The sequence below is a fragment of the Ursus arctos genome, unplaced genomic scaffold (genome assembly GCF_023065955.2).
Source record: "Ursus arctos isolate Adak ecotype North America unplaced genomic scaffold, UrsArc2.0 scaffold_8, whole genome shotgun sequence".
Taxonomy (NCBI): domain Eukaryota; kingdom Metazoa; phylum Chordata; class Mammalia; order Carnivora; family Ursidae; genus Ursus; species Ursus arctos.
In genome coordinates this window covers 2,996,252-3,068,340 of record NW_026623100.1, presented here as the reverse complement: position 1 = coordinate 3,068,340, position 72,089 = coordinate 2,996,252, and the positions used below count along the sequence as shown (strand labels likewise).

The following is a 72,089-nucleotide window of genomic DNA, read 5'->3' as shown; positions in this document are numbered from 1 at the left end:
AGCTTAATTCCCTTCATGTTACATCTGCTTCTGCCCATTCCTTGTTTAGAAGAAATATTAAAAAAACAAAACAAAGCAAAAAAACAAAACCCTTGTTTATTCTTTCTAAGATGCTATAATTTGCTTTTTATAGAAAAAATAATTCTTTTATTTTATAAAATTCCATTGGTTTATGTATTATCTAGTGGAATTACATTCAAATAGTAACATGTATTATAGATGCAACATTTAGAGACAAATATAACCAATTCTGTGTGTGTGTGTGTGTGAATAAAGAACGATCTCCCTATATATACCATGGGATACTTAATACTCAACAATAAAAAGGAATAAACTTTTGATACATGGGATGACATGGATGATTCTTAAACTAATTATACTGAGTGAAAGAACTCAGACATGAAAGTGCACATATCGTATGGTTCTATTTATATAAAACTGTGCAAGATACAAACTACAGTCACAGAAAGCAGAGAGTCGTTATCAAGCAGCCTGGAAGACATGTGTAGGTAGGATTACAATCAGGAAAGAGGATACTTTTGAGTGTGATAGATATGTTCACAATCTTGACTGTGGCGATATCTTCTCAGGTTTATATGTGTGTCAAAACTTACTACATTGTCCTCTTTAAAAATATGCAGTTTTTAAAATGTCAATTATGTCTCAGTAAAACTTTTAAAAATGTTTGGCCTGCTTGCCAAAGGAGGAGAGGAATTATACGCCAAAGACAGACACTGAAGTCCTTGGGTAGCACGTTCCATAAAGAACCATGAGACAGTGCCTGGGTATACATGCTGTTTCAGGGGAGGCTGAGTTTGAATCTAGGTGACAAATGTGTTGATATGGGGGCACTCTACTCTGACATCGGGTTTAACACCCTGGCAAGTTCACCAGGTAAAGGATTTCACACACCACTGGGATGGCACTTAGAAGCTTGGAAGAAGGAACGTCCCACAGTAAGTAGAGACTGTGGCAGACTGTGGAGGAAGGAATCAGAATACTCCAAGCAGCAGGCATGCTATAATGGATTTATGATATAAGTTCAGAGAACCTACCAGGTGACTTCCTAAATAATTCCCAGAGATACTCTGTTTACCAAGGCAATAAGAAATGTATAGGTAAATGGGTCACCATTATTCATGGGTAGCTCAAAGGCAGTTATTCTCTGTAGGACAGGCATGATGGTAAGAGATACTGTAATAGAACTGGGCTCCTCAGTAACAGTGAATATAATATTTTGATTATTTCACATCCTGTTATTGCTGTAAATGGGAAAATCCAAGAACCATGACTGATAAGGGCATGGATGTCCCAAACTCAGACCTCGGTATAAAAGATAAGGTCATTCCACGAGGCAAGACAACTTGATCAACTAGCCATAGAGAAGGGAAATCTAGGGTGGGTGGCCTCAGGAATGCAGTAATGGTGCTTGTAGTTTGCCCCAGAAAACACTTTTCCTACAAGTTTCCTAGAAATTACAACTAACTGGAATCCCGAAGAAGCAGGGACTGGGTGAAATAATCTCAATCTAAGAAAAAGATGGATTTAAGTCATACAAATTTTGGACTATAACATTTGCTGTGGGTGTTCTGCTCAGATAAGGTATTGAGTGTTGGTTGCCAATAGCTCTGAAGCTCTATTCTCCAGAGAACCATCTCTTGCTGAATAAGAGCCACCTTACCAGCAAGGCCACCCTCCCCTCACTCACCCCTAAAGAAGCCACTTGCCAATGATTGGTTGACTTGGGGAAATAAAGGTTCCTTGACTCAAGATGGGAACAATTTTGTAGTGCCATTGATAGGATGAACTGAGAGCACATTCTCACTCATTTTCTTCCTCCTATCTCGTTTCCCTCATTCTACCTCTCCAAAATTACTTACTCAAGAATCTCTGTCTCAGGCTTTGCTTTTAGGAAATTAGATGTAAGACAATGGGTTTCCACATTTTAGTTGTGTGAGTGTCAGTTCACAATTTCTTTAGAATTGTTTTAGCTCCGTCAGCCAGTCTCCTGGAGGGTTATGTGATCAAATGTGTGGATTAACAAAGGCTGAACCTCAAGCAGACACCAGGGAAGCACTAAACCCAAGTAATAGTTTTAGCTTTTCGTTCATAGAAGCTTCCATGTGATGTTAAACCAGGGGAAAAATAATTTAATTGGAAACTCTGTTTTCATTAGTGACAAAGTAGTTTCATGAAAATTAGGTAGACATAATTTATGAATAAAAATCCTTTTATACAGAAAATGCTTTTTGTAAATGCTAAGTACACAAAATACTAAAATAATAGCTATAAACTTTTCATTTGTGAGTATCAGCTCCTCCCAAGGGAGCACCAAGACTATTGCCTGATACTGTGAAGTGCTCTCCTGTTGTCCCTGCATGGGTCAACTATGCATAATCTGGTGTGTTTCAAGGGAGCCAGATCTCACGGGGCCTGCCATTTACATGTTATTCAAAATAATTATTCGTTGTTCAAATAATCAGTTAAAAAATTATTAAGGGATGTGAAAGGTACTCCATTATAATCCATTTGGGCAATGCAGCTTGAAAATGATACTATATACTATAATAACAGACTTTCTGGATAAATAAAGGTATCTGTAAAGTCTATCAACTTTTACCTTTCTTTAAAAGTAAAAATTAGGTGTAAACCATATATCCAATTAAGGTAGTTTTGTTTAATAAATTATGGAAAATTCAGTCCAATAAAGTATTTCATGGCCATTAAAAATCAAGTTATGGAAAAATACATGATAATATGAGAACTCAGTGTATTGACTGGGGAAATCAGGTTACAGAATAATATGTAAACCTTAACCTTTTTTACATAATAAGGTAAATTATAAGGTATGCACATATGTGAGTGTGTATGTGTTTGTGTATATATAAATATGCACATATACATATATATTCATATATATGTATATATTAAATATATATTTATAAACATATATATATATATATTCAATGGATGTCTACATTTTGAAGAGCCTTTTATTTCTTCCTGCTCCTTTCTTTCTCACCTGCAATTGGTACAACCCTCTTTCTTTAGCACCACCCTGTGCTTAATTAAATCATAAAATATTAGATTAGAAAGATTCCTAGTTATTCACTAGTATAAGTTAATAGTCAAAACCACATATGTGATGTGCATCTATTTGACCTTCATTGACAATTTCAGAAGTAGTGAGTGCAAAATTTTACCTGGTGGCAGATTCTTGTGACTTCTTCCTTGGGTATTTTCTTTCCTCCTAACTGCTCTGATGATGAAGATGATGATGATTTCATATCACATGACTACCTTCAATTAGTCTTCAGATTTTTCACTCAGAAGTACAACAGCCTCCAAAAACATCTGCAGGTAAAAATCCTTCTTTTCTTCAATGTGTCTTAATAATCTTTGTTTTTTCAGCTGCACTAAAAAATCAAGCTGTATTTGAAAACTTGTAGAGACTTTGGACATAAGCTAACTGCCAGGAAGATTGTAAGGAAGTTATTTCATATATGTTTTCTATGATAAAAAGCCTAAACTGGCAGGGAGGCCATAGAAAACAGGTGAGAAAGAGAGAAAAAGAGGCTCTATGAGCCTAAATCTAATTAGTATTTTTAATAATAAAAAACATTATTTATGGGTGCCCTTAATACGTAAAGAAAGTTATATTTAGAGGAAAACTTTCATAACTAGGCTAATAGTACCCTGAAGTTATTTGACAAGTCAGCACTTGGAGACCTGCTCTACTTAGCTTAAGAGGAAAAATCATTGTTCGTGGAGGATCCTTTCTGTGTGGGATAGACTTGATAGCACCAGACAAGGTCCCCTTTGTAACCTTTAGGGAAAAAAACAGATAATTTACAAAAACTAATTTTAAAGGCTCCAGGGTATTAGGGAATCAATGAAAACTGGATGAAATACAATTCCATAGAGAAGAACCCTCCCCAGATAAGCTGTGAGTGAAATGTTGCTACTTCTCTTCTTGTCCAGGTCACTTGTCAGTTATGGCCTCGAGCTGCAGGAATTGGGTTTAGCCTGAAAAAGCCTCAGGGGTTGGGGGAATGGGGGGTGAGGAGAGAGGGGGGTTGGAGGAATGTGGGGGTGGGGAGGGGGGGGAGGAAGCAAACAAACTTTGAACAGTCAAATGGGAATGGAGGGGAAGAAGGGGAAATTTGAGCAACCTGGAATAAGAGTGTCATTTTACTCATGAAATGCTAAGCCTGCTCTGGAGGTGAGAGAGGGAAGGTAGAGGCTCTCATGGTGGGCAGAATTCCAAAGACCTCTGTGGTTCCAACATCCTATCCCTTGGTTATTCAATCAAATCACAATCTGGGTGCTACTGTGAGGTTACTTAGTATATGTAATTAAGGTTATACATAAACTGACCTTAAAAAGGGGAGATTATCTTGGATTATCCAAATGAGCCAAATGCAATCCCTTAAACCCATAATATCAGAAAAGGAAGACAGAAGAGTCTGTTAGAAAAAAATGTGGCAACACAAGGATGCAGAGGATAGGTGAGGCAGAAGGGAGGTAGGAGAGTGTCTAAACATTCAAGGACTTGGCCACCATTGCTCTCTTTAAAGATGAAGGAAGAGAGCCAAAAGCCAAGGAGTGCAGCACCTTCTCTAACTGAGAGCAACCCCTGCCCGACAGCTAGCAAGGAAACAGGAACCTCAGATCTACAGCTCCAAGGGGCTGACTTCTGCCGTCAACTTGAAAGAATTTGAAATTGAATTCTTCCCTAGAGCCTCCAGGAAGGAACAAGGTCGGCAGACAACTTGATTTTGGCCTTCTGAAACCCAAAACAAAGAACTGCTTGAGCCATGCTGGGCCTAGATTTGTAACCTATACAACTGAGAGATAAATGGGTATTATTTTAAGCTGCCAAATTTATGATGGTTCTTTATGAAAGCAATAGGAATCAAATACAAATTTTGGTGCCATGAGTGGGGTGCTACTATAACAAATGTCTAAGACTGTGGAAGTGGATTTGAAATTGGGCACAGGGGAGGCTGGATGAATTCTGAGGATCAGATTAGACAAAGCCTAGACTGCCTTAAATAGAAATATATGTAGAAATATGGACATTAAAGATGCTGCACATTCAGAACTGAACAAGAAGTGAGGCATACGTTATTAGAAACAGGGATCTTTGTTACACACCAGCAGAGAGCTTAGAAGAGTCATGCCTGTAGTTCTAGGGAAAGCAGAATGTGTAAACGATGAAATTGGAGACTTAGCTGAGGAGATTTCCAGCAAAGTGCAGTAGGAGCAGTCTGGTTTCTTCTTGCCACTGACAGTATAATGCAGGAAAAGGAGAATAAAAGGAATAGCCAAAAAAGAAAAAGAAAAAAAGAAAGAAAAGAAAAGAAAAGAAAAGAAAGAAAGAAAGAAGAAAGAAAGAAAGAAAGAAAGAAAGAAAGAAAGAAAGAAAGAAAGAAAGAAAGAAGAAAGAAAACTCATCAGGACTTGATATTTTAGGACATTCTTAGCTTTCTCATTTGACAAAGATGCTAAAATTAAGAGATGCTTTGCCTGGAAAGTGTGCTCTATAGAAAAAGTTGAGTGTGTGACTCTATAATCCTTCCCTGAACACTCAGGAAGCTCAAAATTTAAAGACAAGCAATGGAAGAAGAAGAAAGGCAGATCTGTGAAAGTCAGAGAGATTTGAAGTGTGAGAAAGACTTCAATCACAGTTTCTGGCTTTGAAGATGGAGAAATGGGGCCATAAGCTGAGGCAGACGGGTAGCCTCTGGAAGCTGAGAACAACCCCCAGCAAGAGCCAGCAAGGGGACCTCGGTCCTAAAACCAGAAGGAGCTGAATTCTGCCAATAACTTGAATGAGACTGAAAGTGAATTATCCCCTTGGCTAGGCAATATCTTGATTTTGGTTTTAGGGGATCTAGAGCATAGAAACAAGGCAGGCCTGCCAGATTTCTGAGCTGTAGAACTATAGGATAGTAAATTTCCATTGTTTTTAGCTGCTAAGGCTGTAATTTGTTACCCCAGCATTGGAAAACTAATACAGGCAGAATAAAACCCTCCATGGTCTTGCAAAATTAGGATACAGAAGCCAAACCAGAGGAAGGGCCTCGCTTCAAACATATGGCTCAACTCTCTGAATATATCTTCCAATTTGTAAAGCTGTGCAAACTGGAGACCTAAGAGCTATGCTGAGAGCATCAGGAGTGAAGAGTTCGATCCCCTGCAGCCTTTCAGGGCGTCATAGAGAGAGAAGTGCCAGAGCCTCAGTCAAAAGTCCTTGCAGCAGAGGTAACAGAGGATGACTGAATTTGATTCAAGCTGTAACTCAGCTCCAGCTTATCTCAATTACTGATCAGGTAAACATACTCCCTATGATTACTAAGAAAGGAGAGATCCTCTTTGTTGGAAGACAACATCATCAGGACCGCTCATGCACAATGTCTGGTAGAAAAATGTAAAAATACAATTATAGACGTATAAAACATAACCACAAATCAAGACAAAGAACTAGGTAGTAAAAGCAAATGTACAATTGATCCAGATAATGAAGCAGCATCCAAGGAATTTAAAATAACTTTGATATGTTAAAGAAATGAAGGGGAAAAGCTGGACAAAATAGATGAAAAGAGAAGGAATTTTTACAAGCCATTAGAAAACATAAGAATCCAACAGATATTCTAGACATGAAATATGTAACAACCAAAATTAAGAATCCAGTGGATAGGTTCAACAGCAGATTGAATGCAATAGATTACAGGATCAGTAAACTAAAAGAATCAAGGAGAATATTCAAACTGAAGAAGAGAGAGCAATACTGGAAAAACAGCTGAACGTAACCTAAATCGAAGTGAAATAAACCCCAAAGGTCTAACATACTTGCATGTAGAAATCTCAGGATGAGAGGGGAGTGAAGGCAGAAAAATTATTATTCAAAAGATGATAACTAAGAATTTCAGAAGTTTATGAAAGATGTTGGCCCACAGATTCCTTAAGTTTGGCAAACACCAAGAAACATAAATATTAACACACACACACACACACACACACACACACACACACACAATTAGCACATCTACGTCAAAATGCCAAATACCGAAGTAAGAGCAATCAGATTAAAAGGACACAGTATCGGGGTACCCGGCTGGGTCAGCTGGCTAAGCAGTCAACTCTTGATTTCATTTCAGATCATGATCTCAGGGTCTTGGGATAGAGTCCTGCCTTGGACTCTGTGCTCAGTGGGGAGTCTGCTTGAGGATTCTCTCTTTGTCACTCTGCCCTTCCTTCTGCTCTCTCTCTCTCTCTCTCTCTCGCTCACAAATAAATAAATTAATCTTTAAGAAAAAGTAAAAAGATACAGTATCTTCAATGGAGAAATAAAAAAGTGAATGACTGACGTTTGAGAAGACATGATAGAAGATAGAAGAAGCCAGAAGAAAAGTTATACATTTTTTTAAGAAGTACCCGAGCAGAAAAAAAAGAGCTGCTAACCTAAAGCAAGCTACCTTGAAAAATAACTTGCAAAAATAAAAATTAAATGAAATGTTTCACATAAACATAAATGAAAGCTGAAAGATTTAGAAACCAGGAGACTTGCCCTGCAAGAATATCAAAGGAAATTCTTTAGACTGTAGGAAAATGATACCACCTGAAAGTACAATCCCTCAAGAATAAGGAGTACAATATTGGACCAAAATGTGTGTAAATATAACTGATATTCACTTTTCAAAGTAATAGGTAATTTATGTAACTAAAAAAACATGCATAAACTAAAATCCCTGACAAAAATGATGTGACAACAGTGGGGTAAATGTTAATTAAAGGTTCTGAGGTTCAGAGGTGCTTGGAGCTGTTGGTCAAGCATCCAACTCTCGGTTTGGGCTCAGGCCATGATCTCAGGGTCATGGGATCCAGCCCCTCATCAGGCTCTGTGCTGGGCATGGAGCCTGCTTGAGATTCTCTTTCTCCCTCTCCTTCTGCCCCTCCCTGCCCCTGCTCTCTCTCGAAGTTAGTTAGTTAATTAATTAATTAATTAATTAAGGTTTTGAGCTTCTGGTAATGCAGACATAAAGGTAAAAGCAAAAATTTATATTCTACTGTAAAAAGTCAAGGACATATGTGGCAATATATATGGTAATCATGAAAATAATAGTAAAATAATGGATTTCCAGCAAGTTAATAGAAGAAAATGGAATTATAACAAATATTTGATAATCCTTAAAAAAGGCAAGAACTAAGGATATGAGGAATATAAAAGAGATAGGCCAATTTCAAAAGAAATTGTAAGAATGTGTAAACCTAAATGACGATTCATTGGATCCCTTATTACAGACCTACTCCTCCAGCTCTGTCCAGTTCAGTCACTCTTTTACAGTGGGATTGTCTATGGAAAGAAAAGCCCCAAATGGCCAGAAAGTATTCACAGCTTCCAGAGCAGTGGAACCCTTACCGTGTTCTTTTGTGGGTATGCACACCCCCCAAATCTGCTGCAGGAAGTAAGCTTTTAATGAAGACTAAAGTTTTTTGTTATTTTTTAAATAAACTTTTCATTTTAGAAGCATTTTACAAAATTACAGAAAACTGCAAAAATAGCACTGAGAATCCCCATAGAGTCCACACCCAGTTTCCCTACATCTTGCATGAGTGTGGTATATTTGTTACAACCAGTGAACCAATACTGATGTGCTGTTATTAACTAAACTCATATTTTAGTTTTTACCTAATGTCCATTTTCTGTCTCAGGATTCTATACAGGATACCACATTGCATTTAGTCATCATGTCTCCTTAATCAACTCTTGGGTTTGACAGTTTGACTTTTCTGGTTATTGAAGACCATGACAATTTTGAAGAAGACTGGTCAAGTATTTTATGGAAGGTCTCACAAGTGGGATTTGTTAAGTATTGTTCTCATGATTATATTGGGGTTATAATTTTTTGGGGGGGAAGACCATAGAGTTACATTGCCACTCACATATTGTCATTTTAAATGTACCTCCTATCAACTTAGGACTGTTGAGGTTGACATTAGACACTACTCTAAACTTACTCTCTGTCTACTCCCCCTTTATATACTGTCCTATTTGAAGGAACATGACTGTGTACGGCCCACACTCGAGGGGTGAAGACATATGATCCACCTGTTTGAGGGCAGAGAATCTCCATACGTTATTTGGTATTCTTCTGCATGGAAAATTTATCTTCCCCATTTGCTTTATCTATCTATCTATCTATCTATCATCTATCTATCTATCTATCTATCTATCTATCTAATCTATCATCTATTCAATTATTATGTTCTCATGAACTCATGAATATTTATTTTATACTTTGGACTATAATACATAAGCTTTTATATATTGTGTGCAAAATATTTTCCAGCTTTGACTGCTGGGAGCTCTTTCAGTTGGATCTTGTATCTCTTTGACATACCCCATCACTGTGGGTTTGGGTTTTTATTTAATTATTTAAAATTTTTTTTCAAGGTCTTCCTCAGTTTTTGGTGCTAAAAACCATTCAAAGCTTATTTTGTATGTTTCTTGCCTTTGTGCTAGAATCCTCTATCTCTCCAAGAAGCTCTGCTTTTTTGGTCTTTGTTTCATTTTTATTATAGGATGATATTAAAAACCAAGGTATGAGTGGGAGATGTTCTCATTACTACTTGGATATTGCTGTTTCCAGACCCTCTCAATTGAAAGAGCAAAGAACTCCAGTATACAGAATTATCTATAATTATTCCTGTATGTAACCAAGTGTATCTATTTTAAACTAAACATGAGTTCATACTGATATCTTCAACTCTAATGCATTACCATGTGGATCATTCTGGACTACTCACTTGCTTTTCTGTGATCTGCCACTCCAACAGTGAGAAACTTGGAACCCATCATCTGTCATTTATGTGCTTATTTGCTTGATTCTAGTACACATGCGTAGTGGTATCAGAATCGTTAACCCAAACCCCATGGCAAACAATTCTGTCAAGTAGGGTGCCATGCTATGTCCAGTTTATCTTATTTATGTTTTATAAAGCACACTCTTCTGCAAAGTTTCTTAGGTCAGAAGTGTTTCACCTATCTCCCTGACTGAGGTTAGTTCTTATATTTTTAATACAGCTAGATTGTTTTGTCACATTCTGCATTCACTCCCAAAAGTCCCGAACTCCCTAAATAATTTTTATTTGAATTTATTGAGGTTCATTCACTCTTTGTGCTATAAAGTACTATGGGTTTTGAAAAATGCGTAATCCAACAATTCAGTACCGTACATAATAGTTCCAATGGCAAATAAAATCCCTATGCTTTACCTATTAACTGCCCCTCCTTCTTCCATATCCATGTTAAACTGTGATCTCTATAGTGTTGCCTTTACCAGAATGTCATATAATTGTAATCCTACGTATGTAGTATTTTCAGACAGACTTCTTAATGGTAGCAACATGCACTTAATATCCATCCATGTCCTTTTGTGGCTTGATAGCTAATTTCTTTTAATCATTGTATAATATTCTTTTGGACAGATGTAACATACTTTCTTTATCTATAACCTATTAAAGAGTATCATATTTTTTCAAGTTTGGGAAGATTATGAATAAAGCTGCTAAACAAATTCATGTTTAAGTTTTTATGTGAACATACATTTTAAATAACTTGGGTAAATATTTAGGAGTATGATTGCAGGATAATATGATTAGACTGTATTTAGCTTTGTAAGAATCTGCAAAACTATCTTCCAAAGTGGCTCTACTGTTTTGCATTCGCAACAGGAATGAATAAAAATTACTCCACCAATTGGTATTGTCAATTTTTTAGGTAGTATCTATTTTGATAGTATCTTAATACGTAATATTTTGATAGCTATGGTATCACATTTTTGTTTAAATTTCCAATTGCCTAATGACAAATGATTTTGAACATTCTTTCATACACTTATGTGTCATCAGTATAACTTCTTTGGAGAGGTATCTGTTCAGAGATTTATCTATATTTTTAATCAGGTTGTTTTCTTATTATTGAGTTTTAAGAGGTTTTGGCATATTTTGTATATAAATCTTTTGTCAGATATGTGTTTTCCAAATACTTTATCCCAGTCTATGGCTTACTTTTTCATTTTTTTAAATAACCTTTTTTCACAGAGCAGAAGACTTTAATATTAATAAAGTTTAACATATTAATTTTTTATCAAATTGTTCTTTTTGTGTTGTTCCTAAAATTTGTTAGCAAACCTGAGGCTACCTAGACTTTCCCCTATGCTTTCTTCTAGAAGTTTTATGGTTTTGCATTTCACATTTAGGTCTGTGATTCATTTTGAGTTGACACTTGTGAGAGGTGTAATGTCTGCAAATTGTTTGTTTTTGCATACGGATGTCCAAATTTTCCATAACCATTTGTTGAAAAGACTGCTTTTTTCCCGTTGAATTGTCTTTGCTCATCTGTCAAACAGCAATTAACTGTATTTGCATGGGTCTATTTCTGGACTCTTTATTCTGTTCCAGTGATCTTTGTTTCTATTTCACTCAGTCCATACCGTCTTGCTTAGTATAGTTTCACGGAAGTCTTGAAATTAAGTGGTGTGAATCTTTCAAATATGTTCGTCTTCACTATTGTGCTGGTTAATTTAGGTCTTTGTCTTTCTCTGTGACCTTTAGAATTATTTTTTATTTTCTTGTCTTACTGCACTAGCCAGGACCTATAATAATATGTTGAATATGATCTTTTCCTTGTACCCAATCATAGGGGAAAGTACTCAGTTTGTCACTATTAAGTATAATGTCAATCGTAGGGTTTTTGTTGGTGTTATCAAGTTGAGCAAGTGCCCCTCTATTCCTAGTTTGCAAAGAGGTTTTTTTTGGCATTAATGCATATCGGATTTTGTTGAAACTTTTACTGTACCAATTGATATGGTTATATATTTTTTTTCTTTAGTCTTTTGATGTGGTGGATTACAATGATTGATTTTCAAATGCTAAACCAGATTTGTTTGGAATGAATCCCACGTGGCTGTGGTACATAATTCTTTTTATACATGGTTAGATTAGATTTGGTGATAATTTGTTTAGAAATTGTACATCTATATTATAAGAGATAGTAATCTGTAGTTTTACTTTCTTATTATGTTTCTATCTGGTTTTCATATTAGGGTAATGATAGACTCACAGAATGAGTTAAGAAGAGTTATCTTTGTTTCTATTTTCTGCAAGAGTTTGCAGAGATTTTGTAATGATTTCTTCTTTAAATGTTTGGTAAAATTCAGCCATGAATTCACCTAGGTTTATTTTGGGAAGGTTATTTGTTAGGGATTAAATCTTGAAATGAGATAAAGATTTGTATTAGTTTCCTAGGGCCACTGTAACAAAGTACCACAACAGAGTGGCTTGAACAACAGAAATGTATTCTCTCAGTCATGGAGGCTAAAAGTCTGAAATCAAGACATTGGTGTATCAGTGCTCCGTCTGAAAACTCCAACACACGATTCTTTCCTGCCACTTCCAGATCCTGGTATCCCCAGGTTTTCCTTGACTGTGATAGTGTTAAGTCCGGTCTATTTCCAGCTTCACATGGCCTTCTTCTCTGTCTGTTTTTTCACTTGACTTTCATCTCTCTATGTGTATGGCCAAATTTACCTTTTTATAAGGACACCAGTCCTATTGGACTAGCCCATCCTGAGGACCTCAATTTAACTTAATAACATATGCAAAGATCCTGTTTCCAAAAAAGATCACATTCACAGATACCAGGGTGTGAGACTTCAACCTATCTTTTTGGGAACACAGTTCAGTGCAAATCAAGCCATCTGGATTATCCATTTCTCCTTGTGTAAATGTTGGCACTTTACGTTTTTCAAGGACTTGATCCACTTTCATTTAAGTTATGAAATTTCTGGGGAGCTTATAGTATTCCTTTATTATTCTTTTATTTTTTAATATTTATTTATTTTAGGGAGAGAGAGAGAAAGGGAGAGAGTGAGAAGGGGAGGAGGGACAAAAAAGAGAGAGAGTGAGAGAACCTCAAGAAGACTCTGTGCTGAGATGGAGGGCTCGATCCCACAACCCTGAGATCATGACCTGAGCCCAAACCAAGAGTTGGATGCTCAATCAACTGAGCCATGCAGGTGCCCCTCCTTTATTATTCGTTTAACTATAGGATCATTAGTAATGAAATCTCATTCATTTCTGATAGTCATGATTTGTATCTTTGCCCTTCTTTCTTGATTAGCTTGAGCAGAGGTTTATCCATCTGCTCGATCCCAGAACGCCGGGATCACGCCCTGAGCCAAAGGCAGACACTTAATGACTGAGACACCCAGGTGCCCCTCTACTCCTATTTATTTAATTTCCTAAGGTAGAAGTGAAGAGTTTTGATTCTGGATCTTTCTACTTTTCTAACATATACATTTCATGCTGTAAATTTTTCTCATGTACTGCTTTCCCTGCATTCTACAAATTTTGATAAGTTGCATTTTAATTTTCCTTTAGTTCAATGTATTTAAAATTTTTTCTTGAGACCTCTTTGATCCATGTATTATTTAGCAGGATGATGGTTAGTTTTCACATACTTGGGGAGTTTCTATCTCTTTCTGTTATTGGTTTCTAGCTTATTTTCCCTGTGCCCTGAGAAAATAATTTTTAAGGTTTTATTTTTTAAGCTTGTTAAGGTATTTTTATGGCCCATAATATGGTCTATTTAGTGAATGGTTCATACAAGCTTGAGAAAAATGTTTATTTGACTGTTGCTGGATGGAGTATCTATAAATGTCAAAAAGATTAACAGGGCTGCTCAGGTGAACTTATTTATCTTCTGCCAGCTTGATCTATCAAACTGAATGAGGGGTATAGGAGTCTCTAGCTATAGTAGTGGATTTATCTATTTTTCCCCTTAGTTCTGTCAGTTTTTGTCTCACATATTTTGGTGCTTTGCTGTTAGGTGCATACATGTCAAGATTATCAAATCCTTTTTGAGAATTGACTTCTTTGTCATTATGTCATGCCTTTTTTTGTTATCCCTGTTCATGTGTCTTGCTCTAAAATCTACTTTTTCTGATGCTGATATAGGTTTTTTCAGCTTCCTTCTGATTAGTGTTAGCATAGTATATCTCTCTCTCTTCCTTTACTTTTAATTTATCTTGGTCTTTAAAGTGAGTTTCTTATAGACAACGATAGTTGGCTCTCTTTTTTTAATCCATATGTCAGTTTTGGACTTTCAATTGTTATATTTAGACCACTTCCACTTAAATTGATTATTGATATACTTGGATTATTATGTACCATGTTTGTAACTATTTTTCATTCATTGCCTGTATTCTTTGTTTCTTTCTTCTTTCTGTCTTCTCTGGCTTTATTTGAACATTTTATATTATTCCATTTAATGCCATTTTTCTTTTCCCTGGAGAACGTTTTTTTCTTTTTTTCCCTGAAGAACTTGTTTAAACATTTCTCCCAGGGTAGATCAGCTCTCAATGAATTAACTAAGTTTTTGTCTGAGAAAGTTTTTATTTCTCCTTTTGTTGGATATAGAATTCTAGTTTGGTGTGTGTCGGGGGGGTGGTGTCTTTCTTCCAATAGTTTATTTTCATTCACTTCTTGTTTGATTGGTTTCTGATGAGGTGTCCAAGGTAATGTGCTTTCCCCCCTTCTGCCTTCTTTCAATATTTTCTCTCTGCCTTTGGTTTGAATATTGTATTAGTCGGGGCTCTTCTGAGAAATGGAACCAATAGGATACACTTATACACACATATGTAATATTTTATGTATATACACACATATACAATATATGGAATAAGAAATTGTTTGATGCAATTGTGGAGGCTAGTGAGTCAAAAATCTGCAGAGCCAACATCCTAGTTCGACTTCAAAGGACATCAGGCTGTTGTAGAAAAAGGAAAAGCCAATGTTCCAGTTTAAAATGCTTCAGGAAGAATTCTCTTTTACTCAGAGGAGGGTCTTTTTTTTGTACTATTTAATCCTTCAGTTGATTGGATAAGGCCCACCCACGTCATAGAAGGCAATCTGCTTCACTCAGTCTACCAACCTAGAGGTTAATTTTATCTAAAAAATGTCCTCGTAGAAACATACAAAATAATGGTTGACTAAGTATCTGGGCACCCTGTGATCTATTCAAATTGCCCCATAAAATTAACCATCACAAATCCACCCCTTGACAACTTATCACTAATACGTATCTCCTTAAACAATATTTAATGTCCATTAAAGACAAAAATAAAGTCATAATGCTGCCAACTATGATGCAGCTATCCTGCATGCAATAAAAATTTTATTAACCTCTTCTCCAGAATAGGAGGTAAAATCCTTGAGTGGCATTTACTCTTTTCATTAATACCTCATACCCTAAATACTTTGATGTAAAGTTAACAACACTTAAATACCAGATACAAAGTCAATACATCTTATATTACATGCAAGGGGATAAGAGAGAAAAAAACAAAGGTATTTGTTATATATATGCACATACAAACATTTTCAGAACAAAATAAAGAGCAATATTCATGACTATCTGAGAAAGCCTTTATTTCTCACTTCTGTAGCTGTCATAAGGTCATAGATTGTATTTAGAATTACTTTCTTCCACCACACATTTAGTATTCCCTTTGCCTCCAGCAAGCACCTCAGCAGGTTGTGGTTCTCTACTTGGTGCGGTGACCCAAACTCTCATTCCTGAAGGGTCTGCGACATTAGTAATCCCGCCTGAATTAGGTTGTTGTAGTTTTCCATTGTCATTAATCATAGCATGGTAATACTAAGAGATACCCTAAGGGATTTCCTATATTCCAGACATACTCTTCCTTATCTCCATCGTGGTGTAGTAGTCTAACTTCTCCTCCATAGTCAGGACCATAACTCTGCGTTCCAGTCAGCACCATAACTTCCTTCTTTTTCCACCTCCTTAGAGGCATAAAGAACTCACGCAGGCAAGGGGCCATCCTGCCTTCCAGTTTAATGGAATCTTTATTGCATTTCCTGGTGGAAGCATTTCTCCCTTTGGAGCTAAGACATCTAGGACAACAGAGTATACACTCACAGGGACAGGAAGCAACAATTTTGGTAGTGGGTCACTAGTAGTAATAGTGAGTAATGTCATTCCCATTTTACCCTTAGATTCCTAGACTTGTGAATCCTGGCTATGGAAGAAACAGTATGGTATATTGTATGCTGATTCAGAGAATATACGTTATCCTGGAGAGCTCTGCAAGGTATTGCTACCCTCTGGGTGCTGTAACTGAGTCTTTAAAAGGTCTTTCCAACATTCTATTAAGCAAGGTGCTTCAGGATAGTGAGGAACATGGTAAGTTGAATTAATTATATTATTAGGGGTCCATAGCCACCCTTTATTTCCTATGAAGTGAGTTTATTGAGCAGAAGAAATGCTGTCTGAAATACAAGTGAATAAGGCATCTATAACTTTACAGATAGTACTTTTGGCAGAAGCATTGCATGCAGGGAAGAAAAACTTATATCCAGACTGTGTCTATTTCAGTAGGAACAAAACACTGCCCTTGCCATGATGAAAGTGGTCCAATGTAGTTAACCTATGACCAGGTAGCCATGGATCACCCCAAGGAATGGTGTCATATTGAGGACTCAGTATTGATATCTGTTGCAGGTAAATTGAATACTCATCAGTGGCCTTCGCTGGATAAGTCTTGGTGAATAGAAGTCCATATTGCTGAGACCACAAATAACCACCATCCCTCCACTCATAGCTACTTTATTCACTAGTCCATTGAACAATGCCAGGGGTGATTGGGGAAACAGGTTGACTGGCATCCACAGAAGAGGTTATCCTATTCACTTGATTATTAAAATCCTTTTTGTCTGAGGTCACCCTTTGGTGAGCATTTACACAGAACTTTAGTAGCTTTATGAGTTTTTGTGCCTATTCAGAGAGGTCTATGCACATTCCTCTTCTCCAAATATCTTTGTCACCAATTTTGCAATCCTGTTTCTTCTAAGTCCCTGACCATCAAGTCAAACCATTAGCCACAGCTCATGAATTGGTGTATAATCACATGCCTGGCCACTTCTCATTCCAAGGAAAGTGAGCAACCAGGTATGCTGCCAAAATTTCTACCCATTGGGAAGATTCTCTTCACCACTGTCCTACAGGAATATCCTAGAAGGAGGCTGTAATAATGCAGCCTTTCATTTTGGGTGGTGTTTGCATATCCTGCAGAGCCTTCTGTAAAGCAGGCCCAAGTCTTCTCTTACACTGTCAACTGATCATAGGGAATTCTCTGTGAGGTCATAGGTGTAGGCTGGGAGACAGAGACTGTGTAGCAGGTGTCAGACCATGGATATTTGGATGACTTCCTCATGTAACTCGTGCCTTCAGGACTTGCTGAGGCCTGATCATATATTTACCACTTTCATTTGTGTTGGGATGCATGGCCAACTTTATGGCCTGGTGAGTCAGATAACACCCAGTTCATGATGGGAAATTCAGGTCAGTTGATAGCTTTGGTGACTGGTTGCTAAGCATTCAGTCTCTATTAAGCCCCCATAGCAGGGCAAGAACTGTTTCTCAAAACAAGACTCATCATCCACAATGTCAGAGATTTTCCACAAAATCCTAAAGGCTTGTGCCATACTCTAATCCACCTATGGGGACGTGTCAAAGACAAACAATATTCATATCTGCTGCTGACAGTTTAAGCACCATTGGATCTTCTGGATCATCAGATGGCCCAAGTGGCAGAGCATCTTTCATGGCAGCCTGGACCTATTGCAAAACCTTCTCTTGTTCTGGGTCCCGCTCAAACTAACAAATTTTTAGTTCACTTGATAAATAGGTCCGAGGAATACACCCAAAATCCAAAAAGGGACACTAAGCATTGAGTCTCTTTTTTGGTTGTAAGAGGGGCCAGATACAGCAACTTTCCTTCACCTTAGAAGGAGTACGTTGACTTGCCCACACCACTAAACCCCCAGAAATTTCACTGAAGTAGAAGGACCCTGAGTTTTTGTCATATTTATTTCCCAACTTCTGACATGCAAATGTTTTACCAATAAGTCTAGGAAAGTTGCTCCTTTTTTCTCAATAGTTTGAATCATCAAAATGTCATTAATGTAATGAACAAACATGGTATCTTATGGAAGGAAAAGGTGACCAAGATCCCTAGGAACTAACTTATGACTTAGGACTGCTGAGTTGATGTGCCACTGAGGTAGGACAGTGAGGGTGTGTTGCTGACCTGGCCAGCTAAAATCAAACAGCTTCTGGTTGGTCTTCCTAAAAGATATTGAGGGGAAAAAAGCATTTGACAGATCAATAACTGCACACCAGGTACCAGGGGATGCTTTAATTTGCTCAAGCAATGAAACCACAGCCGGTACAGCAGCTGTAATTGGAGTCACCACCTCATTAAGCTTATGATAATCCACCTTCATTCTCCAAGATCCAACTGTCTTCTGCATAGGCCAAATAGGCGAGTTGAATGGGAATGTGGTGAGAATCACTACTCCTGGATCTTTTAAGTCCCTGTTGGTGGCACTAGTCTCTTCAGTTCCTCCAGGCATGTGGTATTACTTTAGGTTTACTATTTTCCTTGGCAGTTCTAGTGGCTTCCACTTGGCCTTTCCCACCATAAGAGCCCTTACTCCATAGGTCGGGGAACCAATGTGGAGATTCTTCTGGCTGTTGAATGTGTCTATTCCAATTATGCATTCCAGAACTGGGAAAATAACTACAGAATTGTTTCAGGGATCTGCTGGATCCACTGTGAGATGGACTAGAGCTAAAACTCCATTGATAACCTGACCTCCATAAATCCCTACTCTGATGGGGACCACAGTGATGCTTTGGGTCTCCTGGAATTAGTGCCAGTTAAGAGTCAGTGTTCAGTAGTACCCAAAAGTTCTTCTTCCTCTTCCCCAATGCAGTTACCCTGGTAAAAAGCTGTAGGTCCTTTTTAGGAAGGCTGGCTGGGAGAAGGATGAACAGTATACTTGGCAATGTAATAGGGTCCTACCTCAGTAGGACCCAACTTCTTCTTCATTCAAAGGGTCCTGGGTGTGTAAACTGGTTCAAGTGAGGAATTGATTAAGGGTCTGTAACTCTCTGTTTTTATGATTCAGGTTAGATTTTTGCTTATTTGACCTAGAACTCTTCTGCTTGTATAGATCAAGTAAGAATTTAGTAGGCTTCTAATCTATTTTACCTGTAGGGACACCATAATCAACTAACCAAAATTATAGGTCCACACAAGTCAGACTATTCTGAGTCCTGCTTTGGCTCTGCTGTCCTTTAACTAAGCCACAGCCACTTTTGCTTTGGTTGTTGCCGTTTGGCCTCTGTCATGCTAGGATCTAATTATTCACATTGGATTTATGTTTCCCAGTTCAGTAACAGCAGTTCCCACTACAAGGACTGGCCTATGAAGAAGAGTGATCACAGAGCTCTGCAAGCATGTTGGGACTCCCTTCAAAAATTCATGTCTCACAATCATGGTGAAAGGTGTTTTTAGGACTCTCTTAGAGTGAGTGAATAGGTCTTAAGTGACAGATCCACTCTAACATCCCAATCATCCTAAAATCTTTGAATCCCTTCCTTTATCTTAAACCAAAGCATTCCCAGCATATCCAATTCACCAATTGTGAGCCATCTTTTGGTCTATGGTTCAGCCGACTAAACAAATTGTTAGAGCTCTTTCTAATATCTCAAACAGCAACATTATCTGCAGAATCTCAGATTTAATTTTATGTGCCTCCTGTGGTTACACCATACCCTTAATACCCATTCCCACACATTTTCCCCAGATTTCTGGCTGCATAAATTAGAAAATCCAAGCAGTTCCTTTGGAGTGCAGTGTACTTTCTCATGGGTCACACTTTGTATGTCACCTTTAAGGGTCTGCTGGAATTTGAGCTATTTATAGATCAAGAGGCAAAGAGGGGAGCACTCTTGGTTCCAGTTCCAAGATGGCAGAGGAGCAGGGGCCTAAAGTTCATCTGGTCCCAGGAATTCAGCTAGAGATCTACCAAAAATATGAATACCTATGAATGCAACTGGAGAGTGAAGAAAAGAGTAGCAGAAACTCTATGAAAAGAAAAGCAACAACTTTCTGCAAGGAGGAGAAAAGATGGCGGAGGAGTAGGAGACCCTTTCTCAGCTGGTCCCCTGAGTTGAGCTGGATATCTACCAGACCATCCTGAAAACCCATGGAATCAGCCTGAGATGCAGGAAGATACATCTGGATCTCTACAAACGAATATCTCCAGTGCTGAATCTTGAGGTACAAAGTGGGGAGCCATGAAGCCGCACACAGATATCGGAAGATAAACAAAAGGGGGAGGGAGCCAATGCGCTCGGGCACCGGGAAGCAGTAGCCACCTGCACTAGGGAGCAGACTGGACTTGCGGACCGGCACCCACGAGAGAGCAGACTGGGACCATAGGCTGGGATCGTGCATGGGACCAGACTGAAAACTGGAGCTCTGGAGCGTTCACTGGAACCGAACTGATACCGGGAGCTCAGGAGCATGCGCATCCAAACTGAAAACTGGACCTCTGGAGCGCACACTCAAACTAGACTGAAACTGAGACCAGACTGAAAACTGGACCTCCGGAGTGCTCACTGGAACTGGATTGATATCAGGAGCTTGGGAGCGCGTGCGCGACCAGACTGAAAATCTGCGCTTTGGAGCGTGAACCACACTGAAACAGGGAGCTTGGGAGCGCGCGCGGGAACTGGGGTTGGCTGGCGGTGTTAGAAGCACCAAGGACAGAGATATGGCGGCCCTGGAAGTGAGGGCTGGGACACTGGCTGTGGGGCACACATCCCAGGATGCTTCAGGGGTTTTGGCAGCACTGACAGAAACAGAGTTAAAGTGACCAAGAGAGCTCAGTGGAGAGTGGACTGTGATCTCTCTGTTCTGAGACAGAGGCTAGGATAAGGCCACTGTTGCTCTGACTCTCAGAATAGTCCCAGAAAACAGCCGGGAAAAGCTGCCAGAGAACAAAAGCCCAGAAATACCAGCTCACATTGTGCCCATCCCCATCCACCCTCACAGGGGACAGGGAGACTCTACCCAAACAGGGTTGCCTGAGTATCAGTGCAGCAGGCCCCTCCCCCAGAAGGCAGGCTGAAAAATCAAGAAGCCCACATCCCTAAGGTCCCTATAAAACAAGTGCACACTGCCTGGGTCCTGGTCAATAATTTGGGCTCTGGGCATCCCCGCAATCTCTCTTCATCAGAATGACAAGGAGGAGAAATGCCCCCCAGCAAAGAAAAGATAATGAGTCTGTGGCCTCGTTCACAGAACTGATGGATATGGATATAACCAAATTGTGAGAAATGGAGTTCAGAGTAACAATGGTCAAGATGATGTGTAGGATTGAAAAAAATATTAACAAAATATTAATGAGAATATAGGAACTCTAAGGGCAGAAATGACAGTGAATCTGGCAGAAATTAAAAATGGTATGAATCTAATGCAGTCTAAACTAGACACTCTGATGGCGAGGGTAAATGAGGCAGTAGAACGAATTAGTGAATTGGAGGATGGGATGGTAGAAGAGAAAGTTAAAACAGAAACCTGGCACAAAAAAATCCAATCTCAAAAATCTAGATTACGGGAGATTACTGACTCAATGAATCATTCCAATGTCAGAATCATTGGCATCCCCTAGGGAATAGAGAAAGAGAGTGGTCTAGAAGAGATATTTGAACAAATTGTAGCTGAAAACTTCCCTAATCTGGCAAAGGAAACAAGCATTCATGTCCAAGAGGCAGAGAGGACCCGTCCCAAGGTCAATGAGAACAGACCTATACCACGTCACGTCATAGTGCAATTCGCAAATATTAGATCCAAAGATACAGTCTTGAAAGCAGCCGGGGGAAGAAAATCTTTATGTACAGAGGGAAAAATATCAGAATAACATCAGACCTCTCTACAGAGACCTGGCAGGCCAGGAATGGTTGGCACAGTATTTTCAAAGCTCTACTGAGAAGAACATGCAGCCAAGGATCCTTTATCCAGCAAGGCTGTCATTCAGAATTGATGGAGAGATAAGGACCTACCAGGATCGGCAGAAACTGAAGGAATTCATAACCACCAAATCAGCCCTACATGAGATATTAAGGAGGGTTCTGTAAACGTAAAAAACCCCAAGAGTGATACAGAACATAAATTTACAATCTATAGAAACAAAGACTTCACAGGAAACATGACATCATTAAAATCATATCTCTCAATAATCACTCTCAATGTGAATGGCCTAAATGATCCCATAATGCCACAGGGTTGCAGAGTGGATAAAAAGACATGACCCATCCATTTACTGTCTACGAGAGACTCATCTTGAACCTAAAGATACATCCAGACTGAATGTGAAGGGATGGAAAACAATTTTTCATGCCAACGGACCTCAAAAGAAAGCTGGGGTAGCAATTGTCATATCAGACAGATTAAATTTTAAACTAAAGACGGTAGTTAGAGATACAGAAGGACACTATATTATTCTTAAGGATGTATCCAACAAGTGGATATGACAATTATAAATATCTATGCCCCCAACAGGGGACCAGCTAGATACACAAACCAACTCTTAACCAGAATAAAGAGACATATAGATAATGATACGTTAATAGTAGGGGACCTCAACACTCCACTCTCAGCAATAGACAGATCACCTAAGCACAAAATCAACAAAGAAACAAGAGCTTTGAATGATATACTGGACTAGATGGAATATATATATATATATATATATATATATATATATATGGAGCACTACACCCCAGAACAAAAGAATACTCATTCTTTTCAAATGCACGTGGAACTTTCTCCAGAATAGACCATTACTGGGTCACAAAACAGGTCTCAACCGATACCAAAAGACTGAGATTATTCTCAGTATATTATACTCTGCATATTCTCAGATCACAATGCTTTGACACTGGAACTCAATCACAAGGAAAAATTTGGAAGAAACTCAAACACTTGGAAACTAAGAACCATCCTGCTCAAGAATAATTGGGTAAACCAGGAAATTAAAAATCAGTTTAAACAATTTATGGAGACCAACGAGAATGAAAACACATTGGTCCAAAACCTATGGGACACTGCAAAGGCAGTCCTAAGGGGAAAATACATACCCATCCAAGCCTCACACAAAAGAATAGAAAACTCTAAATTTTTTTTTTATATTCTCACTTCAAGGAGCTGGAGCTGGAGCTGGAACAGAAGAACAGGCCTAACCCATGCATGAGAAGGCGGTTGATCAAGATTAGAGCAAAGATCAATGAATTAGAAACCAGGAGCACAGTAGAACAGATCAACAGAACTAGAAGCTGGTTCTTTAGAAAAATAAATTAGATCGATAAGCCACTGGGCAGACTTATTCAAAAGAATAGAGAAAGGACCCAAATTAATAAAATTATGAATGCAAGGGGAGAGATCACAACCAACACCAATGAAATAGGAAGGATCATTAGAAACTTTTATCAACAGCTTTATGCCAATGAATGAAACAACCTGGAAGAAACGGATGCCTTCCTGGAAACCTATAAACTACCAAGACTGAAACAGGAAGAAATCGATTTTTTTAAACAGACCAATTAATTATGAGGAGATTGAAGCAGTGATTAAAAACCTCCCCCAAAACGAGTCCAGGGCCTGACGGATTCCCCGGGAAATTCTACCAAACATTCAAAGAAGAAATAATACCTATTCTCCTGAAGCTGTTTCAAAAAATAGAAACAGAAGGAAAACTACCAAACTATTCTATGAGGCCAGTACTACCTTGATCCCTAAACCAGGCAAAGACCCCATCAAAAAGGAGAATTACAGTCCGATACCCCTGATGAATATGGATGCCGAAATTCTCAACAAGATCCTAGCTAATAGGATCTAACAGTACATTAAGAAGATTATCCATCATTACCAAGTGGGATTCATCCCTGGGATGCAAGGTGGTTCAACATTCGCAAATCGATCAGTGTGATAGATCATATCAACAAGAAAAGAGTCAAGAACCATATATGATCTTCTCAATTGATGCAGAAAAATCATCTGACAAAAATACAGCATCCTTTCCTGATTAAAACCCTTCCTCAATTTCATAAAAACCATCTATGAAAAGCCTACAGTGAATATCATTCTCAACAGGGAAAAGCTGAAAGCCTTTCCCTTAAGATCAGGAACACGACAAGGATGCCCACTCCCACCATTATTATTCAACATAGTACTAGAAGTCCTTGTAACAGCAAGCAGACAACAAAAGGTATAAAAGGTATCCAAATTGGCAAAGAAGAAGTCAAACTGTCTCTCTTCGCAGGTGACATGATACTCTATATGGAAAACCCGAAAGAATCCACTCCCAAACTATTAGAAGTTATAGAGCAATTCAGTAATGTGGCGGGATACAAAATCAATGCTCAGAAATCAGTTCCATTTCTATACACGAACAATGAGACTGAAGAAAGAAATTAGGGAATCCATTCCATTTACAATAGCACCAAAAATCATACGTTATCTCAGAATTAACTTAACCAGAGACGTAAATTGGTCTTGAAAGACATTGAAGAAGACACAAAAAGATGGAAAAATATTCCATGCTCATGGATCAGAAGAATAAACATAGTTAAAATGTCTACACTACCCAGAGCAATCTACACTTCCAATGCCACCCCGATCAAAATACCAATGGCATTTTTCAAAGAACTGGAACAAACAGCCCTTAAATTTGTGTGGAACCAGAAAAGGCCCCGAATTCCCAAGGAATTGTTGAAAAGGAAAAACAAAGTTGGGGGCATCACATTGCCGCATTTCAAGCTATACTACAAAGCTAGGATCACAAAGACAGCATGGTACTGGCACAAAAACAGACACATAGACCAATGGAACAGAATAGAGAACCCAGAAATGGACCCTCGGGAGTTGGGCAACTAATCTTTGACAAAGCAGGAAAAAACATTCAGTGGAAAAAAGTCTCTTCAATAAACAGTGCTGAGAAAATAGGCTAGTGATGGGTATTAAGGAGGGCACGTATTGCACGGTGAACTGGGTGTTATACGCAAGTAATGAATCATGGAACTTTACATCAAAAACTAGGGATGTACTGTATGGTGACTAACATAATATAATAAAAAATATTAGTATAAAAAAAAACAAACTAAGAGGCAGCCCACGGAATGGGAGAAGATATTTGCAAATGACACTACAGATAAAAGAGTAGTATCCAAGATCTACAAAGAACTACTCAAACTCAATACATGGGAAAAAAATAATCAAATAAAAAAATGGGCAGAAGCTATGAACAGACAGTTTTCCAATGAAGACATACAAATGGCTAACAGACACATGAAAAAATGTTCAAAATCATTAGCCATCAGGGAAATTCAAATCAAAAGCACACTGAGATACCACCTTACACCAGTTAGAGTTGCAAAAATTGACAAGGCAAGAAACAACAAATGTTGGAGAGGATGTGGAGAAAGGGGATCCCTCTTACACTGTTGGTGGATTCCCACCAAGTTGGTACAGCCACTCTGGAAAACAGTGTGGAGGTCCCTTAAAAAGCTAAAAATTGAGCTACCCTGTGATCCAGCAATTGCACTACTGGGTATTTACACCAACGATACAGACGTAGTGAAGAGAAGGGCCATATGCATCCCAATGTTCACAGCAGCATTGTCCACAATAGCTAAATTGTGGAAGGAGCCGAGATTCCCTTCAACAGATGAATGGATAAAGAAGATATGGTCCGTATATACAATGGAATATTACTCAGCCATCAGAAAGAACGATTACCAAACATTTGTAGCAACATGGACGGGACTGGAGGAGATTATGCTAAGTGAAATAAGTCAAGCAGAGAAAGACAATTATCATATGGCTTCGCTCATTTATGGAACATAAGAAATAGCAGGAAAATCAGTAGGGGAAGGAAGGGAAGAATGAAGGGGGGTAAACAGAAGGGGGAAGGAACCATGGGAGACTCTGGGAAACAAACTGAGGGCTTCGGAGGGGAGGGGGGTGGGGGATTGGGATAGGCTGGTGGTGGGTATTAAGGAGGGCACAAATTGCACAGTGCACTGGGTGTTATACGCAAATAATGAATTATGGAATATTGCATCAAAACTGGGGTTGTACTGTATGGTGACTAATATAACAAAATAAAAATTATTAAAAAAAAAAAAAGTTTGAAAGAAGGGTGGTGGGATGGGTCCTGAGGAGAATCAGCAGTGTCTTACAAGGCAAGTGCCAATACAGTTTTCTCAGACAAGGCAGGGTTAATCCCCTTAGATGAAGGTGGAGATTTCTTCTGAGTGTGGAAAGGCTGCTCCTACTGGCAAAGAATACTCGTAAGAATTCAGGGGCTCAATGTCTCCATCTCCATCAGGATCTTCCCACACATCTAACCTTTAGGATGCCATTCCTTCCATTCGATACCCTCTCTCTAACAATATACACTCTGAGAGGTTGGAAGTTCAGTGTGCTTTGCAATTCAGCCAGTTGCAGAATGAGCTTTGTTGTCAAGGATCTCAGCCCAGCAGCTTGAGGAGATTTTGTTCTCTTTCAGGGTAGACGTAGATGTTTTCAGGTCAGTTATACAGTACTTGAGCTGGGTATTCAAATCCCTGACCTAATCCCTTTCTTTTCTCACTTTGTTCAGTGACATTAGGAGCAACCAGCCAATCTCACTGTTCTTGTTAATTTGGTAAAAATGTTAAAAAGTATCATATACATGTTTACTGAAATCCTTACTTCTTTTAAATGTTTGATTAGGAGTATCTCATGGTGATGTTTTGTGTATCTCTACTGGCAGATCATTCCATGGATTATTTGTGATCTCTTTACTACTAGAAATAGAGTCATGAGTGTCTTTAAACCTAAATGGATTAAGGAGACTCAGAAACGCCGTAACCAGTTTAGAAAATTTATTTTTAAAATTTTGTTCATATATATATATATGAACAAACTTGGCAGATTCCATATATATATATATATATATATATATATATATATATACACACTATATATATAGAGAGTATGTATCTGTATGTCTCCAGTCAGCAAGCTGGAGATTCAGTCAGCAAGCTGGAGATTCAGGAGAGCTGATGGCCTATTTTCAGTATAAGTGTTGGCAGGCTTAAAATACAAAAAAAAACCCCGACATTTCATTTCTAGTCTGAAGGCAAGAAAAAGTGATGTCCCAGCACTACCATCAGTCAGGGGGAGTTTCCTCAAGGGAGAGTTGGCCTTCAATGGATTGGATGACTCCCACCTAAATAGCAGAGGGCACTGCTTTACAGTCTACCAATGTTAATCTCATGCAGAAACACCTTCATAGACACATTTAGAATAATGTTTGACCAAATATTTGGGCCTTCCATGTCCATGTCAATTTGACACATAAAATTCACCATCAAGCCACACAACCTCAAAATCTTATCCCAAGGTTTTTTTTCTAGGACCAATCTTCATACTAGCTCTCCTAGCCTGTCTTCCCAGAAAGCACAAAAGTACGTATGCTTCTAATATGTTGTGAAATGAAATCATGGGGAGATTGGAATGGCAGCAAAGCTGAGGGAAGCAGGGAAGGAGGGAGAGCACCTACTGAGCCGACCGCTTCTTCATATCAACAACAACTGATTACTAGATCTTATGGGATAATCTTACAAGACACCTTATATAAACTTAAACATTGCAAGACAGTCAGTCTGGTGAGAAGAGTGAAGAAGTTTCATTCTCCTGGCCTAGGTTCCCCTTGATCAAAGATGTGCCCAGATCTTTAGCAGTAACTCCTAAGGAAAGACAATGTTAGGGTTTTTTGTTTTTCTAATAATGTGCATGATGTAATGTCTTCCCAACTAATCTAAGATTTGTAGAATATGGTGGAGCTACTGACATGTTTTTGTGACTCCCAATAAATTAACACAGTTGAAAGAAAAGCCCACTGCAGAAAATGCAGTAGAGATGCAAAATGGATTTGCAAGTTACCTGTCATATCATTACCAATATGACTAAAACTTTGTGTAAAATAATTAAAAAGTAAAATGGGGGGGACTTAAAAATTAGATGAGAGTAATAATGAACTTCTATGTGTGCACAGGTGACGTGTATGCTTTATTCATATTATTTTGACAGTTTTCATCACAGAATACCAAAACGTTCCTTTCCTAAATTAAAACTAATTAAAAACTATTTAAAGAACTGTATGTAACAACAAAACTTAACAGATTTAGAACTACTCAGTAGAGAGACTCAAGCAACTGAAAAAGAGAAGTAACAGAAAACATCCTAATTACAATAATGTAAGTCACCACAAAAATCATTGTAAGCTTATTTTTAATAATACATTTGTGTTGGTAGAATATTATCTTTATTAGCTAGCTAGGTTTGCCTCTGGATTAAGCTTCAAATTTCTTCATAGATGAAATATTGCTTATTAAATAGTTTTGCTTATTTATTAATAAAATTATGTTATGTACCCACAGATGAGAAAATAAAACCTTTATAGTATTTAGCCCTAGGTTTCAACATTAAGCTTCACAGCAGGACTAGTTTTGCTGATTAGGTGACCGGCCCACAATTCCACAGGGTCACTCTTGACTGAGTTGAAATCAAATCCACCACAGTATGACAAACCCAGCCACCAACATTTGGTTGTACTAAGACTATCAAGGGACTCACTTTCCAGCTCAAGGATTGTATAGAATTTGGACATGAAAGACATCAGGGACTTCAGTTAAGACATACTACGTGAGTGGTGACAAATAGAGCTGTTACACAAATGAAGCATTCTTAAGTGTGATGAGACTAGAAAGTCTAGTCTTCTAAAGACTGAGCAAGAAGAAAGTTATGCAGGGACTCAACTCTATGTTCTAAAATGGTGACCACCTTCATTTGTCAAATCCCTAGGCCCAAGGTCAGATATTCCAGCCCATCTGACGTGGATGGACATTCATTCTCTTGAACAAGTCAGAGATCCTTGTCTGGTGTTCCACATCAGATCTCTAAAATCCCAAGTGATTATTTTTCTTACTGCATTCTTACCTAGAGTTTTAATCACACTAGAAAAAAGAAGTTGTAGATGCCTTTTTACCTGGAAAGTTAGTGACATTTTTTTCCCTGTATCATTCTTAATGTAGGAAAATGTTTTTTGAAGTGGACTCAGCTCTGTCTATACTGCTTTCTTCCAAATTCCATAATATGATCAGAAACTGGAAATCTCAATCTAATGTGGCCATATATCTGTTAGAAACACCCACTAGCACCTACTATTGTTGAGCACGCCACTTGGGATCATTCATAGTATCTCATTCACTCTTCACAAGTATTTTTAACAGGATATGATCTCCATCTTGTGTAGGAGAAAACTGAAGTAGCCCGAAGACAAGCATACAGACTTGGTACTCTTATCTATATATTTTCAGAGTTTTTTCCACAGGCAAAGCTACGTTTTTATAAAGTGTTATAATCAAATAAGTGGCCGGTATTCCAACATCTTGCAGAGAAAATCTATTTTTGAATCACGTGTGATATGAACAGTGCTGACTGGCTATAGGAATAATTGCATTCCACCCTGACTTAGATAAGTTTCCTTAGAATCTGTGCTTGAAAGGGGAGTTCTTGTGTAATGATTTGTTGAAAGAAAGTTCTCAGGAGTAACTTATAAAACAAATGGGAAACACAAGATAGAACAGCAGAAGAAGGTAAGCAAAAATATGTGTTAGCTGACATTTGCCCTTAGCCAGATCCCACAGGGAGCCCTGGAGCCTAAAAAAGTATAATGGAGTTGTCCTGCATCTAGGAAAGGACACCAGGGCTTTAAAGTCCTGTTTTGATAATTCTTAGGTGTTTTGGGGCAAGAAAACTTTCATAACTTAAGGCAGTTACCCAGAAAAGAGTGCAATCATTTCCTCTTAACCACCCAATACTCACAGTAGCCAGAGATGGGTACACTGGCTCAAAGGGTATCTGGGAAGGACATCAAGAGTGTCCACTATTCCTCTGATGACAAGCTATCAGCAAATTTCATAAAGCTGAGAGGACAACTGTTGAGTAGCAATACATGACAATTTGTCAGACAGACTTTTAGATTATGAATTAAATGGTAGGTAAATCTGTCTAAACAATTCCACACTCAGAGCTCAGAAATGCCACAGTAACAAACCGATTAGCAAGTCCCTGTGATGCACTTTTCACATGATAAAGGTCAGCCACTTTCAGTCTCAACACACCTATGATCACCCATTATTGGTGAGTATGGTACAATGAGAGAAGGCCTGTGAACCATGTCTGCAAAAGTGTGGATAAGCCAAAAGGAATGGAAGCCCTAGATGGTTTAATTCCTATTCCTGCGTTGCTTGCTATGAGTCAGGGAAGACATCACTTGCTGAGAATCACTTATACGGTAGTTTCTCCCACAGCAATCCTTTTGTTTAATTTACTTATTTTTGCCTGCCTGCACACTTATTTCCATTCCAACAGAGCAATTTATTTATGAGGAATGTCTTTCCAGGGCCGTCAAGAAAGCAGGAAACTTTATGTGTTCCAGAGAGAATTTAAATAAAATTGGTGATGAGATGGCTATGAGCCTAAAGAGGGAATAACAAAGAATCTTAGAGAATGTTAGCAGCAAGAGCCTGCCCCCTACTCTGGTTGAAGGGTCAAGGAAAGTGGTGGCTTATTAACTCCCGGATGTCCTGGTTGCCTGAGGAAACCGATACTACAGGAGGAGGGGCTGTCTGAGAGAATCTGGGACTATAAAGAGGATCTAGCCACCCCGGAGATACCATCTGCATGAAAGAGGGGTAAATACCTGAGTGCACCCTAAAGAAAAATATTTTAAAGCAGATCAGTGTGCCAGAATGGCGTCAGGTGCTTCAGGGGAACACGTGAAGGTAAGTTATATAAGAATTGTATTATGAATACTATTTGTAGCAAGACAGAACCTGGAAATATTAAATGAGACCACCCTTATTTCTTTTGCTATAATGGTCTTCCTTCTGTCATGGATTCAATAGCTTCCCCATCTCAGCAGGCATTCATTTGCCAGATGGGAGAATACAATACAAATTTGGGGAAGCAATGATGTCAACTAACTTTTGAATATAATTTTTTTTTAAATTTCTACCAGAATAATAATATTTAAAGCCTATTATTTAAGAGAGAATTTTGAGTTTCACTTTTTTTAAATATCAAGACTCAAAGCCTAAGTGTTCTTCCTGTACAGTTCTTTTTAAAGACTTTTTGATGATAATTACCATTATATGTCCTTAACTGCACTTGTGCAAATACCTTCTCCTCCACCCAAACACATATCTTACCAAGAGAAGATTAAAACTTCCTTGAGAGGGGCGCCTGGGTGGCACAGCGGTTAAGCACCTGCCTTCAGCTCAGGGCGTGATCCTGGCGTTATGGGATCGAGCCCCACATCAGGCTCTTCCGCTATGAGCCTGCTTCTTCCTCTCCCACTCCCCCTGCTTGTGTTCCCTCTCTCACTGGCTGTCTCTATCTCTGTCGAATAAATAAATAAAATCTTTAAAAAAAAAACCAAAAAAACCAAACTTCCTTGAGGATAGAGGGAGGATCTTCCAGTACTGGTGCCAGAGTGGGTGGGTATGACCTCCTACAAATAATTATTAGAAAACTTGGATGAAATACAAACAACAATTGACTAGAAAGGTGAAAATTCATAATCTGAAGGAGAGGTTACTTTTGAAACATTGCCACTGCAACAGATAAGAATAATGGTTTCTATCATTTTTACCTGAGGGCATTTTACAATCCCCATGACTATCATTGTGGAAAACCACACCATTATCAGCTTGAGGTGGCAGAGGACAAAATCAGAGGTTGAGAAAAAAACAGTTCTGAACTTTATAGAAAGTCCTGGAAACAGTGCAGCCACAGAAGTGGTGAGATCCATGATGTGAGTATAAACTTCACCCAAATCCCTACCTGACTGCTGAAATATACATGCAGAGGAAGACCCCAGGGGATTCTGAAAAGGTACATAGAGACCATAGAGACATATATCTTTAAAACAGAGATTTGTGACTTTTCTGTGTTATGAATTGATTTCACAAATCCATGCACAACATAAATGTAAAGGGGACCAGACTAAAAAGAGGCAGAAGCTAGAAACCATAAACACTTAGTATAGTTACCGGGTGCCACAGGGGACACAGCTTGCAATTTGAATCCAGGCAAATTCATCGGTTACCTAAACAATGATGCAACAATCCTCAGATTAAAAAAAAAAAAAAAATCCAGGGTCACGAAAATGTATTATCTACAGTGTCCAGTGAAACCAAGTTGACAGTGAAAGCAAACAACACTAGACATGCATACAAGCAGGAAAATATAACCTATATCCAGGAGCAAATAACAGTCAATAAAAACGGAGTCTCAGTAGGGCAGATTTAGTAAAAATTCATCAGCCAAAGTTTTCAAAGCAGTGATTATAAATATGCTTCAAATAATCAAAATTAAAATGGTTGAAATTAGTTAACGTATAGGAAATCTTAACAGAAAAAAATAGAAATGAAATAAATAAAAATTCTAAATGTGAAAAGTGTAAAAACTATATAAAAGTAACTCAAAATGCTCAACAACAGATTGAACATGGCAGAGGAAAGAATTGGCATACTTGAAAATAAATCCACAGAAATGACCCAATCCAAAGGCCAGAGGAAAAAAGATCACAGAAAAAAGTGAGCATTTGTGGTATAGTATCAAGCAGTCCAACACAAGTGTAACTGGAGATCCAGAAGAAGCCAGTAGAGAAAGGAAAAGGGCAGGAAAAAAAAAAAATTGAAGACATATGGCCAGAAATCCACCAAATTCATTAAAAAATACCTTGGAAATTTAGAAACTTAACAAATCCCAAGTAGAGTAGAGCAATCCACTCCTAGAAAATTTCAGTTCAACTGCCAAAAGTCAAAAATAAAGAGATAATCTTAAAAGTACTGATGAAAAAATATTTATCACAAATGTCAGAATAATTATATGATTAATGACTAATTTCTCAGAAAAAAATGGAGTCCAAGAGGCATACAAATGATGCATTTGAGGTGCTAGAAAAAATTTTAAAATTTAACCCTGTAGGGCTATAACCAAAAAATTCTGTCTTTATCCAGTAAATTATCCTTCAAAAATGAAGACAAGAGAAATACATTTTTATATAAGCAAAAACTAGGGAAATTTATTGTCAGCAGATCTGCATTATGAATCATGCTACAGGAAGATATTTCAGGCCTAAGGGAAATGATACCAGATAGTAATAGAATCCACATAAATAGCAAGAAGACAAATCACTCTATAAAAATAGACAAAATTTTAACAGACATTTGACAACAGATATCTGGATACCCAAAAGCCACGTGAAAAGATGTTCAACATAGGTTAGTCATAAGGGAAATGCCATTTAAAACCACAATGAGACACCACTGCAGCCTCTATATAATGATTCCAATCAGAAGGCCTGATAATAGTCTAGGATGACAAGCAGTTGGAACTCTCATGCTTTGCTGGTGGGAATGCAAAAGGTATCATCACTTTAGAAACAGTTTGGCAGTATAGCTGTTTCCTATTACTGATGCAGCAAATTAACACAAACTTAGTGGCCTAAAAAAACAAATTTACTATCTCACGGTTAAGGAGATCATAAGTCTACAGGTCTCACTGGGCTAAAATCAATATGTTGGCAGGCTGCATCCCTTTAGAGACACTAGGGGAAGACATTGCCATGCCTTTCCAGCTTCTAGAAGTTGCCTACACAACTGGTTCCTGGCCTGCTCACATCTCTTTATTTGGCTCTGACCCTCGTGCCTCCCTCTTATAAAGGACCCTTGTGATCATATTGGGCTTATCTGATTAACCCAGAATACTCTCTCCATCTCAAAATCATTAATTTAATCACACCTGTAAAATCTCTTATGCCATCTGAAGTCACATATTCACAGGTTCTGGGGATTAGGACATGAACATCATTGGGAGTGTATTATTCTGCCACAGGCAGTTTCTTACAATCCAACTCTTAGGTATATACCACAAAACAACGTCCACAAAACAACATCCACACAAACTTGCATGCATAATTGTTTTATCTGTAATAGCCAACACTGGTAGCAATCAACACTGGATCCATCAAAGGTGAATATGTAAGCAAATACTGGTACATCCATATAATGCAATAGACCTCAGTAATAAAACAAACAAAAAACTCTGATATGCATAATGTGGGTAGGGCTAAAACTATCATGCCGAGTGAAAGAAGACAGACAAGAAAAAAGAGAGACATTCTGTATAATTCCATTAAAGGAATTTCCAGAGAAAGCAAACTAATCTGCAGTGACCAAAAAGAAAAAAAAAATAGTGGTTACCTGGGGTCAGGGGTAGAGGGTGATGCACTGCCAGAGGCACAAGGGAATGCCTTAGAATGATGATAATATTGTGTCTTGACTGTTGTTATGGTTACACAGGTGTGTGTTTGTCAAAATTCATCAAATTACAGACTCAGAATAGGTGCTTTTGTTGCATGCTAATTTTTTCTTAATAAAATTATACACAACTAATGAATCGTTGAACACTACATCAAAAACTACTGATATACTATATGTTGGCTAACTAAACATAATAAAAATAAAATTAAAAAAAAAAAGGCTTGCTGACTGTGAGAGAATTTACTTTTCCTCAGAAATGAGATGGGAACAATAGACCACCACTCCTTGGAGGAGAGTTCTCAGAAAAGATCCTCTCACTTGCCACTCCCCATGCTAAGGCCTGGGGATCTGGAGCCACCTACAGCCTCGGTAACCCTGTGGCAGGGTCCCACATCTACAGCTTTCTTCCCAGCTATGGATTAAGGAAATGGCATGTCTTACCCAGTGAGGGTTGAAGCATGGACAGCAATGGATGAGGGAGTTGGCCATATGGAAGGGCTGAGATTCTGTGTACCCCAGCTCTGTATAAGTGAAGTGGCTTGGTGTTCCTGATCCCCAGCAGGGGACCCAGGAGGGCAGAGAGAGGTAAGGGACAAGAAAGATGCTGGCAGTTGAGGCCATGATGGGGCTGTGGACATTGACAGTGCATGAGAGAGAGAATAGATGCCAATTACCTCAAAGAAGAGATGGGAGGAAGACACCAGGTTAAGCGTCAGGAGAGGACTGTATGTGACCAGTCTCCGGAAACCTCCTCCTCCAGGGCTGGGATGGCAAATGTTGAATCTCTTGAGTTCAAATTCTAAAATGGTTGGATTACCTGGAAGGAGCTAGATTAGGTTGTCTGCCATTTTGTAGTCTAGCTGCTTAAGATAGTACTTACTTTTTGGAATAGAAAAATTAAGTTATATTATTAGATGCATAAGTTTTATGACTTGAAATTCATAGCATTTATACCCCACATTTATAGAGAGTTAGCCAGTCCAGAAATTCAATATAAAAATATTAACAAACACAGTTGCAAGCACTCAGAAGAATATGAATGAGTTGTGTGACAGCAAGTTACTGTGCGTAAAGCATGTCAGGTTAGTTTGTATAACTAACAAGTCAACAGGCTTGACTGAATGACAAGGTAACATACATGCAGTCACATACAGACAACTGATTCGTGTTTTCCTGATTTTATAAATCAAAGTACTGCAACAACAAAAAAGGAAACATTTGTGATAAGGTAAGTAAAGTGTTAGGGAATGTTAAAATGTTCTGCCACCAATGGTAAGTAGATTCATTAATTGTTCACACAACAAATATGTGTGTACCTGTTACATGCCAAGAACTGGAAGATGTAAGCAAATGAATAAAAGCATGTTCTCAGTAAAGCAAAAGCTGCAAGAGTAAACAGAAGAAAGGGAGTGAGGAGAGGAGTAGTTCATCCAAAATTAGAGAATTAATAAGAGAGTCACTTTTCCTGAAATACAGGGCCTTTTTTCCCTGCTAGGCAAGGATGACATTGCTGACTCCTCACCCATTCTTCCTCTTAGCTGTTTTCAATGGTTTGAAGGCTAATTCTGATTTGGTCTGCATCCACTTCAAAACAATACTTTCAGACAAATTTTCACTCAGGTTGTGCTTTTATGTAGTCAATTATCACACACTGTGCTGATTTAGAAACTGGCTGCATAAAGACAGAAGAGAAGAAATCGGCTCAGTTAAATGAAGACTTTCAAGGAAACTTTAAGAGCTATGAAATTCTGAAATATTCTCCTGGGGAAGAGTTGCCTATTAAGGAAAAGGAAAGCAAGATTTTTGCTGTGTCCTTTAGCCATTTTCTTGAAACATCCTGACACAAGCACAATAGGCTCAAGCTGCTTCTCCGTACTGTGGTAAGCCAGCAGGGGAAAGAGAAAGAAAGGCACTCAATATTTGTAATTCCTGAGAATGACACTTACCTGTTTAAACATAAAAGGAAGTCTTTTCACGGCATATGGTTATGCTATGGCTAGTGTATAAACATAATTAATTAAGCATCAGCTTTTATTCTACTATGCAGTGATTTACAAACCTACATTGGATGCATTTGAAATACAGATTCAAATGGCGTGCTGGGCAGCTTCTCAGATGCTTCCAGTCATCTTCCTGAGATGACTTCCTTGTATAATCCCCCTTCTCGAGTGCCTTGCTTCTAACTCATACTCTCTGTGTTGAGGAGACGTTCCTTCCATGACCAGATTACAAGAGTGACCTCCATCTTGCTAGCAGACTCTCTCTCCCTTGTTGGTTTTGATGAAACAAGTCGTCGTGTTTGGAAGGTCCTAGTGGCTCGTAACTGAGGGTGACTTCTGGCCAACAGCCTGGAAGGAATCGAGACCCTAGCCAAACAGCTTAAAAGGAACTGAATGCTGCCAGCAATCATGTAAGTGAGATTGGGAATGGATCCTTGCCCAGCTGAGCTTTCATGAAGGACCCCGGCCCTGACCATCATCTTGACAGCGGCTTGTAGCTGCCTCATGAGAGATCCTGAATCAGAGAACTCAACGGAGCTACACCCAGATTTCTGACCCACAGGAATGCTGAGACAGTGAGGGTATGTTTTGTTTTGTTTTGTTTTATTAAGTAGGCTCCATGCCCAACCTGGGGCTTGAACTAACAAGCCTGAGATCAAGAGTCACGTTCTCTACTGACTGAGCCAGCCAGGTGCCCCGCGCATATGTTGTTTTTAAGCCATTAAGTTTGTGGTGATCTGTTACAGCAATAGATAACTAATACAAATGGCAACTATGGCAACCAAGCAAGTTATTTACTTCTTTTTACTTTTACTATAGTTCATATTAGGAAAGTCAATTCGTTTATGCAAAAATACAGAGTTAACAGCGCTATTGTTCCTTGGCAAATAACCCATTGTATCTAATTACATTTACATTTCACTAATGACTTATCTTCTGGGACCTGAAATAGATTACTATTCCAAATTAGAGTTGATCAGTGTGAAACAATCCAGAAAGAAAGAATAAAATTATGAAGAGAACATTTTCAACCAAATACAATAACCAAGTATGACAGGCTGACAAAAAATAAGTTGTAGGTAATGCAGAGATAGAAGAAACGTTGTGGATAATCAGGTGCAGTCCCCAATAAAAAACTGAACCCCAGAGAACCTATTTCGTGTGCCCACAGGCTAAAAATGTTTTTTTTCCCACATTTTTAAAAGTTTGTAAACAAACAAAAAATATGTGACAGAGTGGTATAAAACAAAATAAATACTTTCTGGACTTTTACAGGAAAAGGGTGCCTACTCTTGGTCCATCACGATATGAGTTTGTGTTAGTTCAGTGTATACATTTTCGAAACTTAGAAATTGTACACCTAACAGCTTGGCACTTCTTTTTATGTCTATTTTACATCAAAAAGAAATTAAAAACTCAAACATTAGACTCTAGCCAATAATAATATGGATGTTGAAAGAAATACTCAGGAAAATTATGTTAATGTGCGCAATTTACTTTAGAGTGCTTCAAAAAATAAGACATTTATGGATGGACAGAGGAACAAATAAATATACAGATACATAATAAAGTGATTACATTAAAATGTTAATAGTAGAATCAAGGTAGTTAGCATATGCTTCTTCACTGCAAAATTCTTCCAAATTTATTGTAGATGCATGAAAATTTTGAGACTAAATTGTTAGGAAAAAAATAAAGCTGTACATGGTGCTTACTGTCAAGAACTCTATTTAACAGCTATGAATTATACAGGTACAACAAGCCCCCAAAACAGAGGTATTCAAAGTTAGTTATAACTTCATGTCTTTAACTCACTTTCAGTTTTGGCTCTAGGTCCCAGCCTAGACAGACAACTTAATCAACTTTGGATTTATCTTCATTAACAATCCAGGGATCCCTCCATTAATTCAAGCCTATAGTTTAGACATTTGCCTATTAAAGAAAAAAAAAGGAAGGAGAGAAAGTGGGAAAGAGGGAAGGCAGGAAGAAGAGAGACAGAGAGGAGAAAGAAAGGAAAAGAAATCTGCTCTCCCATGTGGGTACCCTGCAAAGCTTCCAGGCTGGACTTCCATCAGGTCTTGCCAGGCTGTCCAACCCCCACCACCCCCACCTCATTTCCCTGGCACTGCTTGTACTTCAGGTTGCAGTAGGTTTTTCTCCTGCATACCTGAACAGCAATTCACATCATTGATTTTCTCATGTTCCTATCCAGTGACCTCCTAAGTTTGTTGACATCAGGGTTCTGCTGAGACCCCATGGTAATTTCCAGTTCTTCTCCCATTCCAACAAGGAGCTGGGGCAGGCTTGGGGTCTTTGGCTCCTGCTCTTGACTTGGTGGCATCAGGTATTGCATTTGTGAGCCTGCTGCCTTCAAATTGGATTACAAGTCACCTGCACACCTACATTCTCCAAAATACCAAGAAGTATTCTATGTTGCCGCTGATACCTCTCATCTCAAGATACAGGCATAGGAGGAGAATACCTGCCCCTACTGCTTCCAACTCTATTCTCCCCATGGTGTGCATCACTAGCAGTACAACCGGCCCTGGAACCATTCTGGGATTTGGGGTAAGGTGGTGTAGTCCTGGAGGCAGTAGTTGCCACAGCAGTTTCATGATCCCCAGATCCCTGCCTGTGGCAGAGGTAGAGGCTCAACTGGCAAGACAGTTTTGGGATTTTGTTCTAGTAGTAAATTTGGGGGGCTCAGTCTGGAACCCTGTGCTTTCACCATTTCAACAATTTCACAAGCATCTAATTTATATATTAAATCTCTTTCTGCCTACATAGCTATTTTATCCATCAGAGGTCTTCAAACATCCCCATCCTATTCATCTCATTAGGGTCTCTCATTAAATATTTGGTGACTGATATGTATATATATCAAAGATGTTACTACTCTTCTCTGAGTTATTTCTTGAGAATTTTTTCAATATTTCAATAAAGAAACAAAAATATTAGAATAAATATGATAATCATATGTAATGATAGCCAGAATAATTACTCTTATTACCTAAATAAAACTCATGACAGTAAAAGAAGACTACCCTTATTCTCAAGGAGATCATTAGAAGTTATGTATTCATGAAATCAGCACAGCAAACTGGTTATTTTGGAAACACTCCTTAAGAGTTCTGAATGAACTCATGTCTATCAAAAGTTAAAGCCCTACATTTTCCACTGTATGTGCACTGGAACATTTCAACTATTTGAATAAAAATGCTATTCAGTTTATTAGATTTTTTTAAAAGCAAAATCTATCTATACAATTTTTACATGTTAATCTAAGTATATAAACCTATGATAGATGGCAAGCAAAAGTCCCATGGGACAAGCATTAAATTCTCCTGGTGTAAGGCAAAGGAAAGAATATAAAAATCTCAAACAACATGCCTATGGAGGGGAAGTGTTTACAGAAGCCACATAACCAGGTGGTCTCTCATCTAAGTTCCACTCCAATCCAATCTTGTATTAGTTTCTCAAGCCAGGAAACAGCTGCTCAATCTCATGGCTGTGTGACCACAGGCATTGGCCTTTAATCTCCTTAGGTTAACTGTATTTCAGTAAAAAGAAAAGAATATTTGAGCAATAGACCAAGCTACACAGGGGAAACTCTGAGATAACATTAATTAGAAGTACTGAAGTAAGGCAAGTGCTCTTTGATGGAAAGTTTGGGCAAAGGGAGAGAAGGTAAGCTTCTGTGTGGAAAAGATAATTGAAGACTAAGCCAATGTTTGGAACATAATGTCTCAGAGCAGCATCCATTGCAGTGGGCTGGTTTGTAATGATTGTTTATTTTAAAGTCTGAACACAAACTTTTGCTGGATAGAAACCTTTTCAAATGTGACAGGGTCAGAAGTCCTGGAAAATATCCAATGTTTTAACATCTGTTCCCAATTCAACAAATACAAAATGTCACTCTTCCCCCACCGACACACTCTCTCATCCACCTTTCTATCTCTTGAGTAACGGAAACTGGACCCCTCCATGTAACTTTTTTAGTTAGTATCAACTCTATGGTTCTGATAAACAGACCCCAAATGCAAATGGCTTACATTAAATCAAATTGTATTTCTCATGTATCTAACATGGACAGATTGGTGACTCTGGTAGGCAGCTCGTTCTCCTCCACACATTCAGGTTATGCTGAGATAATGACTATACTTCTGGTCCTCTGCATCCAGCTAGCAGAAGGGAAATGAGAACATGGGGAAGGGTCTCCTGCCCCCTTCTAAGTCCCATCCATGGTGAATGTTCTTTAATATCCTAGGCAAAACCAGTTTTCCCAGTTCAGGTTCTCCCACAGTAGTTTTTTGTTTTGTTCTGTTTTGATTTTAACAAGACCCCCTTTTAAGTGAAAATAACATTACTGTTAAACATTTTCAGAAAAAAGACCAATAACAATAATTTAAAATCTTCATAGAGATACACCCTAGTTTTCTCAGTAACTAAACAAAGACCTACAGGGTATGTGATGCTTTCACAATCAGTCAAGCTAGAGCAAGCCTAGTGGAGCATTTCTTTTATTTACAAAAGTAAAAAAAAAAAATCATTTATACTCATGCACCTGTATACAATTCCCCTGTTTTTAATATTTTTCCTTTGGTGAGGTACTTTATTCTAATTTATAAATAAATATTGATACATTATTAACTAAAGTCTATAGTTCACATTGGGGTTCACTCTTTGTGTTTTATGTTCTGTGGGTTTTGACAAACACATAATAATCATCAATCTATCATTACAGTATCATACAGAATAATTTTAGTGTCCTAAACATACCTAAAAACTCAAAATGGATTAAAGACATGAATGTAAGACCTGAACTGTTAGACCCCCAAAAGAAAGCACAGGCAGTAAGCTCCTTGACATTAGTTTTGGCAATGATTTTTTGGATCCAAAGCACCAAAAGCAAAGGCAACAAAAGTAAAAATAAACAAGTGGGACTACATGAAACTGAAAACCTTCTGCTCAGAAAAGGGAACCATTAGCAAAATGAGAAGGCAACCTACTGAATTGGATAAAATATTTGCAAATCATATATCTGATAAGGTGTTAATATCCAAAATATGTAAAGAACTCATGTAACTCAATAGCAAAAAAGCAAACAATCATATTAAAAAATGAGCAGAGGATCTGAATACACATTTTTCCAGAGAAGACATTCAGACATATGAAAAGATGCTCAATGTCAAAACTACAATGAGATATCACCTCATACCTATCAGAATGGCTATTATCAAAAAGTGTTGGCAAGGATGTGGAGAAAAAGGAATTTAATGTACTGTTGGGGAGATTATAAATTGGTGCAGCTGAAAACACGAATTCAAAAAGATGTATGAATCCTATGTTCATTGCAGCATTATGTACAATAGCAAAGATATGGATATAACTTAAGTGTCTACCAAAGAGTGGAATACTATTCAGTCATGAAAAAGAATGAAATCTTGCCATTTGGGACAAAGATGGATCTAGAGGGTATTACACTAAATGAAATAAGTCAGACAGAGAAAGACAAATATCATGTGATCTCACTTACATAACAATACAAACAACATAACAAATGAACAAACAATACAAAATAAAACTCATGGATACAGTGAACAAAATTGTAGTTGCCAGGGAGAAAGCTGTTTGTGGGTTGCACAAAACGGATGAAGGGGGTCAAGAGGGACAAACTTCCAGTTATAAAATAAATAAGTAATGGGAGTGTAATGTACAGCATGGTTACGATAGTCAATAATATTGTATTGCTTTTTTTTTTTTTGGTATTGCATATTTAAAATTTGCCAAGAGAGTAGATCTTAAAAGCTCTCATCATAAGAAATTTTTTTTTCATAAATTCGTATGATGGATTGTGACTAGACTTATTGTGGTTATCATTTTACAGTGTATCCAAACATCAAATCATTACATTGTATACTTAAAACTAACATAATATGTCAATTATACTTTATTTTATTAAAAAGATCCTATATGTAAAGAACTTGGAAGATGTTGTTTGCCCATAAAAAAAGAAAAATTCTAAACAAACTGAAAAACAACAACTTTTCTTGGACATATCAGACAGAAGAGCTTACAGGGCACACCACTACTCCCAAATCTGCAAAGAGTGAAGAATGCAGAGTTACAGCTGAGATCTACTTTCTGGGAGCAGAAGAAGCAGAAGTTACAAACTTCTAGGAACACAAGCATGGTAATTTTGTTGAACTACAGGAGGGTGAATGTGAACCAGTATGAGACTATTGGGGCCACCATCTTAGGGAGATTCCCCAAACTTTTTTGGATTTTACTTCTAGTAAGATCAAATTTTCACAAAGAATAGTTAAGAAGGATTCCTTCTTATCTCTCTCCAAATAGGGGAAGAACAATATTGCAAAATAAAATTAGAGAATTTTTGATAAGAAAAACTACTCTCTAGGAGAAAAGAACTTACTAGTTTCTCATTCCACCTGGAAAATGGACTTTCTCTGATTCCAGACCCCCTTAGACATCCTGTCTCATCTAGGAGGGAAAAAGGCTAAGAAACACTTGAGAAAGTCACAGGACCATTAAAAACTGAGATTTAACCACAATGTTATAAATGCTTTTTATTTCCCATGTGTTGTGTCCATGTAGCAGGACTCCAGAATACTAATGGCAGATGGCAACTGGAAGAGCTGCATGAAGCAGACCTTATTTAGGGAGGGTTTCCTAGGAAAGACCTAGGAGAACATGGAGACACAAACAAGGACACTAAAAGAATATGAAGACTTGGGCACCTATAGCTCCTGCAACTTCTACCCAGATTTACACCAAACCGCATAATAGTGACCTATTTACCAAATATTCTATTATCTAATATATTATTCCCAGCTTTCAATAATGATAAAAAATTAAAAGTCATGCTAAAAGTCAGAAAAAAGCACAGTTTAAAGAGACAAACAAGATGAGAACCAGACTCAGATATGAAAAAAAATCGTGGTTATCATACAGGAAATTTAAAATAACTATGACTAATATATTAAGGACTCTAAGGGAAAATGTAGGCAACATACAAAATAGATGGGGAATGTAAGTAGAGAGGAAATCTTAAAAAGAGAATCAGGGGCACCTGGGTGTCTGAGTTGGTTAAGCATCCAACTTTTGATTTTGGCTCAGGTCATGATTTCAGGGTCATGAGATGGAACTCTGTATCTCTGGCTCTGTGCTGGGAGTGGAACCTGCTTAGGATTCTCTCTCTCTCCCTCTCTTTCACCCCTCCCCAGACTATCCCTCTCTCTCTCTCATTCTCTCATTCTCTCATTTTCTCAAAAAAAAAAAAAAAAAGGAATAAAAAGGAAATGCTAGAATAAAATGTGCTGCAACAGAAATGGAGATTGTCTTTTTTAAAAAGATTTTTTATTTATTTTAGAGAGGGAGAGACAGCATCCTCAAGAAGACTCCCTGCTGAGCATAGAGTCTGACACCGGGCCAATCCCAGGACGCTGACATCATGATCTGAGCTGAAATCAAGAGTCAGATGCTTAAACAATTGAGCCCACAGGCACCCCTGAAGATTGTCTTTAATAGTTAGACTGAACACAACTGATGAAAACATCAGTGAGCTTGAAGATGGGTCAATAGAAACATATCAAACTGAGATGCAAATGGAAAAAAGATAAATAAAAACACCAAAGCACCCAAAACTGTGGATGTACAATGTACATATAACTGGAATATCAGAAAGAGGAGAGAGAATGGAGAACAAGAAATGTCAAAAGTAATAATGGAGAATTGTCCTAACCCTGCACTTGAAACTAATGTAACATTGTGTCAACTCTATTTCAATTAAAAAAAAATTTCCTAACTTAGCATCAGACATTAAACCATAGATACAGAAAGTTCAAACAATAAGGAGCAGGATAAGTACCAAAAACGCTGTACCTAGGCATAACCTATTCAAAGTACAGAAGGCCAAAGACAAAAAATCTTGAAGAGATAAGAAAAAGCATCTTACTGATAGTGGACAAGGATTAGACCTCCCCTCAGAAACCATGCAAGCAAGATGAACATGCAGTGAAATATTCAATTTAAATATTTTAATGTTAAAAATCTCTCTGACTTAGATTTCTATAAAAACATAATTATTCTTCAAAACTTAAGGAGAAATAAAGACTTTTTATAAGACTTTTTTTAGGTCTGCAAGAAATGTTAAGAAGTTTTTCAGTTGAAGGAAAATAATGCAGGTCAGTAACTTAGATCTACATAAAGAAATGAACATCAGAGAAGGAATAAATAGAAGGAATATAAAATAGTTTATTTTTCTTATTCTTCATTAATTTAAAAGATAAATTTAAAAGTAATAAACTTCACAATGTATTTGGTAATTACAGAATGTTAATAAGTGAAACAAATGACAACAATGTGATAAGATATGGGAGGGAAAATTTGAAATACTCTTGTAAGATACCAGTATTACAATTAAAATGGTATAATGTTGTTTGAAGGTGGACATAGATTACTTTAAAATTTATGTTTGAAACTCTAAGACAACTAAATTTTTTTAAAGACGTGTAATATGTATGTTAAAAGATGACATAAAGTGGAATAATATTAATGTTTAAACAAAACCAGAAAAGACAAATAAAGAAGGGGACAAAACAAAACAAAGAACAATGCATCAAATAGAAAGCCTTTAAAGTATGGTAGATTCTAATTCAATGTATCAATAATCATTTTAAGCCTCAGTGGTCTGAATGTACGAGTGAAGAGCCAGAAATTGTCAAAGTGGATGAAAATGAGATTTAACAATATGTATCCCCCCAAAAAACTCACTTTAAATATAAAGATTCAAACAGGTTAGAGTAAAGGAATGGAGAAAGATCTACCATGCTAACACTAAAAAAAGAACACTGGCGTGCTATTTCAGTATTCATTTCAGTATTTATTTCAAACTAAGGTGAACTCAGGAAAAAAAAAATATTATCCAGGATAAAACAAAGCATTACATAATAAAATTCACCAAGAAAACATAACAGTTCTTAAAGTGTGTAAGTCAACCATGAAGTATCATTCCACTCTCTTGATGAAAAGGAGTCCAGTGTAATTTTTAGTCTTGATCCTCTGTAGGTGAGGCGTTCTCTGACCACCTCCAGCTTCTTTCTAGGTTTTCTCATTGTCTATGATATTCTGCAGTTTGAATACAATATGCCCTGGTGTAGTTGTCTGGTATTTATTTAGTTTTCTCTGAGCTTCCTAGATCTGTGGTTTTATATCTGTTGTTAATTTTGGAAAAGTCTGCCATTAGTATCTCTAATACTTTCCCAATTCTTTTCTCTTTACTTTTCTCCTGGTATTCCCATTATGGAAATGTTATACCTTTTGTCATCACCGGACCCTTCTCTTGGATGTTCTGTTTGTTTGTTTTCTTCTTTCTTTTTTTCTCTTTCCTTTTCATTTTGGGAAGTTTCTATTGACCAATCTTCAAGCTCACTGATTCTTTCCTCGGCTGTGTCCCATCTACTTATCCACCCATCAAAAGCATTCTCCTATGTTACAGTCTTTTAAAATTTATTTATTTATTTATTTATTTATTTATTTATTTATTTATGCAACCATTTCCTTTGATTCTTTCTAAAAATTTCCATCTATGTTAATGATCTGTTTTTGCCTGTTGTCTACTTTTGTCATTGGAGCCCTTACCATATTAATTATAGTTACTTTAAACTCTTGGTCTGATAATACCTCTCTTGTGTTTGAGTCTAGTTCTGCTGCTTGCTCTGTCTTCACACTGTGTCAAACACATTCTGCCTTTTGTAGGTGTCTCAGTCCCTCAAGCTGCTACAACAAAATACCACAGACTGGATGTTTTATAAACAGCAAACGGTTATTTCTCACAGTTCTGGAGACTGGAAGCCCAAGATCAAGATACCAGCATGTATGCATTCTGATAAAGGCCGCCTTCTGGATTTCAGACTGTCAACTTCTCACTGTATCCTCACAAGGTAGCAAAGACAGGGGAGCCCTCTGGGGTTTATTTTATAAGGGCACTAATCCCCTTCATGAGGGCTCCACCCTCATGATCAGATCACCTTCTAAAAGTCCCACCTAAATATATCATATTGGGTATAAGATTTCAACATATAAGTTTGAGGAGAACACAGGCATTCAGATCATAACAGTATGCCTTTTAATTTTTTGTTTAAAGCCAGACATATGAAAGCCAGACAAAAGAAACTGAGGTAAATAGGCATTTAGAATGACACTTTATGTTTGTCTGGCTAGGAGTTAGGCTGTGGCTTATGGTGTGCTATAGTTGTAGGTGTCAGAGGCTAAAATTTCCTCTGGTGTCCTTGTTTTTTCTCTTCTGTTGTGTTTGAGTTTCTCTAGAGACTTCATCTTAGTTAAGACTGAGCCGTGCTGGTTTTTGGATTGCAATCTCCTGCTGCTATATTGGAGCCCTATTGAGGTGGTGATTAAGTTCATGGAGGATACCAAGCATTCTATAGATCTATGATTTGGTTTTTGGATTGCAATCTCCTGCTGCTATATTGGAGCCCATTGAGGTGGTGATTAAGTTCATGGAGGATACCAAGCATTCTATAGATCTATGATTTGGTCTGTCTTTTAGTGAACTTGTTCCCCTGGGCTGTGAACTTTACAGGTGCTCCTCAGTATGCCCCCACCACCTCAGATGAGAAAAAAAGAATAAGGGTGACTGATCTTTGGCATTTCCTTTTTCAGTTAGGCTCTTATCAAGCCCAAGGTGGTTAGGCTCTGGAAAAATAGTTTCCCTTGAAGGCTGATTTTTGTTATGGAGAAAAGAATATGTGGGGTTTTTGTTTGTTTGTTTGTTTGTTTGTTTGTTTTAAGTTTCAGAGTTAGAGTTTAGTGATTCACCAGTTGTGTATAACACCCAGTGCTAATTATGTCATATGCCCTCTTTAATATCCATCACCCAGTTACCCCATTCCCCCACTCACCTTCCCTCCAGCAACCCTGTTTGTCTCCTACAGTTAAGAATCTTTTATGGTTTGTCTCCCTCTCTGGTTTTGTCTTATTTTTCCCTCCCTTCCCCTATGATCCACTGTTTTGTTTCTTAAATTCCATGTATGAGTGAAATCATATGGTAATTGTCTTTCTCTGATTGACTTATTTCATTTAGCATAATACCCTCTAGTTCCATCCAGGCCATTGCAAATGGTAAGATTTCATTCTTTTCAATGGCTGAATAACATTCCAGTTTATATATTTTGTACACACACACACACACACACACACACACACACACACACCACATCTTCTTTATCCATTTATCTGTCAATGGACATCTGGGCTCTTTCCATAGTTTGGTTATTGTGGACATTGCTGCTTTAAACATTGGGGTGCAGTTGCCCCTTTGACTCACTATTTTTGTAACTTTTTAAGTAAATACCTAGTAGTTCAATTGCTGGGTTGTAGGGTATATCTCTATTTTTAACTTTTTGAGGAGCTTCCATACTGTTTTCCAGAGTGGCTGCACCAACTTGCATTCCCACCAACAGTGTAGGAGGGATCCCCTTTCTCTGCATCCTCACCAACATCTGTTGTTTCCTGACTTGCTAATTTTAGCCATTCTGACTGGTATGATGTGGTATCTCATTATGGTTTTGATTTGTATTTCCCTGATGGTTTATTTTTAAATGGTTATTTTCTATACCCCCCCCCCCAATTTTCACATCCCTCCCATACCTCCAACCCCTATCCCCACCCCAACTATAAGAAGAACAAGGAGATTTTTCACTGAGAATCTGGTATTTCTCATCCCGGTATCAAAGGCTAAAGGGGACTGGAGTTGGATATTTCCTTTTCCCCAGTTTGGTTAGGCTCTAGTAAAACCCCAATCAGTTAGCCTTTGGTGAAATAATTTCTGTTGAGACCAGGCCTTGCGGAGAAGTACAGAATGCTCTCAGCATATTTCAAAATAGCTATCCATCACCACTCTTGGCCAGAAGCACAAGGGAATTTTTCTCCAATCCTCACTGAAAACCTAGTAGGGCTCCTGGAGTTAAAATTCATGGATGTATGAGAGCTCCCATTAGACTGGCCCCCTGGAGTTTTTAAATCTCAATCTTGTTCACATTGAGTCTCTAGCAACTCACCAATTACAGTTCAAGTTTCCACCCCTGGTATTGGTGGGCTTCTGCTCCAGTAGGCTGATTCTCCTTAATCATCTGCATCTCCCATTCTGTGAGCAGTAGTCTGCCTTGTGTCCTCAAATTTATGATAGAGCTGAAAAGGTTGTTGATTTTCAGTTTAGCTTTTTTCTTGTTGTGAGGAAGTGAATGATGACTTCCAAGCTTATGTCATACCCAAACTGACTGCTTTATTTCTCACTTTCTTTTCTTCCCACATGTTGTTCATACAAGAAAGTAAATATTATAAAAGAATGGTTAGAGATGTATCATTGTTGCAACATGGATGGCACTGGAGGAGATAATGCTAAGTGAAATAAGTCAAACAGAGAAAGACAATTATCATATGGTTTCTCTCATCTATGGAACATAAGAACTAGGAAGATCAGTAGGAGAAGAAAAGGATAAAGAAAGGGGGGTAATCAGAAGGGGGAATGAAGCATGAGAGACTATGGACTCTGAGAAACAAACTGAGGGCTTCAGAGGGGAGGGGGGTGCGGGAATGGGATAGGCTGGTGATGGGTAGTAAGGAGGGCATGTATTGCATGGTGCACTGGGTGTTATACGCAACTAATGAATCATCGAACTTCACATCAAAAACCAGGGATGTACTGTATGGTGACTAACATAATATAATAAAAAAAAATTATTATAAAAAAAAGAAAGAAATGTATCATTGCTTACACAGATTACTAATTCCCAATATTAAGAAAGCCTGAAAGGCTTATGTCAAGTAAAAAAAAAAATTATATATATATATATATATATATAAAATTCTCTACTGACTGTGAAGATTTCTTTGACATTAAACACAGAAAAAAATTACATATGCCTTGAGGATTTAACTGGCTGATGTAGAGTTATGCTATTTATATTTCAAATCATCCCTCTCTTTTTTGTTATAGATCCCTGGGCCTCTAGTGTCCTCTGATGCAGACTTTTTTTTTTTTTTTACCAGGTTTTACCAGCTCTTTGTGGTAAGATGATATTATCTCGCTGATCCATGAACCAAAGGGCGTGTGCAAACTGAAGTTACATTAGCTTTTTATTGCCCTAAAAATTATAAGCTTACTCTACAATTTATTGTTTGCTGTCATTCAGGCTTTTCTATTTTATAAGCAACATAACTGCCTCTCAAGGTCATCTGTTCTAGTAGTATCTTTATGGGGTACTTTGATTCTCAAGGTGTTCTAAGATACATTTTTCTAGGTTAAGCATTACTTCATTTTTCCTGGAAATGTATACATTCTCACCAAACTCCACTTTGCCACTGAGGTCTCAAATAAGAAGTGAATGCCTCCCAACTGTGATATTATCTGAGAATTAATTATTAAGTCTTTTAATCCTCTCACCAAATGGCTATAGAGTAGAGCTAAAGCCACCTTGATGTACAATAACCATGGATTTGTACCATTCAAACATATAAAATGCATTTTTGTTATTATTAAAACTATAGATTACTGGTAAGAAGGCAGTCTTTTCTTAAATCACTGATAGTAATTAAGCATGCCGAAAGTCTTTCCTGATTTAGCAGCTCTGTGTTTTCCACATCAACTACAGCTAATATGTCACGGATCAGAGCTAAGAATAAGACAGCTATTTGAGACTAAGCACAGCAGCCAAAATGATACAGCCTCTGTTGGAGAAATATTTGCTCCAGAGCCTGTGCCAAAGGACTGCTCCTCTTGGTGCTACCATCTGTGGCTTTTCAACAGACAACATAGGTCTTTAGATTGGGAAGAAAGGGCACATTTAAGCAGCCTGCTGGTTCATTAATTTATGCATTCAACCACGACTTCACTATAGTGAGTACACGCTATGGCTCAGGCTATTTTATTTCCTGGGAATGCAGTGATGGGTAGCATTCACTATGTTTTGCTGAGGAGCAGCTCAGAGACTATGGACGCTACACGGAGGTAATTTCAAAGGGTTATAGGAGAAAACAATGAAAGAATCTGACTGTGACAGTAATAAGGGAAAAAATAGTCTTCGTGTAGGAGATAGCATCTCCAAGTTGCACCTTAAAGATTAACAAAATAATATCCAGATGAGGAAGAAGATTGTGTTTCCAGCAAAAGGAGAAGCCTGAGGAAAGGCTGGAAGATTCAAAATAATTTGGAAAGGCTTGAGTATGATCAGGGGATATAGGGTAGTCTGTGTATAAGATAAAAGATATTCGAACATACTTATATATGCATGTGGAAAGTAGCCAAGGATAAGGATCAGCAAATAGGGAAGAATCCAACAGAATGATTGAGGGCTTTTAGCAAATTAGAAGCACATATATTTAACATAGGCTTAAAGTTAAGAGAGTGAACATATATGCAATGATTTTGCCAACTTTCACTAAGAAACATTTTGCTGGGTTTCCTACTAGTAATAAAAAACAATGATCTTCAGTAAAATAAGATTAGTAGAAAAGTCAAAATTTATCATGGGCAGCATTAAATACCCACAATATAATGGAACACACAATGTATTTGTGGCAAACCTAATGGATAGTTTAATCCCTTTGACCATCAGTGCCTTGACTTCTAACATCAAAGAAAACAGGCCGTGGATATTACAAAGAATACACAGTAGGAAGTTGTGGAGAAGTAATGAGAGAATTAACAGGGTTACAGAGTAGAAGGCTGACACTGTCAGTGAGTACAGGGCTCACATGCAATCCAGAAGAGGAGGAGAGGCAGATGAAATTGAAACAGGGGTTATTGGGCTGGCTATACGGAAATAGAATTGAGGGGGGAAGATGAAGGCTCAGATTTACAAAATAAGAAAAAGAAAGATGAAATCAGAGAAGAAATGGTGGAAATTCACTGATTTGAGTATCTGAATAATTCAATAACTTGAATAAATAGTTTCAAAAGATTCAAAAGGTATTGAAATTTAAGGTTTCTCAAAGGAGTTTTCCCCAAATGACTGAGGATGATGATTCAATGTAAGAGAAAATGTGATGTTTTTAAGATACTAAATGTAAAAAAAAAAAAAGACTAATAACGCCTTTACACTTTGTTCTTGAAATTAGATTTCTGCTTCTCCAGTTAACATAGTTCTTCATATGATCTTCCATGTCTTTCACAAATACTAGCTCCTGAATTACACAAAACAAAAAATGTAATATTAATGTAAACGGGCCTGTTTCGTCTCATTTCAATGCTATGTTCATACTCTGCCCCCTAGTACTCAGCTCCCAACCTGCATGTGACACCAAAGGTAGACATTATCTCCACTGAAAAATCTATCCTAAACCCATGCTCCTACTCCAGCTAAATTATTCTCCTCTACTCTTTGCAGCTAAATCAAGCTATGCAACCATCTAGCAACCCATGTACCATATAATACCGAACTACGACCATTCTTCCATGCAAGGCTCTCTCCCATGGATTGCGAGTATCTTGAAAAAGCAGTGTTTTATTTACCTTGTATCCTTAGTATATGGATGTTACTTGGTAAAAATTTGTTAAACTGAATTATATGATACATCCCAATCTTCTATTTATATTTGTGGGTACACACCTTTGTTTCTAAAAAAAAAAAAATAGTAAGAGTAGCTAATGTGAATTGATCATTTACATGCCAGACACTCTATATTCAGTGAATCACTAAACACAATGATCCTATATTACACATTATTATTATTCCTATTTTACTGATGAAGACAATAAGTATTTTTATATAATATTTATAGTACTGAATTTTTTGTATATGATTACAGAGATTGTCACTCTAGAGTTACTTGTGTACATCAGCTGCTCATGGGTATATCATCTGAAGGGTATCATTCACCACCAATAAGCATGGCTCACAAAAAGACAGTGATTATTTCCCAGGGTAGAAAGCGAGAGACGTACCCTCAAGGAAATACATAAACACTTCAGTGAAAGAGATGTGGAATTTAGTAAATGCCATTCAGATGATTTTGAAACCTCTTGAATGTAGGAGTGAAGAATTGCCTACCTCCTCATTGAGAAGCACTAACTATGCTTAGACTCATATCACCAATGTTCTAAAATGAAGGGCAGGAAAAAAAAAAAAACCTCGCTCATTATGGAAATCTTAAAAGAGTAACTTTGCCGATTGATGCGGGTAGAACAGAAACCTTAGCTATCTAACTGGAAAATGTGCCAACTCTCCTTCTATTTCCTGAGTTGGGAAAAATTAGAAAATGCCCCTGAGAAGTGAATGTTTGCTGGATTTATCTCCAGAAGAAGGAGGTGGGTGGACTTAAGGAAGGGGCGGGCCCACCGATTAAAAGGTAGACATACATGTTGCACGTAGAATAAGGTGAAAATGAGCAAGTACCTTGACTCTCAATCTTTTAACACTCAATTTGGCGATCACCCACAATAGAGAAAATCATGAAGGATTCCTAGTATAAAGCACCTTCTTTTTCTGTGAAGACTTTCCCGTGTAGTTATAAAACTGCACTGACAGCAACAAGATTTATTGAAGAAAACATTATTTCTCTATTTGAGAGAAATAATGCCAGATCTCTAAGCGAGGTAGGGTCACAAGGTGCCATAACGAACACCAAGTTCATCTCCTCCTCCCTAAAACAGTAATAAACAATGTGAAAGGAGGTACACACACACACAGGACAAAGGATAAAGGATCATCAGGAGATAAACCATGTAAAAAAATAAATAAAACCTCCAGAAGACAGAGAACGGATAAAGAAGCAATACAGAAGCTGGAGAAGTTCACAGCCTGTGTGAGCATCATCAGGAAAATTGCAAAAGTATGACTTGATCTTCTCCGCAAAAGCTCAGAGATGCTTTGAACTTCAAAATGCCAAAGATAACTGTGAAAGGTTGGTGTGAAACCGGAATGATATTTGAAAATCTACGTAAAGCAAACCTATCCTTCCGCCACTTTCCCTTACGCTTACTCAAGAAAACTGACGCCTGCCCTCAATCAAAAAGTGGGAGAGGTATTTTCAAAAGGTTTTCAATGGTCCTTCAAAAACGACTGCCTTGCTTACTCTCCCTGGAGTAAAGATCCCCCATGTGCTGTGTTCATGGATACATAGTTTCAATACTATTTTATATTGCCTCTAAAAAAACCCCACTTTTTATCTTACAATATATTTTACTTATGAAAAAAATGAGTAAAGTTAGCCTAAGGAAATTCCTCACATCCCACACCCAGTTTCCTCTTTTATTAACATCTTACATTAGTATGGTGCGTGTATTACGACTAATGAACTAACATCTGTACCTCTATACATTCTGATTAAGGCTCATCCTTTATTCATATTCCTTAGTTTTTGTCTAATGTCCTCTTTCTGTTCCAGAATTGTACCCAGACTACCACCTTACATTTTCTTGTCATGTCTTCTCAGGTTCCTCTTGGCTGGGAGAGTTTCTCATACTTTCCTTGTTTTTGATGACCTTGATAATATCCAATACTGGTCATTTTTTCAGGTTGGGTATTTGCACAACGCTCCTCAAATGGGATTTTCAGATGTTGTTATTAGGATTAGATTAAAGTTGTGGTGTGTTTGGAGAAAGATCACAGAAACAAAGTGTCGTTCTTATCACAGTATATCAAGAATACATGTTATCGACATGACTTATCAGTGGTGTTAACCTTGATCACCTGACCGAGGTGGTGTCTCTCAGATTTCACCAGTAGAAAGTTACTCTTTTTTTTTCTTTCTTACTGTCCTCTTTGGAAGAAGTCACTGTGCATAGCCCATGCTTAAGAGTGAGGCATTGTGTTCCTATTCCTTAGGGACAGAGTAGGTGTGTGAATTATTTTGAATTCTTCGACACAAGAGATGAATCAATCTATCTATCATCTATCTATCTATCTACTCATTTATTTTATATCAGTATAGACTTATGGATATTTATTTTATACTTTAGGTTATAATCTACTACTGAGTTATTTTATTGCTCAAATATCCCAGCTTGGGCCCCTGAGAGTTCTTTCAATTGGTTCCTGTGTCTCTTTGGTATGCATCCATTGTTGTGATTATTTTTTGAGCATTTCCTCACTTTCTGGCACTACAAGATGCTTATCTTGTATATTCTCTGTAACCGCTTTCGTAGGCCATGTCTCCAAGGAGTCCTGGTACCTTTTATTAGAGAATGGTATCAGAAACCAAGATCTTGGTATTGAGGGGTTATTACCTAATTTAACATATGAATGGAAATCAAGGCTCACAAGACACTTAAGTGAATCTTCAATGTGAAAAAGAAAACTCAAAATATATACTCAGAATCATTGTACATCATTGTGAAATTTCAGAACACCAAGGATAAATAGGATATATTAACAGCTTCCAGAGGGGGGAAAGACTGGCTTTTTTTAACAATGAAAAATAGCATTAGGTTGGCATTAGATGTCTCAAATCTCAACACTGGATCTTAGAAAAAAAATAGCAGAACCTTAAAATAAAACATTTTCAGACATATGAGGATGTGGAAAATGCATACTACATCAATCTTTATTAGGAGGTTACTGGATGTTTTTGTTCCAAGAAAATGAAGGAACACACCATTAAAAAAAAAAAAAAAAGAAGACCATATATCCTGATCAGGGGCAGGGAGGTGGGGGGACAGAAGGAAGGAATTTCTAGGCTAAGATTGAGCTTCTCTGGAATAAAATAAACATAAATGCCAAAGTGACAGTTCTACAGTATGCCTAATAGAGCAATTGGTCCAATGCGGAGAGACAGTGGCTCTAACAGCATCATATACAAGAAAAATGTGACTTAAGAAACTTTGTACTATTCTTGAGACTCTGAACAACTCAAACAGGTTCTTAGATCAGGCAATGAAAGGCATTTTACCGGATGAGTTGACAAATGTCTTAACTCACCTTTTTGTGGTAATCATTTTGCAATATATATGTATACCAAATCTCACGTTATACACCTTAAACTTAGATAATGTGATATGTCAACATTTCTCAATAAATATATCTCAGTGAAACTGGGAAAAATGCAGTTAGAAATGCCAGAAAATAAGCAAGTTGCTGTAAAACCCAACAAAAAAAAATGTGAGGGAACGTTGTCAGAAAACATTACTTGATGTTGCTATAAGCAATATCGATACGGTCAAAATGATGTAGATATTGATTGTTTAATTAATGATAATTACAAAACTCTATGAAGAGGCAGGATGAGAGGAAACGGATGCTCTACATGGCTAAATCTCCACTCGTCAGGACAGGAAGTCAATATATAATGATTAAAACTGATGAATCAAGAAATAGTAGAAGTGGCAGGCTCAGGCAGAGGTAGAAAGAGATAGCTCTTCTTTTATTATAAGCTCCGTCTTTCTTTTTTCTATTCCAATGATCCATGTGTTGTTGTTTTTTTTAAAGATTTTATTTATTTATTCGACAGAGAGAGAGACAGCCAGCGAGAGAGGGAACACAAGCAGGGGGAGTGGGAGAGGAAGAAGCAGGCTCATAGCAGAGGAGCCTGATGTGGGGCTCAATCCCATAATGCCGGGATCACGCCCTGAGCCGAAGGCAGACGCTCAACCGCTGTGCCACCCAGGCGCCCCAATACATGTGCTATTTGGAAACAAAATGAAAATGTATTACACTTCAGTGTATAGATACAACCTTAGGCAACTAGTTAAATGTTCTATGGTGGAAGAAACCAGTTTCTCAGTTCTTTATTTCTCCATTGAGAGAGAGAGAGCACTTTTGATTTGTGAATCATTAGCATATAGATAGAATTGAAGTCATGAAGTTTTTGAGCTTGTCCAAAAAGAGTCTGGGAACACAAGGAAAGAAAGCCTGAGATAGAATCCAGACATGTCCAAGAGAAAGGTGTCATAAAGGTTAACAGAAAAAAATTGGGGGATTGATCAGTAATCATAAAGTAAGTAAAATTTTTGAGTTCTTGATATGTTTTGTGGAATGTCCTTTTATACATGTATTAACTCATTCATCCTCCCTTTGATGTTGATGCTATTATGCATATTTTCCAAATGGAGAAAATAGGGATTTTGTATAAATTATGTAAATTACCTGCATTCATATAGCAGGGCCTGGGATTTAAGCCTGAAGTCTCTCTTCAAAGATCATGTTCTTAGCAACTGAGTTATATCATGTCAAATACTGCTGAGAATTTGAGAAAGCTGGGGCTGAAGAGCTCCCCTGGCTTTGGTGTCCCCTGCAGTGACTGCTTTGCCATGAGGAAGTACAGCTCCCTTTAAGCACTGCTTGGGCAGGGACTTATTCCACAAACAATACTCCAACACCTAAAATGCTCACATCTCTGTCTTGGGAAACGTTGAGTGAATACAGAGACCTGAATATATGACTCCTACAGTCAAGGAGATAATACTCAAGTAGCCGAACTCCCCAGTCATGACAGCCAAGGTCTAGAGGAGACTTTCAGTTAACACGTCCATCCTTCCACCCCACACACCCTGTTACAGGCAAAGAATGTTTATTTTTGGCCCTCACAGCAACATCTTCTCCAATTAAGAAATAGGTCCTGTTTTTATTCTCTTTTTTTAAGCTCTATGTGCGTAAGGAGAGCTTGATTATGCTAATCAACATTACTCAGCTTCTAGATTAAGCAAGAGCTCTCGTTTAAAATCTAGGAGTGCTACAGACCACGAAATTGGGTTAATTTGGCATGCTTTTGCTGTGTGTGCGTGCGTGTGTGTGTGTGTGTGTGTGTGTATTGCACCGGTGTGTGTGCAGGCGCATAATGAGAAACAGGGGCTCTCTAGCTAGGATTTTGAAGAAAGAGGAAAACACTTCCACTGCTTTGAAATAACTCTCCCCATCTTGATAAAAGAGTCCTTTTGTTCCTGGCTGTTCTCCTGGCTATGGTTTCCAGAGATTGTTTCATTTTTCCTGTTCCTTTGTTTTTGTTTCTGTCACGTCCTTTCTTCTCTGGCTCTCTCAGGAAGCCCCAAAGTTCACAAAAGGCTTAACTTCCCATGGCATAAAAATGTCAGGACTTTACCTGTTGTTGAACAAATTAAAGGCTGATGCAGAAGGAAACACCTTCGCTGAGCATTTCTATTCCATTCTAGCCTGCGGGCAAATTCATCTTGCTTGCCCTTTTTATTTCATGCATATTGATTCCAGGACTGTTCGTATAGATACGCGGTGCATCTCCTCACAGAAAGAGTGAGGGCATATAGATGTGCGGTAACACTGCTGGAGCAACTCGACAGGATGCATTCAGTGAGCAAAACATACTCCTCCTGGGAGGTTTATGCTTTCACTAAACAGAGTGCCCTCATTTGCCCTAAGGCTCTGTCTTCTGAGCTTCAGTGATTAGCAGACAGGGGTGGGGGGTGGGAAAGAGGCTGTCCCGGTGAGCTGGGTGGAAGCAGAGCCAGCTCAGAGCACTTTAGCTTTAGGGCAAACCCCTCATTAAGAAACATGTAAAGCAACACTGGCTATGGTAAAGATGGAGGCAATGAAAAGCCAACCCAGCCTGGTAAAATAGCACATTTACTCTCCACACTGGTATTTAATCCCTTATGGAGTCATTTCTGCCCCTTTTTTTGATTCAACATTCCTTTCAAAACATCCTTCTATGTTGGTCAATGAGAGCAGCCGTGTTTATCTAAGTAGCGGGTTGCAGATCCTCAGATTGAAGTCAAGGTGGTTCTGCTGGTGGCAACCCTGGGGAACTTGGGGACACATCTCACAGTGTCACAAGGGACACTCAGGCCTTTTGAGACCCAGTTCCTCCTGCTATCATATTTAATCTTTATGTGAAGTGTTCACTCTCACTTAAATAACTGTAAAATGAGAAGCATCAATAAAGATAGCACCTATGTCAAGTTGGGCTTGAGTGTATAAGTTTCTCCAAATATTCCTTATTGATTAAATAGTTTGGAGCCGCTCCTATGGTAGCAAAGTCCTCAAGTTTAATGAACTATCGCAATGACAACTGGTTATGTGGTCTTAATTTTACCCTCTAGAAACATCCTCTATGAGGACTTAGTCTAACTATATAAATATTGTCTCAATCTCAAAAATTAGCCCTAAATTTCAGGTTAAATCAGCTTTTCCTCTCTATGACAGAATTGACAAGTTTTGGTGACCTGTATTTTTGTAATTTCCAAAGCAGGTGTCCTACTTTATGTAAAATATAGGCTGTAGAGTCTGCTTGTCTTTGTTTTATATAATGATTTGTTGTTTTTTTTTTTTAAGTGTTATTAAGTATAATACAAATTCAGGACCTGGAATTGTTGATACTTTGCTTCAAGAGAAACAATGCTTCTTTGCAGCTATTTACTGGAAGGTGAGAGGGTGAGAGAACAGAGAAGCTGTCCGGTGCGAGGGGTGTACCTGCCATAAAGGGCCCCTCACTTTGCACCTGCTCTTCTACACTGCCTAGGTCTGGCTTTATTGTAGCCATTTTAACCTTGGTCTTGTATTTTCTTATATTCCTGTTTCTCCCATCAAATTGCTCTTTTCCTGAGAATTTTCCTACCTTACTTAATTCTATAGCCCCAGCGTATGGACAGTACTTGTCACACAATAGGCACATAATTATTGCTTGTTACATAAATGCTTAATAAATATCAAGCCTAAATTTATAAAACCACTAAACCAGCTGCGAAAAAAATCTTAATCTAGTCTTCACTGACTAATGAGGAATGTAGTCGCTTCCCTAATAACTACATTACTTGAGTAGCAGACTCGGGACCAGAACTTGGATCAGTGAAACCTGACTGCTTCCATATGGTGTCCCTCCTCCTCTCCCAAGGCTGCCGCTCATACTTGACTTCACATTTCCTTAAGAGTCAGTTCGTGTCTGAGCTGGGCTGTGCTGTGAAGTGGATCAAACTTTCATGTGCTGACTCAGAAAGATGGGTCAGGGGGCGCTTTGATGGCTCAGTAGGTAATGTCTGCCTACAGCTCAGGTGATGATTCCAGGGTTCTGGGATTGAGTACTGCATCAGGCTCTTTGCTCAGTGGGGAGCTGTTTCTCCTTCTCCCTCTGCCTCTCTCCTTGCTTGTGTGCTCTCTCTCACACACTCTCTCTCTCATATAAATAAATGAAATGCTTTAAAAAGAAAGAAAGAAAGAAAGAGAGAGAGAGAGAGAGAGAGAGAGAGAGAAAAGAAAGAAAGAAAGAAAGAAAGAAAGAAAGAAAGAAAGAAAGAAAAAGAAAGAAAGAAAAGAAAGATAGATGGGTCAGTAGTGATTGCCTGAACTTCCAGGCATTTTAGAACTGTGCCAGGGTTCAGAAAGAGTCCCAGTGCTGAGTGGTGATGAGTACCACGTCAGGGTATGAGTGTGTTGGTGGTTGTGCTGGAGGGAGTTGAGGTTCAAGTGCCACACATGAAATTTAAATAAGTCCCTGCTTGTTGATCACCTGCTTTGTGCAAGTCATTTCAGCAGATGCTCAGGGTAAGGGTGGCATTTAAAAATTAATGAGGAATTTACCTAGGATCTAACATTAGCCAAACAGGAAAACTGTTGTGACTGCATAAAAAGTCACAGACTGTGAAAAGAGATGTGGCACCCAAAGACCTGAGTTTGAGTTAAGAAATAGCCATCTAGCAGGTGGGCAACACTGGGCATATCATTTAACCTCTCTGAGCCTCAGTATCTTTATCTGCAAAAGGTATTAAGGGACAATGTTTTCAACAGTCAATAATAAAACAGATGGCTTAAATAATGGCTTAAATAATAATTTGTCTCATTTAACCAGAAGCGAGGAAGTAGGTCATTCTAGAGTTGGTGAACTCAGTAGCTTGTTGATGATGTGAGGACCCCGGGCGCTCCCACCTTGCAGCTCTGCCATTCTCAGGGTGTTGGAATGTCTCCACAGTAGTCACAACATGGCTTCACCAGCTCCAAAAATTCAATCCTCCCAGAGTAAAAAAATGGGGGAGGAGATGGTCAGCATTTACCTGTTCATTTGCATTATAATTTCTCCAAAGTCTCCTTTTTTGTCTCATAGGCTGGAACTGGGTCCTGGCACCTGATCCCCCCAAGTTTGCCCACGGTAAAGGGGAGGGCATCCAGCATGACTGATTCTGATGAGCAGGATTCATTCCCTGGGGCCCAGGCTAAATCGCAACACACCTGAATGAAATCCGGACTCCGACAGTAAAGAGGAAGGAAGGAATTAGGACTTGTCAGGAAACCAAGTGCCTGCTATAGAAACCTAACCCGCAGATCTTTTGTGAGGCTTGAAGTAATGGGAATGAAAGTGCACTTTGTAAACTATAACTCACTGCACAGCTTAAAGTTATTATTTCTGTCGTAATTATATTTGCTAACAGCAAGTGTTCTCACCTGGGGCATTTTGCCTCATTTCTTCACTGTGAGGAACTTCATAATAACGGGTTATCCAGGAAAGGGAAAAATTCCAACTTGTCTCCAAGTTCCTGAACTTAGGTAAATATAGCTGGTAGCTACTAAAATTAAAATATCTATGTACTTTTACCAAGGGAATGAATGTTTCCTGTTAGTTAGAATTTGAAAGAGTAATTGAGATGAGGCCTGAGGACCAATGAGGCAGAGAACTCAAAGTGGACAGATGCCATCTGGGGTAGCTGCCTCACTCCCCCCAAATTGCTTTTACCACTGGAAGCATCCCCAGATGCACATGTCTCTACCATGTGGTCCTGCCCTACTGGTCAGAATGGATTGGTCCAGAAGAGGACACCATACTGACGCTGAATCAGTCATGTTCATGTGTGATGAAGTTTGGGGTAGAAACGCAAACCTGGAGCTGCCAAGTGGAATATCCTGAAGACAGGGCTCTGGTGGGAAGGCCCACAACCTTCAGCTTCTGGAGCACTTAGCACTGCCATGGGCCGCTGGATCCCACGGGATACCATAGTACCTTACCTAGGAGGACAGCTATTTCAAAGCAAACGAGACATTTTCCCTTCCTTCTTGATGCCTCCCTTTGATCTTGTCCCATCACTGACCACACTAGTATGAACAGCCAGCTGTTTTTTTCCTACCTTCTGAATTTCAGAATTTTACATCCTCAAGAAGGAAGAGAAATTTTTCTTCTTCTAATGAATCATTCCTATTATTATATAAACATGATCTTATGCATGCCAACTTAAAATAATATCCCATCTTTTACCTGTACCACCTTCTAGAAACTGCCCATTTCTTTATTTCTATTCACAGCAGAACCCCTCAAAAGGATCATCTCTACTTGCTGCTCCACTTCTTCTTCTCCTATTCCCTCAGACACCCACTTCAATTAGGCCTCTGTTCTTACCATGATGTCTACAGTGGGCTTGTCAAGGTCGTTCGCAACCACAGCTCCATTATACCTAATGTCAGTCTTCAGATCTCTGGAGGAGAACCAGGCAGCAGCATATGGCACTTGAAAGAGTATCTCTACTGAGTGCCAGCATGCCATTCATAATGTTCTCTTTTGACTTTACTGCCCCATTCTTTTCTGTCTCCTTTCCTGTTCCTGTTCTCTTTTCCTACTTCCCATTTTGAAGTGGCTCATGGCTTAGCCCTTGGATCTTCTTTTCTTCATCCAGGCCCACCACCCAGGCAGTCTCACCCAGCCATGGCTCAGCCCTTGGACCTCTTCTCTTCTCTATCCACACCCACTTTCCAGGTAAAGTCTATACTGATATCTCCCAAATGTGCACATATGCAGCTGTCAATCCACATTTCCAGGTGAATGTCTAATTAGCATCTCAGATCTAACAGGTTCTCTGGCAAACTCTTGACAACTCTTCCACACAATTGCTCCTCTTACGGTCTTCCCTGTCTCCATAAATGGCAAGTCGACTCTGCCAGTTGTTCAGATAAAAAACCTTGATGCATCTCTGTCCTATCTATATCCACCCCATCTAAAACCAAATTATGTTGACTTTACATTCACAAATGACCAGAATCTGACAACTCATCATCTTTACCACTAACACTTGACTCTAGGCCATTAACATTTCTTACATGAATTATTACAATAGATCCTTCACTGGTCTCTTTTTTTTTTCTAACTTAGGCCTCTTGCAACCAACCATAAGCCCCAAAACATTCTTTAAAATTTGTCAGATTATGTTACTCTTCGCTTAAAACACCCAAATTCTTCCCAGTTCACCCAGAATAAAAGACAAAATTCTTACATGACCTACAAGGCACTATTTTTCGGCCCTGCTCTTCTGCTTGTCTGTCCTTATACTACCATGTCCCTCCTACCCATTCATTCTGCTTTGGCTTCTTTGCATTTACTCAAATATATCACAAATTCTCCTGCCCAGGGCCTTTGCACTGTTTATTGTTTTTTTTTTTTTAATTCTACCTGGAACATTTGCCTGTTGTTGGAATAATCCATTCCATCACTTTCTTCTGATTTCACTCAAATATTGACTATCCTATAGACCTTCCATTTCAACCTTTGAAAATCGCATATACTACTAAAGGTAAGTATTTAATATTACAGGGCTGCCCCTAAAGTTTGTGGGGCCCTGGGTAACTATCTTTGATAGGGTCCTTGTCCACATAAACAATTTGACCCAAAATTGGCATGTCAGAGCTATTTTGACAGCTCAATCCCATGTAACCCCATGAAAGATATGCTGCTTTGACCAGTGGTACCCTCCTAGAATTGGAATCTGGTTATAAGGCCCTATGATGACCCTATACATGTAAGTCGCAGACCTTCTCAGGGAATTCGGCCCAACCTATGCAAGAGATAGATACTCAGAGAGTGCCCCAGAATGGGAAGATGGGGTCAAAGTCTCTTCAGATTTGAAACATCCTAACTAGATGGCACTGCCAGGCCCAGCTTGTCCCAGACACCACAGGGACTTATGGAATTTTAAGAAAGATGCTCAAAAATCCAGAGCTCCCTAAGGTGCCAAACCCAAGTCAGGCACTCCACTTGCCCACTTCTAAGGGCAGTTTTCTCTCTCTATATCTTCTCTGTCTCTCTCTCTCATACACTTACACACACACACACACATGTGCGCACACACAACACATATACTCAATATTCCAAAGATTTACTATCAACTCCTGAAACAGTATATATTTATTCACTTAATTATTTATTTTGGATCCAACCATACCAGAAGAATTTTGGGCAAGAGTCTTGTCTGTTTTACTCACTGATATAATCCCAATGCACAATAGCACCAGACTTATGGTAACTGTTCAATAAATATTTGTTGAATGTGCAAATTAATGATTGAATACTGTCTCCAAAATATGTCTTTCTAAGGATATATGTCCCCAATATGGAAGAGGATTTTACTGTATTTGTCTTGCCTTTTTTTTTTCTTTTTTTTACAAACACTACCATGTCTCAGATCACTTAGAAATGATCTCTTTTCAGTTTGAATTTTACTGTTGACATTAGAGTGGTATATTTTTAGATATGGGAACCAGAGCTTTGGGCTCAGACACAGACTTTTTTGTTGTAGTGACTGGGACATGTCATTAGAGGTACAGAAAGAGGCAGGGCATCATGCAGGAAAATGGGAACACATTGAACGAGTTATGAGTTTGATTCGGAGATTTTGAAGAAGGGACCTTCCATGGTAGCTCTGGTCACTGAATGGAACAAGGCTTGTGAAATATGATTAGCATGCTGAATTGAGTTTTCAAAGCTAGTAATAAAAAGGCAATATTTTCTTGTGTAGATTGTTTTTATTGATCTCCTGGGGTCTGATATTACGTTGACATTTCTATTTGAGGGGCACACTGTTTGAGGACTTTCTACTTTCCAATGTGCTTACTCTCCTTTCCCAAATGGGGCTGACTGACCGGGGAACAGATGAAACAATGAGACAACAAGTGACCTACCCCCTCTCCATCACACCCTACAAAAGGGCAAGGTCCACCGTAGCTCTTCCTGCCATTTTCTCCCTTCAGTTCTGGTTTCTCTGCCCGCTGTGGGATGGCAAGCCATGGTGGGCACCGCCCTGCAGCCGACATGCTCCTTCTCTCCCCATAGGAGGTCACTGTCTGCCCAAGCAGCATTTTCACACTGTTCCTGCATCTGCCATGTTACAGCTAATTGTGGCTGAGCCCTTAAGTAGCACACTGTCACATTTCCTCATTTTCTGTCCTTATTATTATAACAAAACAAACAAACAAAAAAGAAAATAGGAAATATATAAATATATGAACATAAAAATTATGGCTGATACTCTTTTTCTCACAACTCAAGGAAATATCTTAAAACGCTGAGACTTTGAGATATACCAGCCATTTACTAGAGCAGTATTTTCAAATTGTGTTCCATGATAAAATAACTTCAGAATATTAATAGGTGTTAAATAAAGACAAGATCAAATACTAGTAGCTTGTACACAAAGAGTGGGTCGGGGAAGTAGAAACTCTGGCAGTGTGCTTCCAGGAGAGGGCTCTAGCTGCAAGCATTCCCCAAACTAACTTGACCACTGAATGCAATTGACTTCTAAGAACATCTTGCGGTTCCTGTAACACTCTTTGGTCAGTGCTGTTGAAGAGAAGGATAACTTGGATAAATTCTACATCAGTTACCATATATATCTTTCCTTTGTCTCAACTGACATTTAAGACTCTTTTAGTTAGAAGTTTAAACACACAAGGAACAAGGACAAGGACCAAAAATGGTTTGAAAGGTGATTTTAAATTGTTCTTTTTATTTAGAATTACCTCCCTTTCCATGTTTCAGAATCTCAAAGGAAAAAGGTCAATTGATGTTGCAACCCCATTTCATGATCTTATTTTCCTTTCTGGAGATTCCAGCAAACTCTAACTCAGCATCGTACGTTCCGAACCCGTAAAAAGGAAGTAAAATCAGAAAGGCAAAAATAAGACAGTGGCCATGAAGTGAACTGGAAAAAAACTTTTACCTTCTCCACCCAAGATATGACATGGGTCACCTCTTGCTCATAATAACCTGTTTTTGCCTTAATAAGATGCAATAAATCTAATGGAGAATCCCACTATAAGCAGCAGTTGAAATTTAAAATAAGAAAAAAAGAAACAACTAGGGTCTAATGGATTGATACAAGGAAAACATTTGTCTATACTCTGCTCAAAATATGTGCATGGGCATATGAAAAAATCAAACCAATAAATCTATCTAAATCATGAAAGCCGTCATTTGTTATATTTTATTTCTTATTCCACTTACAAATGCATGCTTGTTAAATAGCCTCTAAGCCCATGTTAATATAAAGATTGAAAACATAAGTTATTTAAATAAAATTACCCAAGTGAGATAGGTGGCAAGTCTACCACTCTTGGGAAGAAATCAAGTCTGAAAATAAACATGATAATCCACAACACAACTAAGAGTAAAATATTTAAAATGTCTTCATAATTTTTGAACTTGGATGAATGAAATAATTAAGTTATCCATAGTAAATTTCTTAACCTAAGAATATTTTGCCTTACTTTTAAGGTTGTAGACCCACTGGAATTCAACAAAAGAAAAAAAAAGGATATAAATTTCTCCTTTTTTGTTGAATTAGTTAATTATAACTGAGATCTAGTTAGCTTCAAAAAGAGACGCCACCAAAAACGGTTAGAACTAATAACTGAATTCAATAAAGTTTCAAGACACAAAATCAATATACAAATTTAGTTGCATTTCTAGACACTAACAATAAGTTATTAGAAAGCAAAAAAAAAAAAAAAAAAAAAAAACAATTCCAGTATGGAATCAAACAAGACCCTGAATAGCTGAAGCAATTTTAAGAGAGAAGAGCAAAACTGGAGGTAACACAATCCCAGATTTCAAGATACACTACAAAGCTATAGTCATCAAAACAGTGTGGGGGCGCCTGGGTGGCTCACTCAGTTAAGCATCCAACTCTTGATTTAAATTCAGGCTCAGGGGGCGCCTGGGTGGCACAGCGGTTAAGCGTCTGCCTTCGGCTCAGGGCGTGATCCCAGCGTTATGGGACCGAGCCCCACATCAGGCTCCTCGGCTGGGAGCCTGCTTCTTCCTCTCCCACTCCCCCTGCTTGTGTTCCCCCTCCCGCTGGCTGTCTCTATCTCTGTCAAATAAATAAATAAAATCTTTAAAAAAAAAATAAAAAAATAAATTCAGGCTCAGGTCATGATCTCAGGGTCATGAGATCAAGCACTATTCGGGCTTTGCACTGAGCATGGAGTCTGCTTGTCTCTCTCCCTATCCCCCCCCCCCACTTGCTCTCTCTTTCTCAAATAAATAAATAAAATCTTTTTTAAAAGTCCCAGAAACAATATGGTACTGGCACAAAAATAGACATATAGATCACTAGAACAAAATAGAGACCCCAGAAATAAATCCATGCTTACATGACAAAAGAGGAAAGGATACACAATGAGGGAAAGACCGTCTCTTCAATAAATGGTTCTGGGAAAACTGGACAGCTACATGCTAAAGAACGAAACTGGAACATTTTCTTACCCCATACATAAAAATTAACTCTAAGTGGATTAAAGATCTAACATGAGGCCTGAAATTATAAAACTTCCAGAAGAGAACATAGACAGTAATTTCTTTGACATTGACCATAGCAACATTTTTCTAGGTATGTCTCCTAAGATAAGGGAAACAAACACATAAATAAACTATTGGGACTACACCAAAATGAAAAGCATTTGCACAGCAAAGGACATCAACGAAGTGAAAAGGCAACATACTGAATGGGAGAAGATATTTGCAAATAATATATCCAAAATATATAGAGTACTTACACAACTCAATACACACACAATTCTGATAAAAAATAGGCAAAGGATCTGAATAGACATTTTTCCAAAGAAGACATCCAGACGACCATTTTCTCTATGTGAGAAAATGCTCAACATCACTGATCATCAGGGAAATACAAACCAAAACCACAATAAGATACCACCTTATACCCGGCAAGGATGTGGTGAAAAAAAAAAAAACCTTGTGTACTGTTGGTGGAAATGTAAATTGATGCAGCCACTGTGGAAAACAGAATGAAATTTCCTCAAAAAACTCACAATAGAAATACCATTTGATCCAATAATTCCACTACTGAGTATTTATCCAAAGAAAACAAAAACACTAATTTGAAAAGATATATGCACCCCTATGTTTATTGTAGCATTATTTACAATAGCCAAGATATGGAAGTACACAAGTATCTATCAATAGATGAATGGATAAAGAAGATGTGCAATAAATAAATATATATTAATAAATAATAAATATATAATTAACATATAATATATTAATATACAATATATATTGTATTAATATATACAAAAAGTATAAAGCATTATATATAGAATTTTAATTTATATATATTATATACATATACATTTAAAAAGGAAGTGAAAGATCTGTATACTGAAAAGTACAAAACACTGATGAAAGAAATTGAAGAAAATAATAAATGGAAAAATATTCCCTGCCTGTGGATTAGAAAAATTAATCTTGTTGAAATGTCCATACTAAGCAAAGCACTCTACAGATTCAATGAAATCCCTATCAAAATCTCAATGACAATTTTTCACAGAAATATGAAAAATAATCCTTAAATTTGTATGGAAACACAAAGACCCTGACTGGCCACAACAAATTTGAGAAAGAAGAGCAAAGCTGGAGACATCACACTCCTTTATTTCAAGCTATATTACAAAGCTATAGTATTCAAAACAGCATTGCATAAAAACAGACACATCGATCAACGGAACAGAATAGAAAGCCCAGAAATAAACCCATGCCTATATGGTCAATTAATTTGTGATAAAAAGGGCAAGAATATACAATGGGGAAAGGACCACCCCTTAATAAATGGTACTGGGAAAACTGGACAGCCACATGCAAAAGAATGAAAGTGGACCACTATCTTATACCACAGGCAAAAATTAACTCAAAATGGATTAAAGGCTTGAGTGTAAGACCTGGAACCATGAAATTCCTAGAAGAAAACATAGAGGGTAAGCTATCTGAAATTGGTGTTAGCAATGGTATTTTTGGGTTTGACACCAAAAGCAAAGTCAACGAAATCAAAAATAAACAAGTGGGACTACATCAAAATAAGTTCTGCACAGCAAAGGAAACCATTAGCAAAATGAAAAGGCAACCTACAGAATGGTAGATTTTTGCAAATCATATCTGATAGTGGGTTAATATCCAAAATATTTAAGGAACTCATACAATTCAATGACACAATAACAAATAACACAATTAAAAAATGGGCAAAGCATCTGAATAGATTTTTTTCAAAAGAAGACCTAATAAATGGTCAATAGGTACGTGAAAGGATGCTCAACACCACTAATCATTAGGGCAATGCAAATCAAACCGCAGTGCGATATAATCTCACACCTGTAAGAGTGGCTAAAATAAAAAAGACAAGAAGTAACAAGTGTTGACAAGTATGTGGAGGAAGGGGATTCTTCATGCACTGTTGTTCGGAATGCAAATTGGTGCAGCCACTATGGAAAACAATATGAAGGTTACTCAAAAAAATTAAAAGTAGAACTACCCGACTATCTAGCAATTGCATTTCTGGGTATATATCTAAAGGAAATAAAAACAGGATACCAAAAAAATATCTATACCCTGTGTTTACTAATGCATTATTTACGACAGCCAAGAAATGGAAACATCCTAAGTGTCTATCAATGGATGAATGGATGAAGAAGATGTGGTGTGTATATACAATGGAACGTTATTCAGCTGTGAGAAAAAAGGAAATCCTGTCATTTGTGACAACGAAGATCAACTTTGAGGGCATGGTGCTAAGAGAAAAAGCCAAATAGGAAGCCAAATACTATGTGGTATCACTTATATATGAAATGCATTAAAAAAAAAAAAAAAGGTCAAACTCATACAAACAGAAAGAGAGAAGTGGTTACCAGGGGCTGTGGTGGGCAGGGGGATAGGAAGAGTTTGATTAAAAAAAAAAAAAAAAGTTTACGAGGGGCACCTGGGTGGTTCAGTCAGTTAAATATTTGACTCTTGATTTTTGGTTCAGGTCATGATCTCAGGGTCATGGAATTGAGTACGGTGTTGGGCTCCCCTCTCAGTGGTGAGTCTGCTTCTCTCCCTCTCCTCCTGCCCCTCCCCCACTCAAATAAATAAATAAGTCCTTTAAAAAGGAAGGGTACAAACTTCCGGTTATATAATAAGTAAGTTCTGAGGATCTAACGCAAAGCATGGTGACTATAATTGATAACACTGCATTATAAAATTGAAATTTGCTAAGAGAGTAGAACTTAACATTCACACCAACAAAGAAAAAGGAAGAAAAAAGATAAATAAAACGGGCTGGAGCAATCTTGTTATGTGGGTAACAGCTCTTCAAGTCCTGTATTGTTCTTGATACCTCAGGTAATTGTTATTTCTGGAAGTTGACAGATTTCACGGCAATAGTGTTTTCGCATGCTTTATTAAATTATGTCTATTCACTTTTCTACCTCAGGAGGTTCTCAACATTATTTGTGTAACAAATCGGTTTTTCCCAATGACCACAAAATAATATTACAGATTTACCTTTAGAACATTAGAACATGAGGATTTTTAGAAGTAATCATATTCTCTATTTTACCCTTGAAGAAAATGAGATGCAGTTATGTCCAGACTACCAGAACTTCATTCGGCTGTGCTTCCAACTGTCAATCCAACCCCTCTTCTGTTTTACCACGGCTGCTGCCCCATCTGGATTCACTCTTTTTATAAGACCAACCCACTCCAATCTGCACGCCCACCTGGATGCCAGGAAAGAAGAGCTTCAGTAAGTTCGTGTCTCTTGTTAGATAAGATTTGAATGAAACCATTCTTCTTGGGTCACCTATGGAGGTGCCGGGAAAGTCCTTGATGGGTTTTCTTTTGCTGATCCTATTTAGAATGCACTAACCACTGGAATTCCTTATTCCTAGATTCCTGATGCTTGGTTCTGCAGTACCATGTTATGACAACTGCAGTAATAAGACACTTAGATACACACACACACACACACACACACATCGGCAGTCACACACATATGCATGCCACAAACACACTACACACATACTCATGCACACCACCCCCCCACATACAAATGTACAACACACACACATGACTGCCTCACAGACACATGCATGCCACATACTGCACATACATATATGGATACCACCCCCGTATACACACGTGCATACCACATACACTACATATCACACACACACACACACACACACACACACACACTCTACATGCTTCTCATCTACAGTGATAGGCTCTGAATACAGGTTTTTCTCTCTTGTCAGACAGATGCTGCCTGACCCCACTTTTGATTATTTATTCTGATATACTTCTGTTCTGCTCATTTGTCAGGATACTCCAATATCTGATTTTGGAGAATCCTGGGGCCTGAGCTCCCAGAACCCAGAACCCAGGCCTTTGGTCTCCATGGAGCCTGTGCTATTAGCCTCTCCTAGCTCTCTGCACCTATCCCTTAGGAGATCATGGCCCTTGCTTGGGCCTCAATCCATCCCAGCCTCACTCTCCCTACTCAGACAAGCTGTGACTACTCAACCTTGATGCAGTGAAAAATTCTGAAATAATTTAAATGCCAATCTCTTTTACTTGAAGTGAGTTAGTTCTTTCTCCTTCTCTCTCCCAAATTCAATTAATTTTAATGATTCACAAAGATACAGGTAAATTAACAAATATTACTGCCTTTCCAAGGAACTATAAAAGAAATTATTTTTTAGGCCAAAATATTTTTTGCTATGTGCACGAAATTTTTATGTGTCATGTTTTCTTTGAGAAGTACGTTACTATAATTCAAGATATTTCTAAGATAGGAGGCATATGTGAAATGTCAGAATGAAGACTGATCAGTATAGAAATCAATGCACAGAAGTATACCTAAGATTCAGATGTCCTTATGTCTTCAACTATTATTAAGAAGCACTTTTTCTTGGGAAAAAATAACTCAAAAAAGAATGGGCTATGTGTATCTGCTATCCCGTGACAGAATAGACAGGCAAACAGGTGGTGCTTGGTGGCCGTGAAAAAGCCATGTGATGGTATTGTGAATTTTTAAGAGTATGTTTTTTCTTTTTTTACCAGCCAGAAATTCGTCATGGAGGGGAGAGATGGGGATAGGATATCCCTCACAATCAGAGGGAAAATAAGCATGAAGGCAGCATCACGAGTTTCATCTGTAATATTAAGGAGGCTGAACAAGCTTAATGCGATATTCACTAGAAAGTTATGGAATCACAGAGTGAACAGATATATATCTTCATATTACAAGATATTCAGCTTCTTAAATGAAAGCAGGTTGAAGATTTTTTGGGTTGCATTAAAAACCCCTGGTGCCAAAATCTGAACCAAGGGAAGACTCTTAAGGAAACTGATTTGGGATTATTTTAGCTTTAATAGTATAATTTAAGCCAACATTTGTGTATCACAATCTGGAAAGCTCAGCATTAAATGGTTACTCACTAGTCACCCATTCAAGGCATATAAACTGGATCAAAGAGGGACCTGGGAAAAGTGCATGAGTCAATGTCCACACACGCTGTGAATCTTCTGTTAGCCTATGCTGCACACACAGAACAGAGGGGCACTCATTTAAGCTCTTGCAACAGGGAGGCAACGAGGTCTAGTAGAAAGAGCAAGAGCTTAGTACAAAGAGAAGTCTATTTGTCCTGGGACAAGTTATTTACACTCTCTAAGCTTCGATT

At 38.1% G+C, this 72,089-nt stretch overlaps 1 pseudogene; it reads right to left on the bottom strand.

The window, feature by feature from the left end:
• Positions 1 to 15,874: 15,874 nt before the first annotated feature.
• On the bottom strand, positions 15,875 to 61,309 carry LOC113268463 (uncharacterized; annotated as a pseudogene).
• Between the last annotated feature and the right edge of the window lie 10,780 nt (positions 61,310 to 72,089).